Source organism: Protopterus annectens, chromosome 8.part1 (assembly GCF_019279795.1).
Source record: "Protopterus annectens isolate FY-2018-M chromosome 8.part1, PAN1.0, whole genome shotgun sequence".
Taxonomy (NCBI): Eukaryota; Metazoa; Chordata; order Ceratodontiformes; family Protopteridae; genus Protopterus; species Protopterus annectens.
The window spans coordinates 336,821,463-336,893,551 of NC_056742.1; positions in this window are offsets into that span (position 1 = coordinate 336,821,463).

Here is a 72,089-nt window from a genome sequence, read left to right on the forward strand (position 1 = left end):
TGTGGCTCTGATGGATCTAAGTTTTTGAGGTGAAGCATGTTCATCAAAACAGGGTTTGACAAGGCCTTGGATGTCAGACACAGGTCACCTCTGAGCAGTAGCGTTTACTGAATAGAGCTGAAGTTCTTTCAGTCGGGCAGCATAGGACAGATTTTTGAGACCCTTTATCCTTTTGGTGAGGAACTTTTGTGGCCTCTCCAGCTGCTGCAAATGTCGGGTCAGATACATTCCGAATGGGGCATTGTACTCAATCATTGGTCTGATGAGTGATGAGTATAGGGAAACTATGACCTCCCTTGATCTAGATGTGAATCCCTTCATGATAAGGTGGGCAATGTAGAAGGTCTTCCTAACTACTTTAGCTACATGGGTGTCGAATGACAGGCTACTGTCAACCTGGGTCCCCAGGTCCCTAATAACTTCTTCTGTGCTCAGTGGATTGCCACCTATATGGTAGCTAGGGGTAACCTTGTTTTTCCCGAAGGGTATGACTATGCATTTTTTGGCATTTAACTTTAGGCCATGGCTCTAGCACCAGTTATCCGTTTCTGTGAGACCCATCTGAAGGATATCTGTGTCAGATGTGTTTTCGACTACGGCGCCCAGTTTGCAGTCATCTGCAAACTTTGTCAGCCATAACCCTCCTGTGTTTGCTTGTACTTCGGAAAAGTAGATGCCAAACAAGAGTGGGCCCAGGACTGAGCCCTGTGGGACACCACTTGTGACAGGCTTTGAGTCTGACATGGCGCCAGCAACTCTGACCCTGTGGGTTCTGTCACTCAGCCAGTTTGCAACCCATCTTGTGATGTATGGGTTAACATTTAAGCTGATGAGTTTTTCAATGATACCCGAGTGGGGTATTGTATCGATGGCTTTCGCCAGATCGAGGTAGGCTGTATGGACTGCCTTTCCCTCATCAATGGCTTTGGTGACTGTTTCGAAAAAGTCAACCAAGTTTAAAAGGCATGATCTGCCTTTGACAAAGCCAAACTGGGTTGGATCCAAAGTCTGCAAATTCCCTATGTCTTTATTTATGAGATCCATTATGATCCTCTCCATGGCTTTGCAGATAAGGCTTGTCAAGCTAATGGGCCAGTAATTTCCAGGGTCGGTGGAGGCACCACCTTTATGAAGTGGGACTACTGTCGCAGTGCGCCACTCCCTGGGTACGTATCCAGAGGTGAGACTATGATTAAACAGCTGTCCTAGCTGTGGGTTTAATTCCTCGTTGAGTTCGTGGAGCACACAGCCGGGGACACCATCAGGTCCCATGGATGCTGTGTTTTTTGCTTTGGAGAGAGCAGTTCTCACTTGGGCGTTAGAGATGTTTGGGGGGCTGCAATCGTTTGGTATAGATATCTCTCCTTTTGGGGGGGAGGTGGGGGAGAAGTTTGCACTGAACCTGTCAGCCAGTATGTTGGCAATGTCTGTAGGATCAGTAATCTTCACATCATTTTGAACTAGTTCTGAGCATATCTCAGAGCAAGAGAGTCAGCTGCTAGTAGAAGAAAAGTGGAAGGAATATTGTCAGCTGATGCTGAGCATGGCTTTAATTTAGAGAGTAGAGTTATGATGTAGCTACTAGGTACAGGTTTGAGAGAGAAGGTATTTGAGGAGATAATATTAGGAGTAGGTTCAGAAAAGTTGGAGATGTTAGTAGTAGAGGGGTTTGGGTTAGCGTTCAGTAGCTTAGATATTGAATCAATAAAATAGGTATTGAAGATAGTGTCAGTTTCTTCAGATGTCTTATCTGGGCATGGATTGGGGGAGGTAAAATTACCGGGATGTAATAGTTGGTTAATAGAGTTCCAGAATTTTTTACGATTATTTTTTAGGGCTGTGGGAGGTTTGTTATAGAAGTCCTTTTTATCTTTGTTTATGTGTTTTTTTTGTCAGATTTCTGAGTTCTTTATATTTTTATAAGTCTGCAGAGAACTGAGTTTGTGACAATTTTTTCCATAATTTGTCTCTAGTTATCATAAGGGTACGAGTGGCTTTTGAAAGCCAAGGAGATATGTTGGACTTAATTCAGACTTTGCAAGGGGGAGCAAGTGAGTCTAAGATGCTAAGGAAGGTGGAGTTGAAAGCTAGAACTGCTTCTTCTAGTGGGAGTTGGGAAAGAATTTCCAGTTTACTTTAGAGAGGAGGGCATTAAAGGTTTCTGGATGGAAGTTAGAGAGTTTACGACAAGTGATAAATTTCGGTTTTGAGAAGTGGGGAGTGAATCTAAGCGATTTTATAGGGGAGTGATCATTACATGAACACATAAAGGCTATCTGTGTTGTCCATGCATTTCTATAACAAAAGGCTTGATTCATACAGGCTTTTATGCTAACACATGATGGCCAAGAACAGACATTAGTGTATAATGTTACAGTGAGATGCAAATGAGAAATAAAATAAAACAGCATGTGCTATGAGTTCTTCTCTCACTTATTTGCAATTCATAGTCAGAATCTCACGTGTTCCTGTGCCATCTGCAGATTCATTAAAAAGGTGGAATCACACCTTTTCTATTTACTTTACAATCTGCAATGATGCTATCCCTTACTGATAAACTTGCTTCTAGTGTAAGATGCTTTCATTTGCAGAGCCAAAGCTGCCTACATACAACAGCAATGACTGATCAAGAAGGAGGTATAGGCAGAGAATAACTCACCAAAATTTGGATAATCAGGAAATACTTGACAAATTTAGAGTAGACATATATATTGCAAGGGTCTTACTGAGTATGTATGGCCCCACAGGAGGACTTGGGGGGGGGGGGGGTTCATGGCCTTCCTATCCCTGTGGATATAAAGGTATGTATAGCCCTCACTATGCTTGCAACTGGTGCCTTCCATAGACAGACTGGGGACATGTTGGGTATCTCACTGGCTACTGCCTTGAGAATATTTAGTAGCTCTAGGATGTACTCTTGACACATGTGAATAAATACATAATTTCCTGATGTCACCTCAGGACCGAGCCAGGACTATGCATGCCTTTTATGGGGTGGCATGTTTCCCTGAGGTACTCAGTCCAATAGATTGCACCAATGTTGCAGTTAGGTTCCATCTGGTCTACAGGAGGAGTGGTACTGCCATAGGAAGGGCTACCTTTCCTTCAGTTGCCAGGTAGTGTGTGATGCTTGGGGGTGCATCACTGATTTCTCTGCCCAGCATTCTGGCAGTACACACAATTCCCATATTTGGTACAGTAGCTCACTCTACCACCATCTGCATGGTAAGATGTCCAGTGGTCATCTTGTTGGTAAAAGTAAAAAATAGTTTTGTTTCTTTTTTTATTTTATTTAAGTAGTTATTCATGGTAAAAAGCATTGCTAAATACTAAGCCACATCATTGTGCAGTGGTGAGGGTGAATTAATAGCAGTGTTTGCTTACTTGGCAAGATACTCATTTTAATCTTTGTTAAATTGTTTTATTAGTGTTTCTCTACTTTTAAATTGTAGGTAACTGCCAGTTGTAACAATGGTAATACATAGAGCATTGATGGTTACAATCACTGCAATCTTGTGTAATGACATTCATCTTTCTTTTCACATTTCTATGAAGTTTTAAGCAATAGTATTATAAGATTGAAATTCATGCAGCTAAGAACTATCCTAAGTATATACATTTTTTCCTTTTGCATTTTTTTTTATATTTTGCATTTTTTTTCTTTTTTTTTTCTTTATTTATGAGCTTATTTCCCTTTGAGTTAAACATTGACATCTCTGTGTGAAGTTCAAATTGTAACAGAAATGTCACACTTGAATCACAGTAGGTCAAGGTCAGCTGTATTATACACATCTCCTCAAGACAGAGTAGGTGATGGTGCAAGTGATTCTGAAGAGGGTCTGTCACAAGAGCAGGATGGTGAGTTGGTCTGATGTGGTGACCTACTTGATGCAGGTGATCCTGCAAACACTGATCTGACAGTGCTGCAGGACCAGGACAGGGAACTTGAATGAGAGATTCTGCTAAGTGTAGATGAATGCTGATGTGACCTGCATGAAATATTTTGTTTTTAGTCCCCATAGTATTTATAGTACTTTGAACCAAAGGCAGTCAAACCAACCAGATGTGAAGGAAAACTAATAAAAATAAAAACACTGCCAATGTGGTCCACGAACATTAAACGTTTATTGAAATCACACAAAATAAATATAAAAAACATTAAGCACTTTTGTCCTCTTATTGTCTGAGACTTCTTAGGAACAACACACAAATACAAACTGTTCACTTTTATGCTCAATAATCCTTATGACTGCACAGGTCAAAGGTAATATAATATTAAATCATGACCATAATATACATCAGAAATACTTTCATAGCCCTTATCATTATAAACATTGCATTTTTAAAACAGTTGCAATTGACTCAGACCACTAATAGAGTACAATCCACCCTTTTGCATGTACCTCATCAGACACCTGCAGCAGCTGGAGATACCTCAGAGGTTCTCACTAAGAAAATACAGGGACTCCAAGCCATGACCTACTTGAACAGTCTGAAAGCCCTGTCACTTTACTCTGTATCTTATTGGTTGCTGAGAAGCGGCTTGTGCCTGGCCTATATGGCAATCTCCGACCCTGCCCTAATGATAATAGTGCACATCTGAAGTCAAATGGCACAAGAGTCACTAGGTCTAGGGATTTCAACCTAGCCTGTGACATTCACAGAACATGCTGGAGAGATAGATGTGTCCCCCAGCGAGTGCTGCTTCTCTGGTAATGACTTCCTAGTTATGTAAAACAGAGCTCCTCGATGACCCTATTCAAACACAATCTAGATAATTGGATGGGCGACTGCAAATTCACCCCTAGGGTGACACCCATGTCCCTCATGGACAGGGGTAGCCAGTGTTGATGACAGACCCACTCTGTTCATAAATTCGTTCTGTGAACTACCCAAAAAGAACAAATGGGGATACTTTGGACTAACATGGCTCATGTAATCTGCCTGACATGTCCAGACAGTACCCTGTCCCTTCCCCTTCCAAGACTGACTCCTACTTGAGTCTGGTAAGTCATAATTACTGTACTAATGGGGGCGCCCTGAATGTTTGGTGTGCAACCGTACTATGCCTCAGTAACGATTATTTCTAGATGACTCTCTGTGGCAGTGCTCTGAGCCCTAACAATGTCCTGGGAATTCATTACTTTATATGTTTCCTGGGGTAGTTGTGACAAATTCTTGCATGTGGCATCCCTTTGTACAGGTGTCATTGTAGACGCTGCTACATCTGAATTTCTGCCATCATCCTTAAAGTGTTTGTCTAGGTTTGGAGATACTGATGTAGAGGTGCATGGATTTTCTGCCTGTACAAGCATGAGCTCAGTGTGAGCATGTGCATGATTTTATGATGCACTGTCACTTCCTGCAGAGTTACTAACATGTTGTGGAGTGTGTGATCCTGCCGTTAAACTCGGGGACTGCATGCCACCTTCCTCCAGCTGCCTCATAAATATAGATATGTCATCATCATCATTATCTTCAACAGCCATTCTTCTGCTGGTATCCCCCACATTTATTGGTATAGCTGACCTGTTTGTTTCCACTGCTAACCCTGTAAACAATTAATTGAGTACATCACTAACAAAGAAGTAGCATGCACCACTGTATACTGAGTAAGGAGGTGTGAAGAATACTTACCATGCACACTGCTTCATTGTCTTTCTGTGCAGAAGTGGAGGGCTCACCTGTTAATAGTAATTGTCATGTGTTAAATGTAATAATTCCATGTCAGCATTTAATTCTCTAGAGAGCTGTTGGAGACACTCACCATTCAACAAAAGACCATACTCATGGGGGCCTTTACTTATCCCTCTGTAAACTGCAAATCCTACATGACCCCAAATTTGCAGGCACAGAAATTCCTAGCCTTTGTAAACACAAGTGCTCTGGACCAGTTAGTTCATGCCCTTACAAGAGGTATAAACATACTTGAATTAGTACAAATATAGTAGAATGCTTCACCCCTGGTCTAACACCTACGGCTCTGATGGACAGAGACAGCCATTAAATCATGCCTTAAGTAACATACACCCCTTAAAATAACCTGCACGTTTCAATAACTCGAGATACATTTGGGTTGCATTTCTAGGCTTACAAAAGTCCCCAGTGGTCATTAGCCTGGATTACATCTATGAACCAATACACATGCAGACTCTCAATCCAGCCAAGTAACGTTTGCATTACTATGAATACATTCACAATAGTAAAGCAAGCAGTTTGTTAGCAAATTCATCCTTCCCCTTTCACTTTCTTGTATTTATTCTGTCATTTTTCATTCAACAGTAAACTCAGAAATCTCTCATTAAAGACACACATTTGTTGCGCCAAAAAAAAAAAATCCATGACACTTCAGTACTAACTAGCAACAAGATAATCGTATCATCACTATGCATTTCCACAGCTGCTGTACTGAATTTCCATTTAGAAATGACAATTTTACAGTATTCATACAAGTTATCCAAATCTGGCCATCACATTGGTAAAGCAAATATTTCTTCAAGTAAACAAAGTAATGTAACATAATTTGAATTATTTGATATTAATTTGCAATATGTCTTGCTTACTTTAAAAGTCTGTGGTTTCCTAAGCCATTTGCTGCCTAACTCAAGTAATTGCAAGTTAATAAGGAAATGTTAAACTTATTTACATAAATTCCATAATTCAGGGTTATTTACATATCTTGTGTGCAGATTAGGCCTAATTATGCTTATCTCCATGAATCATGGTAATACATGAATGTGTAAGGCAACTTATCTGTGTAATCAAGCCTCAGGTAGTCGTGAACACAGCCTCGGGGTGCTTGTGATAGTTGTCAAAAATGCAAATGCCCATTGAAAATGGTATGAAATGCAAAGAAAATTTAGTGAAAAAGTAGTTCAAACAGATTTTATGGAAAGTAGTGTAGTGCTAGGTTCTGAGGAAATACCTGGCATATTCTCCATATACAAGTGAGCAATTCATTAACCCAAGAAAATGAGTGTGAAAGAGGAGATTAAAGTGGGTATTCGGTCTAAGAAGAGGAATAGGCAGATGACTGATGTAGAGGAAGAAAAAGAAGAAGAATGTGTAGACAAATTAAGTTTAGTAGAAACTGACAATATATTTGAATCAAGGACAAAAGGGAATAAGGTGAGGGGAGCATGGAGTCTTATTACAAGATTTGGGGCTCTTTTATCCAAGATTTGGAGAGGTATGGAACTGTGAGTAACTAGCTTTGCAAAAAAAAAAAGAAAAGAGAATATTGTAAGTATTTCAATTCCGCCAACTATTTAAGTGCACTTGTGACCTGTGTGGTCATACTATTTTGTACTTTTCTGCTCTGTTCCATGTTATTGCATGTTTTAGTTTGTTCTGGGATCTTAGTTATTCTGAACTTTTTTTTCTACAATTAGAATTACTTGTAAGCTATCTGTTTGTATTTTAAACCCTCTTGGGCCACAATCTTGTAGTTCAATTTACAGTTCTGGCAGAAATGCATACTGCTACTATCAGATTTGTGCCTTAATAATTTATTATTCCATTTTTTGATAAAAATTTTACTTGTATAGTCTGGTACCTTAAACTGCAGCAGAAGTTCAATTGTGAGAGAATTGCCTCTGCTCCAGTTTGTGCTTCACTGCTTTTTTATTCTGATTATCATTTATCTGCTTGCATTCTGTGGCTGCCCCATCTCCCAGAAACACATTATGATAAAGTTTATGAAAGAGCTCAAATATTGTCTTTATTTGATTGGCTTGCTCTCTAGCTATCTCCTATTTCCAACACAGAGCTACCCCCACCCAATGTCTTTTATCCAAGATTTAGAGAGGTATAGAACTGTGAGTTACTCGTTTTTCAAAAAAGTGGAAAAATAATTAAATTATTTTAATTGCTTCAATTCTGCTTCAATATTTAAGTGCACTCATGACCTGTGTGGTGATACTACTTTGTGCTTTTGTGCTCCGCTCCATCTGATTGCATTTTTTAGTTTGTTCAGACTCCTTAGTTATTCTGCAGTTCTATTTCCACAAGTAAAATTACTTGTAAAAGCTATCTAATTGTATTTTAAAGCCTTCTGGGCCAAAGTCTTGTAGTTTAATTAACAGTTGTGGAAGAACTGTGTACTACTACTACTACCAGATTTATAGTTTTGTGCCTTAATCATTTATTACTGCATTTGTTTCCATAAACAGTGTAAATTTCTGCATAGTCTGGTGCCTTAAACTGTAATAGAAGTTGAATAGTGAGAGAATTGTCTCTGCTTCAGTTTGTGTTTCAGTGAGTTTATATTCTGCTTACCATTTACCATGTCCGCCCATCCCCCACTAACACATCAAGCTAAAGTTTCTGAAAGAGCTCCAAATTTGCCTAGCTTCTGTAGCTAGCCTGCCCTTCTGTTGTTGTTGTTGTTTTATAAGACTGTGTCTCTTCCCTCCACACCTTATGATTAGCTGATTTCCAAAGTATCTCCCTATCTTCTTTCATTGCAAATGACTGTTATATAAGCTAATTCTGTTTTCTTCCCACCTATTGTTTTCCATAGTCCCATGATACTGAGTGCTCACCCAGCAAACCAGTATTGTTCTTGAGTAAACCTCCTTTACTACATACTGTCCTCTGCTCATTTCCCTGGAGATTAGCAAAATTTGTAATCCTAGTCTGAATTCCATTAGTGTTTTACTTGTATCCAGTGCCATCCAGACAAAGTTAAGTACCTTTGATTGCTAAATCACACTTATTTTCAGTCATTTCTTTTGTTTCCTGCTTTTATGTGAGTACTTCACTAATTTTTTTTTAAAAAATGCTGTTTTTCTCACTGTTGCTATTTTGAATTTACTTTCAGCAAAGGATTTCCAGCAAGTTGTTTAAGTGGTTTGTGTTAGCATTGCACTTTTGGGTCTCTTCTACTGTGTTTTTTTACATCAAGAGGACTGAGTTTATCCATCTTGTGTCAGGAGGTATTTCCCTGATTTGTTTGAGATAGAAAATACACAAAAGGACCCATAGTGTAGTCATTATATTGATCAGAGGGCTCATTATTTAGTTTTCTGTTTTTTCTCTGCTGCTATAAATTTTGCATGTTTGGGTTAGCAGTGCCCTATACAGTAGCAAACGCCTAGGAAGCAAACTTTCTCCTTATTACAATCCATAAAACTGTAACCTGTAAAAGCAGCAATATAGTGCAAATACCTTGTGTGCCAACAAGCTTAGAGCAGCTAGTTGGGCATCAAGTGGCAATATCTACAGATTTAGTAGAAGTTAGTATTGTGTAAAAATTAAGGTTAATAGAATTTAGTACTTCTTAGCTTATTCTGCTCAATAAGGCACGCTTATTAATCTGCATAAAGAAAGCACTCAATAGCCTTCTATCCCCACTACACCACTCCTTTGTAGCTCACAAATCCAAAGACTGGACATGGTGGATATTGAATTTTCTAACTGCTCTTTATCCAGCTTGTTGGATATGGACATCTTGAGAGAATGTAGCAATTGTCTCATGTTTGCTGACAACCACTTAATCCTTAAAGAATCAGACATAGTATGCCAGAGGGGTAATTATACAATGACACTAGAGGCTGAATACAAGCATACAAGTCCACAAAGGTTGTCAAAAACACACCCACAGCACCCACTCACATAGCACACAACACACACACAGACTAACATATGCTGAGGCACTTAAAGCAATCTTCCTAAACAACAAAGATCACCTAGACTCACCTGCTGTCAGAGCTGTGCCTCAGCAAGCCCAAAGGCACTCAGAAAAAAATAACACCTAACACCACACATATTGTCACTCTCAGTTGAGCCCCAAACAGTAAGCCCTAAAGCCACACAAACACACTTCCCAGGAGTCTCATCATAGGCAACTCCATTGTAACATATAGTGATGTCCCTCTAACCCTAACTGTTAGTTGCTTATCTGGAGCCACGATCCACTAAATCACACATGTTTTCAAGTGATTATTCCACAGGTATCAGTATGATTCCATCATAGTCCATGTAAGGTGTTAATGATCTGAGATGTACCTCCCTGGACAATATAAATAGAGACATTATGGAGTTTTCAGACTCTGTGTCTCAGGCTGGTATAAGCCTGGTACTGAGCAGCATATTACAATCACCAAGGATGATGCCACAATATGAGCAAAAAATGATAGATTTCAACAACTGGCTGTCCTTCTGGTGTCATTCTAAGGGGATCCAATATTTGTCAGCTTAAGAGGACATGATCAACAGACCACATTGCTTTGCCAAGGATGGTCTGCACCTTTCCACTCTAGGCTTTTAAATATTGGCTAAGGCTTTGTCTGCCCCCATAGTGGCTTTTTTAGGCAATGTCCAATTGACAAACCTACTGGCATAGCAAAATCAACTCAACAGAACCTCACGGTGTTACTGCTCAATGCCAGCAGCCTAAATAAAAAACTACACTCTCTCTAAGCCTTCTTCACACCAGAGAATATAGATATCTGTGCAGTTACCAAGACATGCTTTAAAGTGATAGAAACTACCTACTAGTGCAAGGTTTCAGTGCCTTCCACTCTTTTAGACCAGTAGCTGCACAAACAAGGGCTACATGTAGAGGTGTCTCAATATAAGTCAGTAACAAGTATACCTCTAGGGTGATCAAACAGGATGATGTGCTAGAGTTCCTCTACGTGCAGATCACCATTGACAAAATCCCATAGCATATCCTGAGTCTTATTTAATCACATTTACTATTTGTCAAATCCCTATTCATCCAACCCTATTTGTCAAAAACAAAAATCAGCAAATGAACTTTTCATCTAACTTTTTCCTAGGGCAAAGCAACAGTTGGCTACTATCTGGAAATTGCCCTTTTCCATACTGTAGTGCAGTCTCGGAGTTGGTAATATTTAGTTAGAGGGGGTGTAGTGGGCATAACCCACCATGCAGTTAAGTTTTAAATGTTATATATTTTTTTATGGTCCCTAAGTTGTTCTACCATCAGTTAGCCCTAGGAAAAAGTTTGATGAAAAGTCCGTTCGTTGATTTGTGTCTTCAATGAACAGGGTTTGATGAACAGGGATTCAACAAATAGTAAGTTCTATTAAATGATAAAGACCCCATATACTAGCCAGCTACTGGTTACTCTCCATGTCCAAAGAAGCTCACAATGCATACTTGGACCTAATGGAGACACCTACTATCCAACCCAACACCCTGTTCATAGGAGACATTAATTACCCCTGTATAGATTGGGAATCTTACACAGCCTCAAATCTAAAGGCACAGAGATTTCTGAACTTTGTTAATACAAACATCCTTGTCCAAATAGTGAACAGACCCACTAGAGGCTCCAAAATACTGGACCTTGTGCTCACAGATATGGGAGAATACTGCACACCCCCCGCAATGTCTTGTCCTCCCTGATAAGGTCCGACCATAAAGCTGTCTCCTTTAAAATCAAAATCAACTCCATAATCCCATTTAAACCAGTAACAGTGAGAAAATATTCCAAGGCAAATTACCTGTTATTAAGTGATGGTTTGTCAAAATTCAATGCCTCTCCAAACCCAGACAATACACCAACTTATGCTGAATTGCTCTCAGAAACTATGTACAACCATGTCAATGGTTGCATAGACGCTGCTGTACCTACCAGAAGTAAGCCCAGAACTAGACCCAAAATCAAACTGCCCTGCTGGTATCCCAAATTAAGCAGGATATCCAACAAAAGGAAAATAAATATGGCAAAGATCAGGAAGGGTAATTCCCATAAAGATAAAAACTTTTTCATCAAAGTAAATGGGCAACTAAGAGGGCTAATTAGGTCAGGCAAAGCCAACTTTGAGGTTAAGATATCCTGTCAGATGAAAGATAACCATAAGGCCTTCTACAGCTATGTCAGAAACCTCAAGGGAAGCGCACAGCAACGTGTTGAACTGGTGGTTAATGGTTCAATATTAACTGAGCCTGGCAATATAGCAAACCTGGTAGTGGACAAATTCAGTTCCAACTTTACTTCCCTCTCACTCCTAGCCACCCCCCCCCCCCAATATTATCTTCAAACGTAACTCATCCAGTTGCAACAGGGGAGCATGTACTGGCTGCATTCGCTAAATCTAACAACATAGTCTAAGTAGGCCCTGAAAATATGCCAGGATGTCTCCTGAATAGTGTAAAATACAACTTATCAGGATCCCTGGAGTCATTATTTAACTATAGCTTTAAACCGGCTTTGTGCTACATGAATGAATGATTCTTATCCCACCTAATACAAGAGGACATTCAACAGATCCTAGAAACTACTAACTCATTAGTCTGACTAGTCTTTTTTGCAAAGTTGTGGAAAGAATTATCATGGAAATTATCACCAAGGACATAGGAGCACTCCAGACACTGGATCCATCCCAGTTTGGCTTTGTCAAATGTAGGTCATGCTTACTGAATCTGCTAGGTTTCTTTGAAAAAGTCAGTAAAGCAATGGATGAGGAAAAACATTTCATACTGTGTACATAGATCTGGCAAGGTATTTGATAAAATATCCCACTCAGCCATTGTCAACAAACTTACAGATCTAGGTATAAACCCCTTTTTAACACACTGGAAAGCTAGCTGGCTCACTGATAGGACTCAGGAGGTTAGAATAAGTGAGGCCACTTCCACAAAGAGGCCGGTCAGCAGTGGAGTCCCCCAAGGCTCTGTGGTAGGTCTACTCCTCTTTAGGATCTACTTCTCAGATGTAAAAGCCAACATCAAAGGCCTCTGGCAAGCCAGGATTGCAGGTGATTGCAAACTGGGAGCAATCATTAAATCCCCCCAGATGAGAACACCCTTCAGGAAAGTCTAAGAAAGACAAACACTTGGTGCCAAAGTCATGGCTTAAAACTAAATGCCAAGAAATGCATTATATTACCTTTTGTGAAGTCTGCCACCCCAGGTAACTACATCATCAATAAAATACCCATAAAGGTTGATTCAATAGTCAGAGATCTGGGAATTCATATAGACAGTAACTTAGCCTTCAACCAAAATATATGCAAGCTAATAAGGAAAGCCTTCTATGTTGCTAATCTTATAAGCAAGGGCATGGCATCTAGGTCTAGAGAGGTCATTATATCATTGTACTTGGTCCTCATCAGGCACATCATAGAGTATAATGCCCCCTTGGTATGTACATGACCAAGCACATGCAGTAAATGGAAAGTCCACAAAGGTTCGCCACAAAAAGAATACAGGGAGTAAACCAAATGTTCTACATTGATCACCTCAAAGCCTTGTCTCTTTACTGAAAATCATACAGACATCTAAGAGATGATCTTTGCTGGCATATAAGGCATCCCTGAACTCTGTTTTGATGAATATTTTGCACATCCACAAAACAAACAGCATCAGTACTACTAGAATGAAAGACCTAAATTTTGCTTGCAACAGAAATAGGACATGTTGGAGAGACCTATATGTTTCTCAGAGAATTTCTATTCTCTGAAACAGGTTCCCCATCCATGTGAAGCAGAGTTCCTCCCTATATCAATATTTAAGCGCAACTTGGACCAATGGATCAGAAATTCACCCCTGACTTAGCTCTTATGTCTGATATACAGAGACAGTCAGTAAATCCCCCCTATAAATCAAATATGAATCAAATTTGTGGGTCACATTTGGGTTGCACTGCTAGGCTTTTAAGGGCCCTAGTGGTCATTAGCCTAGTATACACCTATGTGTGCTGTAAATACAAAACCAAGTTTATGTCAGGAAAGTGTCATGATAAATGATGGAATACAGGAAAGTGTACACTGCCCCTTATGAGGAGGCCAAGCAGAAATAAAGAATGAGGACCAAGACAGTTAGAAGAAGAAATAAAGAATGAGGACCAAGACAGTTAGAAGAAGAAATAAAGAATGAGGACCAAGACAGTTAGAAGAAGAAATAAAGAATGAGGACCAAGACAGTTAGAAGAAGAAATAAAGAATGAGGACCAAGACAGTTAGAAGAAGAAATAAAGAATGAGGACCAAGACAGTTAGAAGAAGAAATAAAGAATGAGGACCAAGACAGTTAGAAGAAGAAATAAAGAATGAGGACCAAGACAGTTAGAAGAAGAAATAAAGAATGAGGACCAAGACAGTTAGAAGAAGAAATAAAGAATGAGGACCAAGACAGTTAGAAGAAGAAATAAAGAATGAGGACCAAGACAGTTAGAAGAAGAAATAAAGAATGAGGACCAAGACAGTTAGAAGAAGAAATAAAGAATGAGGACCAAGACACTTAGAAGAAGAAATAAAGAATGAGGACCAAGACAGTTAGAAGAAGAAATAAAGAATGAGGACCAAGACAGTTAGAAGAAGGAATAAAGAATGAGGACCAAGACAGTTAGAAGAAGAAATAAAGAATGAGAATCAAGATACTCAAGATGTAGGAGGAAGAACGTTTCTGGTAGGCATTAACAAATCCAGCAATTTACCTCAATATGGGTCAGTGCCTAGAAAAACATCAGTAATAGGACATTCTATGTTACATGGTATGAAGAGCTATTTACCAGGTACTGACAAACAGAAGGTCGCTGTTACAGCATTGAGTGGATGCAGGATGCTGGATATTAGGAAAGGTATAAACAGCCAGTCAGGCACACTGGTCATGAGGGAAGACCAAGCAAAACCACAAACCACCAAGGTATGAAAAACGAGATTTAATAAAAATCCAGCACAACAGAAAGATTTAGCACTTTCATTCCACAAGGGAACTTCATCAGAATAACACAGCACTAAACAATGTTGAGGGTAATGTAACATCCCCATTGAGACTGTGGACCTATTTGCAATAAGCTTTTTAGAACCAGTGCAGAGAGTGGTAGACCAAGTCAAGATCTTGTGTATAAGTTAGAGAACTTCTTTTGGCCACAAAATAAGTAAGAAGTGGGTATTAGAAGCATTAAATATAATAAGGAAATATTCAGTACCAGAACCACATGATTTAAGTGGTTCTTCCAGAGAAGTACTGGGAAATACATTGACCCACTTGAATATTTATTCAAGTAATGTTTAAAAAGTTGACATGTACCATTAAAGTTTCAGATTTCTAGATAACACCTTTACATAAAATGAGCGATTAGACAATACTGGTAGTTTTAGGCCAACAAGTTTAAGATGCATTATTGGAAAACTTTATGAGAGAGCGTTGTTTAAAATCTTTCTGGGGGATACTGAAAACAAGTTTGTGGATATATATATATATATATATATATATATATATATATATATATATATATATAGAAACATAGTTTTATTAAAGGGCAAATGAACATAACAGATCTTATTAGCTTTTACACAGTATATAGATAAAGCTATATATAGATATGGTTACAGTTAGGAAGAGTGAACACTCACTTGAGCGATTGTTTTTTCATGCTGTAAATAAAGCGAATGCACATGTGAGTGAACATTCTTCCTAACAGAGTTCCTGATTGCAGTCTTTTGAATGGGATTGCGGTACAGTGGGGTAACGGAATTTCCCCTTACTTTGTTGGGGTGCAAAAAATAGAAGGTAATAATTGTTCTTTTTGAGCATTCGCTCTAAACTGATCACTGCTTTGAGTTTTGCTCATATGAGTGTTCAATGTTTCATGAGATGTTCATATGTATATATATATATATTAATGCAGTAGAGCATCAGTTATCAGAAAAATCAGTTACCCAAACGCATTTGTACGTGCATCTTTACTACCATGTGGAATTTAACATTCATTGCTGCTACAGAATTTAACATCTACAACAATTAAGTGTGTGTGTGTGTGTGTGTGTGTGTGTGTGTGTGTGTGTGTGTGTGTGTGTGTTTCCAGTCTGTCTCCTCCTCTCTTTATCTCCCTTTGCCTTTAATTTATGAGGAAGGTGACAGCAACACTTCTACTGAAATAAAAAAAGAGAGATGGATAACACTCCTCCGAACCTCAGGAACTGCAAAGTAAATCTCCAGATGCCAAGTGAAACTTTATTTCTTTTATTTCTTTTATTTCTTTCACTTGGTGTCTGGAGATTTACTTTGTAGTTCCTAAGGTTCGGAGGAGTGTTGTCCATCTCTCTTTTTTTTATAGTGTGTCCACATTTTTTGTGTGTCTAACTTCTACCGAAATGTTATTTAAGATGGAAGTTAATCCTTTCCGGACTTTCAAAATGCATTTAGATAAAGGTGAGCTTGTGGCTACAAATACCATACTGTATTGTAAATCAGATAAAAGCAGCAACAGCTCAATTGTGCAATGTAGAAGAAACATGGCAATGTGAAATTTGTTATCTGGAGCATCGTTTGAGTATAGAGCATGTGCCTTTCGGCTGGCAATTGTTTAAATTTCTGAACAGTGTAAAATATGGTGACAGAATGTATAACAGTTTAACTAACCTATTTAACAAAACAGGTCTTGAAATGTTGAAACTATTCATATCAGATTTGCTCCCTTTTCTTCAGCACTGTGTGTGTGTGTGTGTGTGTGTGTGTGTGTGTGTGTGTGTGTGTGTGTGTGTGTGTGCGCGTGCGCGCGCGCATGTGTACATGTGCGTGTGTGTATGCATGTATGTGTGTGTGTGTTGCCCATTTCCCCTCTCTTTGTATCTTGCACCAAGTTTAGTTTACTTACTGTGCACAATTATTTATAAAGGATTCTGTATGTGGTTCTATGACCCTTTAATTAATCTGCTAAAAGAATGCACAGAAATTAAGTCTGGTGCATTAAGCAAGAGTAACATTTGAGGTAAAATATAATAATAATTAAAACTTCATTACTTTCTGTAAACTATATTCAGTTTTATCCAGTTCGATTATATGTTTGATTATCTGTACAGTTTGATTATCTGAACTATCCTAGGTCCTGTTTAGTTTGGATAACTGACTCTCTACTTTATGTGTTTATGAAGGGGCAAGTAACCATAACATATCTTATTAGTTTTTACACCGAAGAGTTACAGGCACTGCATAATAACTTGGCAGTGGATGTTATATTTTTGGACTTACAAAGGCCTTTTACTTCATCCCTTGCCATAACCTTGATTAAATAGTTGGTAAAATGGAAATTCAATAGTTATATTATCAGGTGGATTGTGAACTGGTTACAAGACAGAAAAGCTATGGTTTGCCTAGAGGGGGGCTAAGTAAATAGATTATGTTATCCCCAGTGTCCATTTTAGGGTCCTTTTTGTTTTAGAGTGATTATGTCCTCTTTTCCTGAAGTAAAAGAATGTTGGCCAACAAAATTTGAAGACAATGTAAAGACAGCAGGGTGGTTATCTCCACCAGTGAGCTGTTGATATTTAAAGACTACTTGGATATATCTTTTACTTGGGCATCAGTAAATGGAATATTACTCAACACAAGTAAATGCAAATGTATCCATTTGGGAACTGAAAAGTGTAGCAACCAGTATGGCCTCAATGGGTCATTCATTGACTTATGAGAAGAATTTAATGACCTAGGTGGTAGTGGATGAGATGTTTAAACTTAATAGATAGGGAGAATATTAAAACAAAATGTTACTCAGAAGTGTTAGCTCTAGAAAGGAACACATTATTACAATGCATAAAAGTATAGTTAGAACTAACATGGAGTATGGTGTATGTTTTTCATATGTACATGTTTAGAGAAAATACAAAATACTTCACAAGAACTCTTAGGGAAATGACTATTATACAGTACATGAACAGACTGAGGATAATCAGTTTATTATAGATTTTTGAGAGGTGAATTGATAAGGATGCATAAGAACATTAGAAATGAATGGAATGTATGACTGGGAATATATTTAAATGCATGATACAGATACCAAGAATAACATATAGGTGGGCCTGGCAAAAAACACAAAAAAGTGGGGAGAATTTTTTTTTATGACAAGGGCAGGAAAAAGGTACAGCAAAGTTCCTACAGAAATTAGACAGATGGAGTCTTTAAAAAGATTTAAAAGAAAAGCAGATCATTAATATGGAGATAGAGTACACTGGGTTCCCACTTCATGGAAGGTGGGCATTATAGAGATATCTGATAATGTCCAAGGAAAAACACCCATGTTTCCTGAATGGCCTTCACTATTTTCTGTCTTTCAGTGTCACTTCTTTTGAGGACCAGACTTTCTTAAAGTTTATATTCCTTTCAAGCAGCATGTTTTATGAATTAATAACAGCAGTGATTCATCCACAAGCATACTAGCTGTCTTCTCTGTTAATACTATTTTTAGGCACTGTGTTATATTACAGACTTAGCTCATCAAGTAATGAACTATAAGTTCTGCGTGTATAGGTTGTTAGACAAAATTTAATGGAAGATGTGACATGGTGATCAATTTCCTCAGATTAATTTTGTTTTCCTTTTCTGAGACTTTCACGAGTCATGTTAGTGACCAGTTAGTGACCAATGGTCAGTTCTAGGCCCGTTGCTTTTCAGTCATAAGAAAACACAAGGTAAGATTATTTGTAGATGATACTAAGACAAATTTCTTATTTATCTGCCTGTTTGTATAGTTATAATTTGTTTACTAGGACAGAACATATCCATCTAGACTGATCTCAAACTTAGCCCTGCAAGTTGCTCTCATAGAAATATTTGCATTGATCAAGGTTGCTATAATATCATATAATATGTTGAATTTATATACAACAAGCCATTTTATACATAGTTATTTACATAGCATTATCAATATATAAGCCTTTGGACTGTAGATATTATGCTGTGAGCATAATATAGACCATAATACAGCATGTTGAATTTCATAGGATCATAGGAGGTTACTAGGCTATTAGCCCTAAGGACCTTATAAGCCTAGATAGGAGTTTAGCCCATGTTTAGAGAAATCATCACCCAATGCCCTGGTCCAGCAGGGACATGGGTGGAATCCCAGGGGTATATTCCCTGTTTCCTATCCAGTTATCCAGGTTGCGCATACTCTGCTTGATGTGGAGAGGGAGTCTATTCCATAGATGGGGGATTTTCTGGGACACAAATCTGTCCCACCAACAAGTCTTGTTGATGTCATGGACTAGATTGAGGCCGCGCGTGTGGGTTACTCAAGTGGAGCTTGACTTGCGGATATGCAGCAGTCCCATCAAGTTGGGGTCCGTGATCACCTTGTATGCCAGACAGAGGTCACTTCTTAGGAGTCTGTATGAAACTGAGTAGAGGGATAGGGCTTTTAGCCTATCTATGTATGGTAGATGTTTGAGGCCGTGGATTCTCCTGGTGAGGAACCTCTGTGGTCTCTCCAGTTGCTGTATGTGCTATACGAGCTACATGCAGAAAGGGACGTTGTTACTCAATAATAGGCCTTATAAGGGAAGAATGCAGGGATGTTATGACCTCCTTGTCCCTGGATGAGATACCTTTACTTATGAGGTGGGACATGTAGAAGGTTTTCCGTACAATGGAAGCAACATGGTAGTCAAAAGTCAGGTTGCTATCAACCTGGGTCAAATCCTTCACAACTGATTGAGTGCTTAGGACATTGTTATTAATGTAATAATTTGTGGGGATGTTCCCCTCCCCAAAGGGGATGATGATGCATTTTTTGGTATTCAGCTTGAAGCCATGTTTCTAGCACCAGTCATTTGTCTGAGTGAGACCCTCTTGGAGGATGTCTACATCACTAGGGGAATTGATGAGAACACCCAACTTGCAGTCATTTGCAAACCTGGTTAGCCAAAGCCCACTGGTTCCCCTTCAGAAAAGTATATCCCAAATAACAGAGACCCCAAGACCGAACCCTGAGGTATGCTGCTTATTATGGGTCTACTGCTTGAGGTAACGTCCACTACTTTGACTACATGGGTTCTTTCAGTGAGCCAGTTTGCTACCTATCTGGCAACATATGGATTGATTCTTAGTTGAGAGAGTTTATCTATTATGCCTGAGTGGGAATAGTGTCAAAGGCTTTGGCCAGGTCAAGGTAGACGGTGTGCACCATCTTCCTCTTGACCATGGCTTTGGTGACTGTCTCAAAGAAGGCGACCAAATTTAGGACATCACCTCTCCTTGACAAAGTCAAACTTTGTGGGATCAAGTGTTTGAAGGTTGCCAATGTCCTTGTTAATAAGGTCCATGATAATCCATTCCATGGCCTTGCAGATCATGCTAGTTAGGCTGATGGATGTATAATTTCCCGGATCGGTATATGCACCACCTTTGTGTAAAGGGATGATAGTGGCTGTCCTCCATTCAGCTGGGATGAAGCCAGTACTCAGGCTTTGGTTGAATAGGGTGCCTAATGCTGCTGAAAGTTCCTGCCTGAGTTCATGTAGGATGCAGCCTGGGATGTTATTGGGTCCCATGGAGGCTGTATTATTTTGCCTTTGAGAGAGATATAAGGGAAGGGGGCAAGTACTGGGGATGTCCTGATTTACTGATGGGAGGACAGAGAGGTAAAGTTTTCACTGAATCTGTCAGCCAGCAAGTTTGCGATATCTATGGCATTTGTATATGTGGTGTCTTTGACCACCAGTTCTGAGCAGATCTGGGTGCTTCCTTTGAGGCTGCAGACATATGTAAAGAAGGCCTTATGATTGTCTCTAGTAGATGTGGTTAATTTGGACTTGAAGTTTGCTTGGGAGGATTTCACTACTGCTCTTATTTGCTTGTTCAGGCTAAGGAAACATTGCTTCCAATTGGGCACCTGCTCCTTCTTGGTCCTGGACAGCAATTTTTTTCTTTTGTTATAGAGTTTATTTATCGCATATGTCCACCAGTTAGGTTTACTCTTCCTTGTGGAGGATGATTTAGACCTGTAAGGTATTCCTGATCCAATGCATCTATATAAATGCTCGTATAGTGCTTTGGTGTAGTTTTGGATATTTGTGCCAGTTCATACAAAGGGGGAGGGGACAGTGAAGTTGTTTATACCATTCATCAGGAGGCTGTAATCAGCTTTGAAGAAGTTTTTATGTCTGATCCTAGCTAGAGGGGGGTTGGGGGAGATGGTGACTTCAAAAGTGACCACTTTGTGGTCGGATCTTACCAGGGAAGATGATACTATAGAGATGCTACAGTGTTTACTCACGTTGGTTAATACCAAATCCAAGATATTATCACCCCTTGTGGGGGTATCGACTAGCTGTTCCAAGGCATTTGCAATGAAAAAGTCAAGGAATCTCTGTTTCCATAGAGCAAAACATTTTATGCATTGCAAAACATTTTATGCATTACCTAGTTGTTTCCATAACATAATCAATATGCAAGCATTTGGACAGTGCTTGAAAAACCACATCCATTAATTCTGAGGCCATAGTAAATGCAGGAAGGAAGAATAAAAATAACAATAGGTAGAATGAAACATTGAGGGATTGGGATAAACCCAGAGGGGGATTTAGTTAGACTGCAAATGTATGGAAAAACATGAAATGAAGTTTAATATAGAAAAGTCCACATCATTTCACTCATGGTGTTCCATCCACTGGGTGAAGTCTACTTGAATTGTATACAACAGTAAAAGGAACTATGGGTAAAAGCAGAAATGAAACACAATTTACAAACAAAGAAAACTATACAAAACAAGTAATATGCTAGGATATAACTCTGCAGGGTGACTTGAGAAGTTGAGAGGTAATACTACTAATGTAAAGATTTCTTTCATGCCACAGCTGTTATACTACTAATATAAAGATTTCTTTCATGCCACAGCTGTTATACTACTAATGTAAAGATTGTTTTCGTGCCACAGCTGTTATACTACTAATGTAAATATTTCTTTTGTGCCCTAGCTGTTATACTACTAATGTAAATATTTCTTTTGTGCCACAGCTGTTATACTACTAATGTAAAGATTTCTTTTCTTGCCATAGCTGGAATAATGTGTGTAACAGATGACTTTACAGAGAAAGAAATCAAGTTAGTCGGTCAACAGGGTCTGAGAAAAGTTCATCAGGCTAATAATGGGACTAAATGATAATGAATAAAATGAGAGATGAAGGGGTTAAAGCTTTTCACACAAGAGAAAATGAGGTGAAGAGGAGATATGCTAGGGATACATAAGGTAATGAGGGCACAGTGTGATATAATACATTTATTTAAAAAAATGAAACCAACATTAAGAATGAAGACACTATATTCAGTTTAAACATTAAAAAGCACTTCTTCTTAGAAATGGTAGTAGACTCTAAGACCTCAGATATCTTTAAAGGTGCCAGGGAAATGTGGTAGGCTGATAGGAAACATAAGTGTTAGTCAGCCATGTTTCACTAGCTGCACAAAAAAATGGCAGCATAGCTATTCTTGTCTTTATCTGTCATCACCAATATTTAATGCAATTTATGTCAACAACTGATCCTGCTGATGTAAGCTGTAGCACCAGCTGCATCATGCCTGCTGCACGTAGGCCATCAAGAATTGTGCCTCCTGGGCCAGTTCTAAAATAAAAGTTGTTGAATCTCACTTCTTGGATATTCAGCTCCCTTCCATATAACCCTTTATTCTGTCATTCTAAGGACCAGTCTTTTCATTTTCATGGCTCTTAATTCTCATTACAGTAGAACTTGTATGTTAAGCCTATTCTGAATGACCTGTCATGTTCTTCAGGGTGATTTATAATGCTTCTTCCCTTCCAAAGTTATTCAGCAGATACAGTGGATAAAAAAAGTATACACACCCCTGTTAAAATGCCCGTTTTTTGTGATTTAAAAAAATGAGACCACAATAAATCATTTCAAAACTTTTCCCATCTTTAATGTGACCTATAACCTGTACAACTTAATTGAAAAACAAACAAATCTGTTAGGGGAAAAATATAAAAAAAAAAAAAAACATACAATAAGCTGGTTGCATAAGTGGGCACACCCTTAAACTAATACTTTGTTGAAGCACCTTTTGATTTAATTACAGCATTCAGTCTTCTTGGGTAGGAGTCTATCAGCATGGCACATCTTGGCTTGGCAATATTTGCCCACTCTTCCTTGCAAAAGTGCTCCAAATCTGTGCCTTGGCCATTCCAAAACTTTAATTTTCTTCTGGTGAAGCCATTCTTTTGTTGATTTGGATGTATGCTGAGGGGTCATTGTTGTGTTGAAAGGTGAAATTCCTCTTCATCTTCAGATTTCTAGCAGATGCCTGAAGGTTTTGGGCTAAAAGTGACTGCAATTTGGCACTATTCATAATTCCCTTCAACTTGACTTAAGCACAAGTTCCAGCTGAAGAAAACCAACCCCAAAGCATGATACTGCTACCACCATGCTTCACTATGGGGATGGTGTTCTTTTGGTGATGCAAAGTGTTGTTTTTGCGCCAAACGTACCTTGTGGAATTGTAGCCAAAAAATTCAACCTTGATCTCATCAGACCATATCACATTTTCCCACATGTTTTTGGGAGACTTGATGTATTGTTTTGCAAATTTTATCCAGGCCTGGATGTTTTTCTGTGTAAGAAAAGGCTTTCATCTTGCAACTCTACCCCATAGCCCAGACATGTGGAGAATACAGGAGATTGTTGTCACATGTAGTACACAACCAGTTCTTGGCAGAAATTCTTGCAGCTCCTTCGAGTTGCTGTAGGTCTCTTGGCAGCCTCTCAGACCAGTTTTCCTCTTGTCTTTTCATCAATTTTGGAGGGATGTCCAGTTCTTTGCAACATCACCGTTGTCCCATATTTTCTCCCTTTTTGATGACTGTCTTCTCTGTGTTCCATGATTTATCCAATGCTGTGGAAGTGTTTTTGTACCCTTCTCTTGGCTGATACCTTTCAACAATGAGATCCATTGATGCTTTGTAAGCTCTTTGCAAACCATGGCTTTTGCTGTAGCAGTCAACTGAGTAAATGTCAGGAAAATCCTACTAGGACAGCTGAACTTTATTTGGGGTTAATCAGGAAAATCCAACTAGAACAGCTGAACTTTATTTGGGGTTAATCAGAGTCTCTTTAATTGATGGCAGGTGTGTACCCAAGAAGACTGAATGTTGTAATTAAATCAAAAGGTGCTTCAGCAAAGTATTAGTTTAAGGGTGAGCACACTTATGCAACCAGCTTATTGTACATTTTTTTATTTTTTATATTTTTTCCTTAACAGATTTGTTTGTTTTTCAATTGAATTGTACAGGTTATAGGTGACATTAAAGGTGAGAAAAGTTTTGAAATTATTTATTGTGGTCTCATTTATTTATATCACAAAAACCTGGCATTTTAACAGGGGTGTGTACACTTTTTATATCCACTGTATGTGTCTTTCATAATTCCTTTTATAGATAACACACTCTGATGTACTGAATTCCAAGCCAGGACTGCCAGTGTACATTTTCTCAGTGACAGTGACAAGGTTCAAGTCTACTCCTGTGTACTACTGCAAACAACTTAGGGAGTTACAATGATAGCTGAATTAGGAAAAGTTCATTGTGAGGGTTATGCTTGTGTTGGAATACAAGGATAAATTTGGTTATACCCAAATTACAGGTGCCAACAAATGTTAATTACCAAAGCAGAAGAAAAAAACCTCTGCACATTGTGAATAGAAAACAATTAAAAATGTACTATAGTCTCAAATTTAAGTGTTGCAACTTCCACTTCCCTTCTCCCTTTTTCAGTGAAAAAGTAAAACAATGCAAACAAACATTGTAAATGGAGCCACCTATACTGAAAAAGAAGATGCAGAAAACCTACTGGCTGACAAAATTAGCTCCAACTTTGCCCCTCTCTCTCCATCATCCTTTCCTCAGGAAATAATATTAAATACAACTCCACCCTGCTATCACTAGGGAACAGGTCCTTACTGCTCTTGCTAAAGACAAAAACACTGCATCAATGGGCCCAGAAAATATCCCAGGATGCCCTCTAAATCACATGAAACATAATCTGTCAGCCCCTCTGGAATTGTTTTTTAACTGTGGCCTCCAAACAGGCTTCATGTCTTATGAATGGAGAACAGCAACAGTCATTCTGCAGAAGCAGGAAATGTGTGCAAATGCACACTGTATCTCTCAACCATACAGATTTTTGCAGAATGTCCAGATCTGCATACCTCTCAACCTCATGCACACTGTATCTCTCAACCATACAGATTTTTGCAGAATGTCCAGATCTGCATACCTCTCAACCTCTTAATGCCAGAAATCTGGACAAAGCTCGATAAAATGGGAGGACAAATAGGGACATATTTTAAATATTGCCCTTATAAACTAAGTTGCTAGAGAGTAACAGGGTTTGTTTTAACATTCTGAAGGATTTGAAGTCTGAAACTCAAATGTTATGTCATTATTTAGTGACTTCAATACTGAGATCATCCCAGTGACTTGCCAGGAAAAAAAAGGAACAGGCCAAAAATATGAGCCAAAAATCTGGACAATGTGTGAAATTCTGTACAACTGAGAGGTATGCAGATCTGTGCCCCAAATTCATGACCCACAGTCCAGAACATGATGGTGATCTGGCAAACTAGTGGAAAAGCATTAACAGTGAAGTGGAAATAATGAGAGACATTTGAGTTCCAAGCATCATACCCCTCAGAAAAGTCATGCTACATCAAAGACTGTTAGTCTATCAACTTTCTAAGTTTGTAAGAGCAATACATAGATAATGGTGCAGAAAGCAATGTGCAAACACACAGTAAATAAAAATAAAACACATATGTGATTTTTTTTTCAGTCCGCAATAAAGTTTAAGCTTAGCTGAGCAGGAGTGTGCATCATGCAGCTATGCTCAGGCTAGCTTACACATCCCAATGAGCTAAATAGAAATATACTGTCAAAGCAGTGTAAAGTGAAATAGTGTAGTGGCTCCAGCTTTCACTTAGCAAGCAGGCATTTGTGGTTCAAATCCCCATTCAGCCCATTCATTTTTATCTGTTAAAAAAGCACAAAAATATATTTTATCAGTAGGTAGTGAATAATATTTATATTTGCTAACCAGGGTAGTGTAGCAGGTCCAAATATGAGATGTCAGCATAGTACAGATGTGAAACCCCCATATAAACACATGTCCCATGCAGCATAGCCACAAAAGAATATAATGCAATGAAAGCACATAGGGGGATGTTATGGAAGGCAGACATACATATCATAATATGTCGTTGATCAGGAATCAACCCCGCAATGCTGATAGTCTGTAAAAGGAAAGCTGAACAATGCTAACTTGTGCTAAGCTATGCTTAGCCAGAATAAGCATTGCTTATACATAAATTCTAAGCAAGAACTAGCATAGCTAAGGGGATTTGTGCTCTGGCAAGCAGTGCTTAGCATCTACCCCTCTAAGTAGTGCTCAAACCAGCTAAGCGGGTTTGCCCAGCACTTAGCTTAGCAAAACATATTCAAAACCATCCATACATGGCAAAGAGTGGGAAATCAGCCATATTTAAACCTCGCAGGTGGGAATGCAGCTCATAATTGTAAAAACCAAGCATTTGGACTCATGTATTGCACCTACAAGACTGGCCATCTGTGAGGGTGGCAGACATCATATCAGCATGATGTCTCAGTCAGGTATGATACCTCATGCTGCCATATGTGTCAGTGCAGTCACTGTGGCCTATTTGGCTACAATATCACATACATGGGCATTGTTAAGGCACACAGACCACTTCCAAACACATATAGGTTGCAAACATCTGGATATTCCAGACACATCTGTACAGAGGACTGTACAATGATTTAACTTGCTGCATGTAAGGCAGATGCTGTTACCACACTATATAAAGTAATGGCAGCGGGAGGTGGCCACCAGCCATGTATGGTGCACGCACATCAAAATGGTATAAGCTACACAAGATATGATTCTTACACACACAAACATTTGCCAGTATTAAGATTAGAACTCAAGCCTATCTAGTTATTTCTACTATAGTGCTATGCAGTTATCAGATGTGCCACAGAGTTTATACATTTTCACCTAGTCCAAAGGTACTTCTAAGGTGGATGACATCAACAGGGCTATTAAATTAGATGAGGGGGAAGTGTAAAGGGTAGTAAACAGGTCAAAATGGTGTAACCCACACACTACATGATTCTCACACAAACATCCAAACAGTTGCCAGCAGGGAGATTAGAACTCCTGCCTATCTAGCTATTTCTACTATAGAGTTATGCAGTTATCAGACGCGCCACAAAGCTTATACATTTCACCTTGTCCAAAGGTACTTCTAAGGTGGATAACATCAACAGGACTACTAAATTGCAGTGAGGGGAAGTGTAAAGGGTAGTATACAGGTCAAAAATGGTATGACCCACACACTACATGATTCTTACACAAACTCACACACATTTGCCAGTAGTGAGATTAGAATTCTGCCTATCTAGTCATTTCTACTATAGTGGTATGCAAAGACTGGACTAGCAGATCAAGAGGATAAGATAAACACCTGCACCACACCATGTGGAACACATAGCTCACCATGACACCCACTTTGCCAGCCATGGCATACAGTGAAAAGCCACATACCCACCAAAACAGAGGCACTCAATGGACATTTACCCAAACAACACAAACCAGCAAGACAGGCACCCACTCAGACACCACAACATGGCACATGCCAAGGGACACATATTTAACCTACACAATGTGCCCCTCAACCTAAGCTCCTAAAGCTAACCACCTTGCACAACAGAGTGATCATGGGTAACTCAGTACTGAGGCATACATATACCCCACTCACTAAGTTGAATATGGAGCAGGTAAGAGCCAAATATCTATCACATGCCAGCATACAAAACATGACACAGCCTGCCATAGCACTCCACAACAACTACAAGTATCACTCTGTATCTGTCCAAGGGCATTTATAAGCCTAGCCAGATTGTGTCAGTTTTCATTGCCCCATTGATTAATTAACTGAGTCTCTGTCAAGAAGAACCAATGAAGTGATCCCAGGGGTGTATTTTCTGTTACCCATCCACTTGTCAAGGTTTCTCTTGAAGAGTGTTAGTGAGGGGCTCTGCCTAATAGTTAGGAATTTTGTTCCAAAGCATGGGGAGTCTCTGTGACAGGAATCCATCCCTCCAGCATGTTCTTTTTATTGTTGTGGTGAGGTTTAGCTCACTAGAGCTAGTGGCTTGCAGTGACTTGGATTTCTTTAGGTGGAGCATGTCCATCAATTCTGAGTTGGACATGGCTTTGTAAGTCAGGCAGAGAACACCTCTGAGTAAGCATTATGCCACTGAGTACAGCCGGAGATTTTCCAGTCGGGCTGCATAGGACATATGTTTGAGTCCAGTAATCCTCTTGGTGGGGTACTTTTGTGGTCTTTCCAGCTGTTGGAAGTGTCTTGTGAGGTACATCCCAAATGAGGCATTGTACTCTATGATGGGTCTAATGAGTGACGAGTAGAGGGGCACTATAACCTCTTTATTTCTAGATGCAAACCCTTTAGTAATTAGATGGGCTACATAGAATGATTTCCTAACTACTTTGGCAATATGATTGTCAAAGGAGAGATTACTATCTACCTGGGTCCCCAGATCTCTTATTACCTCTTCTGTATTAAGGGGGCTGCCACCTATGTGGTAATTCATGGGTGTTTTGTTTTTGCCAAATGGGATGACTATGCATTTTTCTGGCATTTAGCTTGAGACCATGACTTTGACATCAAGTGTCCATCTCAGTAATGCTCTTTTGGAGAATGTCCATGTCACCCGGAGAGTCAGTTATGGCTCCCAGTTTGCAGTCATTGGTGAACTTGGTTAGCCATAGTCCTCCTGTGTTTGCTTGTACTTCTGAGAAGTATATGCCAAGCACTAGGGGTCCCAGGACCGAGCGTTGTGGGACACCACTTGTGACTGGTTTAGAGTCAGACCTGGAGCCCGCTATTCTTACAGTTTAAGTTCTGTCTGTAAGCCAGTTAGCAACCCATCTCGTGAAGTAGGGGTTTATGTTCAGGCTGGTGAGTTTTTCTATAATTCCTGAGTGGGGAATAGTGTCAAAAGCCTTGGCGAGGTCAAGGTAGGCTGTGTGAACCACCTTCCCCTCATCTATGGCCTTGGTGACTGTCTCGAAGAAGTCAACCAGGCTTAGTAGGCATGATCTGCCCTTAACAAAGCCGAACTGGGTCGAGTTAAGTGTTTGGTGGTTCCCAATGTCTTTGTTAATGGGTTGCATGATGATGCGCTCCATAGCCTTGCAGACCAGGCTAGTCAGGCTTATGAGGTGATAGTTACCAGGGTCAGTTGTGGCCCCTCCTTTGTGGAGTGGAATAACCATTGCTGTGCACCATTCTATGGGCACGTAGCCTGTGGAGAGGCTGAGGTTGAACAGTGTGTTTAGGTGGGGGGGTTAGCTCATTCTGTAGTTCGTGCAGGACGCAGCCTGGGACACCATCTGGCCCCATTAACGCTGTGCTTTTGAGTTTTGAAAGGGCTGTTTTCACCTGTGCATATGTGATGTCTGGGACACTACACTTTTCTGGTATTGTTTTGCGCCGTTTTGGGGGTGAGAGAAGGGTGAAGTTTGCACTGAATCTATCTGCCAGGATGTTGGCAATATCAGTAGGTTCTGTATATTTTGTGCTATTTTGCAATAGCTCAGAGCATATCTGTGAGTTGCCACTTAGATTCTTGACATAGCTAAAGAAGGTTTTGTTGTTATCTTTTGAATAAATGGCTATTTTTTTGTCAAAGTTAGCCTTGGATGATTTTATGAGGGACCTTAGTTTCTTAAAACTCAAAAACGTAAAATACTACTAAAACAAAACACACACTGGAGCCAGAATAAATTTAGCGCTTTCATCCCATTTATTACAGAACTTCTTCAGAATTAGTTTCTTACTGATACTGATCAGGGATGTCTTTCCTTCTTGGGATTTGCTTTTTTTCTGAACTAGTTTCCTCCTTCTATTGTATAGCCTGTTTATGGCAGGGGTCCACCAGACTGGTTTCCTTCTCTTAGGGGAGTGAGTCTTGGTTTTGCTAGGGATGGCATGATCCATGCATCCTTGTAGGTGCTCATAGAGTGCATTTGTAAAGATTCCTGCATCTTGGACACTGTTATCCTTTAGCGTGAGGGCTGTGAAACTTACCACCTCTGTCTTAAGTAACGTGAAGTTTGCTATATAAATGTTTTTCATTTTGGTTTCCTTGGTTGGGGGTGGTGGCGTGGTGTGGATATCCAGAGTGATTAGTTTATGGTCTGATCTAACCAGTGACAGGTTGACCTCCAGTGTGGAACACTTGTCGCCCATGTTGGTGATGACCAGGTCCAATATTTTTTCACCTCTGGTAGGGGAGTTTACCAGCTGATCCAGGGCATTTGAATTGATAAATTCCAGGAAGTGCTGGACCTGGGAGTTTGTACTTGAGTAGTTTTCCCAGTTAACTGTAGGGTAATTGAAATCGCCCAATATCAGCGTGTTCGGTAGGACCTTCATGTTTTCCAGTGTCTCCAGAAAGGCAGAGTGGTGGTTCTGGGTCATGGAGAGTGATCTGTAGCAGACCACAATTTGCATTGCAGATTTGCCCGATGTTAGTTGCACATGGATGATCTCGGAGGTATCATGCTGTGCCACTAAAATGGAGGTGTAGGTATCCTTGATGAATATGGATACACCTCTCCTTTTGTGTTTCGGTCCATGTTCTGTGGCCGAAATGTGTGGTATGAGTTGTAGCCCGGGAGTGCTGGGGTGCTCTGTGGAGCCTTGAACCAGGTTTCAGTTACTGCACAGATGTTGATGTTCTCCATACTGAGGAGTGCTTTGAGCACTTGCATTTTGAGATTTAAACTCCTGGCATTGAATAGCATAACCCTCATTTTTTTATTTGTGCTGTTTACTGAGGTGGGTTTGACTTTTGAGCCTTGCCTAAAAAAGGCACTATGGGGGCAGCAAGAGCCTTGGCCAGTATTCAAAAGCCTAGGGGTGACAGGTGCAAGCCGTCTCTTGCAAAGCAACAAGGCTTGTCAAGCATGTTGTCCCAGGCTGACAGACACTGGATCCCCTTTGAATGACACCAGAAGCTTAGCCAATTGTTGAAATTGATCATTTATTTCTTTATACTGCAGTATCATTCTTGGTGAGGGCAGGATGCTACTCAGGGTCAGGGTCATACCTGCCTGGGCTACATGATCAGAGAGCTCTTCCATGTCTCTTTTCATGTAGTCCAAAGAGGTACGTCTCAGGTCATTCACAGCAACATGAACAATGATAGAGTCATATTTGTACTTGTTCTGGAGTGACCTGAGTGCTTGTGTTATGTGGCAGATTCTCGGTCCCGACAGGCAGCTAACAGTAATCTTCTCCTTGTCCAGCCTAGTGAGTCAGACGTCAGTGTGCCTGACTATAGAGTCACCTATTACTAGTGTGTTAGGTATGTTCTTTCGCCTTAAGAGCTGTGATTGTGCGGCACACTGATTTTGTGTTTTATGTGTTGTCTGGTTTGTGACGGGAGGTGCAGGTTTTTTGGGTTCTGCTTTGGAGGTCTGTGATGTTTTTGCAGGTTTTTATTTAGAGTCTCCGAGTATGATTTTGTGTATTTATGTGTATATTTTGCCAGTGCTGGTTTAGCATGTCTATGTGAGGCTAGAGGTGTGGTGCAAGTGTTAACCTTCTCCTCATGACTGCCTGTTCCAGTCTTGGGTGGAGAGGGCTTAGTCTCCAATTTAGCTATATAATTGCATCTCTCGCATATGTTAATGTTTTGTGGTAGGAGGAGAGGGTTGTCTGTGTACATGAGGCAGTTGTAACATTGCCTCAGGATACCCAGGTTCACCAGCTGGACTGGAGAGTATACCTGAAATTGCCCTTTGGTCATGCCTGAGTTGTAGGGTGAGCTGCTTATTTGCTTGGTTGGTGAGTGGTGAATAATGAGCCTTGCCCTGCTGGGCAATCAAGTGTCGGGGTATATTAGTACTTGCTATTCGGTCTGAGCAAGTGCTGGACTATAGGATGCTTTTAAAGAGCTTAGGTTGAGAGTTAGACTACTTTCAAGGGAAAAACTGAAGCAGGGACTTGGTGGAGCCGGGAATAATTTAGCCCTAGCTAACTGGCGCTGCCCAGACGTGCAAAACTGTGCAAATGCGGTTTTTACAGCAGGGAAATGAAAGAGACAGAAATTAGCCCAAAATGGCCTATAAACTACTAACTTCTGGGCTGGAACCACTCCTCCAGGGACAGATGGCTGCTCAAAGCTCACTCTCTCACAGGTGAACAGAGAAACCTCCTTCTATCCAAGTAAGGTATGGGCAACTCAGAAACTTGTAACACAGCCCTGAATTCAGCACTATCCTGAAAACTGGACTATACTAGCTTAGAAAGGTGGGAAACAAGGAAACATTTTTTTGAAAAGATAAGGCAAAAACAGTAAAAAATACACTTAAAACAGCTTTAAACGACTACAAACAGTAAAAAATACACTTAAAACAGCTTTAGATGACTACAAGCAATCAGAAAAGGCTTTTAAACAAATTACCCAATTAACCAGTAAAAACATCTCAAAACTGAGCTCTGTTCCTGTAGTTTTCAATTAGACAAGTTCTAACTGCACATTCCTACCACTGGGGTGCAGGGGACCCTTATCCAAAAAAAAAAAAAAATGCCTGGATTAGTGCTCAAGTTATACAAACAAAGCTAGATTCAGCAGGCCTGAATCTAGTTTATGTGACAGCAAACAAGGCACACCAATTTCAGTAAGAAACAGTTCAAATATGCAGGCACTATAAGCCTCTAACCAGAAATTCCCAGCTCAGAAGGGCAGAGTCCAGCCTCTCCTCCCACAAGAGTGCAGACCACAAACCTTCTTAATGTAAAATGACTGGCCTGAAGCCCAAGTACTTAAACCAAAATTAATACACTTTTAGAATAACAGACACTGAGCCTTCAATCAGGAATGACCTAGGTCACACCTCCCTGGACTACATGACAAGAGACATGGTTGAACTCTCTGATTATGTGGTACAGGCAGGTGTGACAGTAGCCCTGAGCAGTATACTGCCATCACCCAGACTGATGCTGTGGTACTATCAACAGATGATTGACTGCAACATCGGCTTACGTGTTTTGTGTCATTCTCAGGGGATCCAGTATCTCTCTGCTTGGGATGACATGATTGACAGAACTCAATGACTTGCCACAGATGTCCTACATCTCTTAGCGCTGGGTTTCCAGGTATTGGCTAAGTGTCTTTAAACCCCTATAATGCCTTATTAAGCAGTGTTCCTAATGTAATTACCACCACAACAGCTAGATATGTATGCAGCCTAAGGGTCATGCTGCTCAATAGTAGACATCTAACTGTCAGGATGCAGTCACACATAACACTCATTGGAGTGGAGGACATTAACATTTCTGCTGTAATGGAGAGGTGGTTCACAGCAGCAGACAGCAGCCTTGCAGTATCAGGCTATAATGCATTCCACAGCTGTCAACCCTCAAACATGGACCACATCACACCTCCACAGGTGGTGTTATCTCCATATTCATTATGGATAGGAGCACCTCCAGACTAGTATCCCAGCATAATGTATCGCAGATACTTCCAGTACAACTGCCTTGGGGTAAAAGTGCAATCCAGACCATAGCCTGCTATGGGTCCACATCTATATCCCTAGACTGTCATTGCACATTTCTCAACACCCGGCCATCTGTGATGGTCCAACAAAACACTGACATAGTATGGGACTTCAACTACCCCTCCATCACCTGGGGAATGTAGCCAAGCACCAGTACAGTGGCCCAACACTTCCTGGTATTCATCATTTCCAATGCCCTGGACCAGCTCATACTGACCCCCGGTAGAGGATGCAACAACCTTGACCTGTGTTGACGACTTAAATATGGGACTGTTGCTCATCCACAGTTGTCAATCCCTACCTGGTGAGATCCACACAGGATGTAATCAACATGGAACTCGACATGCCAGCCAGAGCCCCCACAAAGGTAACCACCTTGCAGAACCTCTCCAAAGCTGACTTTACAGCCATAAAAAGAGGGATGGATCACTTCACTGCACCCATGGCAATGGAAAATAGCTGCATGACTGTCGAATCATACACATATGCACTGTACAAACAGGTACATGAATGCATGGTCCTTGCCATAGCCAACAGAACCCAGACACTGTCCTCCAAACACTGGGAGACAATGTGATGGTCATCTGCCATTACTAAAGTGTACAACATAAGGAGGACACTGTTGCAGAGAAAGGTGGTGTCCCCTGATTGTTGAACTCCCTTATTTGCCTCAATCACAACTTGGGATCCCTCATGGAATCCCCTACAGGCATCTATGAAGGCAGACATGCAGCAGACACTGATGACAATCACAAAAGCCTTTGATAGTTACATGAGCAATCTCCACAGCGTTAAATATAAGTGCTGTTTGGTATTGCACAATGCTAATACCTATCCTGAGACAACAGATATTGGCCACAATCTTGGCAACACATTCAGTGCCAGCTTTACCCCTCTCTACCCCCACAAGTGTACAATCACAATGGCAGATGAATGGCAAGCACCCAGCAGTACTGCAGGCCAGGTTAGACCTGCATTGTCCACAGGCAAGAATACAGCTTCCATGGGACACCAACATATCCATGGCTGTGATCTACATGACATACAAAGTGACGTTGGACCAAATCTGTGTGCTCTGGTCAGTCACAGCCTCACCTCAGGCTTTGTCCTTTAAACATGGCACACTGCTACAGTTATCCCTCTCCATAAATGGGTAACATCTACAGACCCTGAGGATTATTGGCCCCTTAGCCTGACAAGTCTACTATGTAGGGGTATAGACCGCATCATCAGGAACCTGTTGACCAAGATATGGGTGATCTCCTAACTCTGGACCCACACAGTTTGGCTTTGTAAATGGCAGATCATGCCTACTCAACCTGGTTGATGTCTTTGACTGAGTCACCAGGGCTGTGTATGACAGTAAGGCACTGCATACAGCCTACATCAATCTGTCCAAAGCTTGTGTTACCATCCCTCAGTGAGGGATTATTGATAAACCCCACAAACTAGGCATCAACCCATATACCATTGTTTGTTTTGCAAATTGGTTCACAAAACACAAGTATGACAGTGGCAAACAAGGTCAGACTGGCAAGCAGTCACAAGTGGAGTCCCACAGGGATCAGTACTGGGTAGTGTCCTGTCCAGCATCTACTTCTCAGGAGACCAGCCCAACACAGAGGAACTCTGGCTGACCAAGTTCACAGAGGACTGCAAGCTGGGAGCTGTCATTGACTCCACAAGTGATGCACACATCCCACAGAAAGGCCTCACAGAGACCACTGAGTGGTGTGGAAACCATGCCCAGAAGCTTGATACCACAATATTCATCATTATCCCCCTTGGTAAATAACTCAGTTCCCAGTAAGTACCACACCAATGGGAGCCCAATGAACACTGTATGCATTAGAATCAATCTGAGGACACAGGTTGGCAGCAACTTCTCCTTCAAGCACCACATTACCACTGTGGTCAGGAAGTCCTTCTATATGGCACATTCAATTACCAAGGGTTTTTTAACCAGGAAGACTGAGGTAATGATATCTGCCTACTATTCCCTCATCAGACCACTCCTCAAGTAGTATGGCCCATTTGCCATGTACCTCACTGCTACAGCTGGGGAATCCACAGAAGCACCTCACAAAGGGGTTCCTAGGCATTAAACACATATCCTACACAGAGAGACTCAGCAGACCCAAGCTATTCTCTCTGTCATATCACCTAATTAGCAGCCATCTGTGCTTGACTTACAAAGCTATGTCTGACCCAGCTGGTTTAGGAATGCTACATATAAATCCATCCAGACCACACACTGCAGAGACCTCTACCTCAGTACCATAATCACCGCAACATGCTGGTGGGACAGGTCCCTCACCAAGAGGCTGCACATGCCCTGGAATATACTTCCCATACATGTCATGCAGAGCACCTAGCTGACCTGGTTCCATTGGATGGGTAATAGACATTTCAAACCAAGGACCACTGCAGTGGTTATACCTGATAGAGGCACTGGGAAATAATATTGGGTGGCACAATGGCAGGGCCCTTCTATGTGCTAGGCTTGTTAAGGCTCTTGTGCCATTACCTACTGCACACTTGTGAACCTATGAAGGCAATGACATCAGCAGGACTGATAAAGTAGTACAGTGGGTGTTTAACCTATCATAATACTTTGTACTACAAACAGACACACATGCACACTTGCCAGATGGGAGAGTAGAATCCCTACCTAACTAGAGATGTGTATCATAGTGTTACACAGTTGCCACATGTGCTACAGAGCTTACTGGGTTGAGAGTTGGCCAAAGCTGCTGATATGGGGAATGACATCATCAGGACTGATAAAGTAGGCAGTGGGTGAGAAACATACCAAAATACTACTACTTACAAACATACATACCCACACACACACATTTGCTGGAAGAGTAGAACCCCTGCCAACCTAGTTATTTGTACTATAGTGTTAAGCATATGCTAATAAGGGACTGACAATCTGGACTGATAAGTTGGGGCACTGTGAAGTGTCGTGGGTGGGAATGACATAAAACTGTTTCACCTATAAGCAAACACACAACTCCCTCAGTCTCACACACACAACTGTCATATATACACACACACATACATTTCTACATTTGCCAGGACTGCGATTAGAACTCCTACCTAACTAGTTATTTGTTATGCAATTATCGCATGCGCCACAGAGCTTATGGGGCTGAGACCTGACAGAAGGCACTTCTAAGATGACTGATATCTGCAGGACTGCTAAAGTGGGGAAATGGGAGGTGCACTAGGTTTGAATGGACCCAAAAGCTTTTAGTTGTGAACACACACACACACACTTTTACATTTGCCAGGACTGAGAATAGACCTCCTTCCTAACTAGTTATTTGTACTATCTTGTTATGCAGTTATCACATGCACCACAAAGCTTATGGGGCTGAGCCTAACAAAAGTGACTGTAATGGTGACAGACATCTTCAGGACTGCTAAATTGGGGCAATGGAAAGTGCACTGGTTGGGGAAGGCCTGCTGATTCCTAGATCCTACTGACATTTTTCTGAGTGTATGAGCATGCCCAATGTGTCCTTCTATAGAACATGTGGGACTCCATTCCAGGGATTGTTGTACTCTAGTCCTGTTTGTTTTGTGCTACAGCCATACCTGTCAACCTGTTGGTGCTGGATATCTAGAGATAGCCTATCAAAATGTGGAGACAATGGGCCATACAATGAATGTTACAATTTCTCTCAGTAATGTATGGGTTGCATGGGTTACAGGGCTGGTTTTAGCAGATATCTGTCATATATGCTATTTGACACTGTCATGTACTGTTTCAGTACCTGGTGACATACCTCCTCAAATCAACACAGTGATTTACCAGAGGAATACAGGATGGATGATGCACACACAAGGTTTATGGGCCAAATGTTATGCATTCTTAAACTATCCAGCCTGTTGATGGGTATGCCTACAAGCCATTCATTGCTGGTGCTGTGGAAATGGTCCAGCACCTTAGGGATATATTACAATGGTGGAATTTCTGTCCATTTATGTTCTGGCGTGATCTGATTTCCATTCCACAGTTGGGTAATATAAATCAGAGAGGATCAGGGTGACAGGCAGACGCTAGATATATTTGTAGGGGATAGGATATATGGGGGGTATCCTGGGCAGATATGTTTGGCTATAGCTACCAGTACTTTGCATTGGGGTCTCCTCAATTGTTGACTGCACTTGGAGGTTCTTGTCTGTGTCGGACTGTTTGACCAGCCCGGAGGTGTGTGTTTGTCATGCATATATGTATGGCCCACCTCATTTTGCTTAGATGGCCACATGTTGGGGTCAGGATGTTGCATAGGATGAGTGATCAGGGAGGGGTGTGTTACTCCCCATGGCTGTGGCCCAGGTTTCTGTGGGTGCAGACATGTCACTATCTTCCAGGGTTTGGCCTGCCTGCAGTGGGTACATTCCCATGTTTACACTCCAAGCCCTGCCTGTCGACTGTACGGGGTATCACAGAATGTTCACATCCATGACTCCTATAGCTTGTTGGTACCCAAACAAGTGTGGTTTTCCAGCACAAGTGTTTTGCGAGTCACTCAGGGTTGAAGTCACACATTACAGACAGTTGACATTGTAGTTTCAGACTTCGTACCCATCACACATTCCATGCTACTGCAAACCATTCCATCAGCTTTATAACATTATTAGAGCAGTATTTCACAGGTGTCCTTCTCTTTGGATCTTCATCACCCCATTATTCATAGCTTTGTCCCGATTTTTGGCTCCCTGAGGCTGCCAGGTTTGTTCCTAGCAGTTGTCAGCATGGCCTTTCTTTGCATTTTGTGGACTGCGTTATGTTGGTGTTGTGGACCCCATGACACTCCCTAAATGGCACTGTGTGTGGGGCACAGGCATTTGCCAGAGGCCTGTAGACCAGGTGTGACAGTTGCAGGCCATCTGTAGCAGGGCAGTGCATTCTGATGATCATATGTTACCAGGCTGCCGGCAGGAGACACCCCTGTGATAACACCAGTGAGTTGACTGTGGGTGTTACTGACAATTGCTTTCTGTTACTATTGCACCATCAGTCTGGGTAACAGCTAGATGCTGCTTAAGTGTAGGAACATGTTACTGCATTTCTATGGGACTATGGGGGGGTGACACAACTGTACATGTTACAGATCTGCACAGACTGTGCTGATATTTGCTTAACATTTTAGTCCCATGTAGTATGGTGGTGTGCCCTATCTATCAGACTACGAGCATAAGAGTATCAACCACGGGTCAGATTGCTCTGGCATAGACATGTGTAGTTTCAGACATCTTACCTTTCAAAGCCATACTGCCAGACCTGCTGTGATATCACTGCGTAAGTGACTGTGGGTGGGAATGTCATGGGTTTCTCCATGTGGGGGCCTTTGCCAGGCATTTCTGTATGTTTGTGTACAACTGATCTGCTGTGTGGGATTGGTGGTGGGTATGGGACCCCCACTTTGACATCCATGCATGTGACCTATGACTCCCCCAGTTATATAGCTCACGACATATACTGCAGTGCTATTTCTCAACTGGAGTGGTACTGCATGATGTGGGTAGAACAGTACTGGGGATACACATCCTGCTGTCCCACAGAGCTGTCAGTTGTCTCCTGCTATCCCAGTTCACCTCCCCATTCCCTTACATGTTTGATCAATACCATAGATATGCTATCAGAAATGTCCACCCCCATTATTTTAATTTGTTACAGAGACTGGCTTACCTTGTGTCTGCAGCTGTTGTGAGGGTGATGTTTGAGGGGTGAGTATGTCAGATGCCCACAATACACTGCCTATACATGGTCAGGTATAGATGGTGTGATGTTTGGCATCCATTTTACTGTATGTGCGAGTCAGAGTGAGAGAGATAGATCAGTCCCTGGGGCCCTACAGTGTCAGTGTATGTGCTATGCGTTGTGTCTTTGCCAAGGCCAGGGCATACTGGGCATGCCTACATCTGCCTACAGGGGCAGGCTCAGTATGTTCTTCCTCCGAGTCACTCTGTGCCTGTAGAGGCCTTGGCAATGGTGGGGGGCTGTGTGGCCTTTCCACATTTTGTTCCTGCTGCAGCTGTTTCCACAGGATCATATTGTATAGCATGGCACATACTATGACCATGTGTGCACATGTGGCTGAAGAGTACTGCAAGGCTCCACCGGATATGTCAAGCCAACGGAACCATGACTTGAGCATCCCAAACACATGCTTTATAATGATCCTGGTTTATGCGTGTGCCTCATTATGGCATTCATGTGTGGGTGTGGGTGCATTTCTGATGGATGTCATCATCCACGGCTCCAGAGCATAGTCAGTATCCCCCACTAAATGGCCATATGGGATGTCCCCCCTGGCAAACCATTGATACAGCTGTGAGGAATCCCAGATGTGATAGCTGCCAGGGCAGCCAGCACACACATTCATGATATTGCCCAGGGCATTGCACACAACCTGGCAGTTGATGGAGTGGAACCCCTTGCGGTTTATGTAGACCCTACCCTGGTCACCAGGTGGTGCTTTGATGTGGTTGTGCATGAAGTCTATGGCACCCAGTACCTCTGGGTAGTCTGCTACACAGTGGAAGAGATGCGCATTCCCAGTTAGCTCCTCATGGGTGCTGGGGAATTTAATGTGCTCCATGGCATGTGTTCACATGGCATCCAGAAAATGGTGGAGTATCCTGGACACAGATGCCTGTGAGACCCCCATGATATTCCCAGCTGCTCTTTGGAAAGTACCTGTAGCTAGTATTTTTAGAACTAAACATACCTTGGCATCCACTGGGATAGGTTCCCCTCTGTTTGTTCTGGATGTGAGGGGAGGCAGGCATGGCTCCTCAGTTTGCTGCAGTATGTCACTGTCCACCCTATAGCACTCTACTATCTCCAGATCATCTAACCCCTGAAAGGTTACCCTGAGCCTGAACACTCTTCTCCTCCTCCTCATAAGTATGGGGCAGTTGTCAGCATTCTTTTCTTCACCACCCTTGGCCTCTTGCACATACTGATGTATGAGAGCAACAGCAGTCCCTAACATTTTGTTACTTTTGTCAGGTAAAAATTCCCCATCTGTGTACACCGGTGGTGTACATTTTGTGGGAAAAAACAGACTACAAGGTGTTTGCCTAGTTTATAGTGTTGTGCTGCAGATGTTGCCTGTGTGATTGTCTGAGTATGATACATTCCACCTGCCAGCTCTATTACTTGTATTTGAGTGCCTCTATTCTGCTATTTCCCTTTTTGTCTTGTTCCACTTGCCATTTCCTGTATTTTTTTAGTTTTGTGGTTTAAATCCCAGTGCGCACCACACACACCCATTTAGGCAAGGTAAACAAGGTTATACAGCCTCAGACACATCCCCTTGTCTAAATATGCACAGTGCTGCCATTTCCTGTGTTTTTTATTTTTTTTTTGTTTAAGTCCCAGTGCATGCCGCACAAACCCATTCAGCGAGTGTAAACACTGCTGACAAGGAAATGGCCTGCCCTAGCTGTGAACACGCTTAGCTAAGTACAGCTAAGCTAAGTAGGACACACCCCTGCTTAGCTACATGCAAACCAGGGCAACAGAGCTCCAATGTGCTTACAGCAAGCATGACACACACCCTTTTGATGTCATTTACTTCTTATGCTTATACGGGCATATTAGAGCACCTACACGGTTAGGTGCAGTCTGACACTTAGAAGAAATTTGTGATTTAGTAAGATTCCCCTCATTTGCATACCCCACTGCCTTACACCATAGTTACTGCACTCACAGTGAGCTTTTCCCCTTAGCAACCACTGTTCCCTGGTATTGTTTTCATTCTTCATGCCATTGACTCTAATGGCAAAATGCAGAACAAAACTGACACACTTAAACGTTCTTATTGTCTGTTTTCAAGCACTTAATAGTGCTCACCTCACAAATCGAGCAGAGGCATACATGATAATGTAAATTTGTGTCTACCCATCCAATCATCAGGACTAGTCATAAAAGTATCCAAAGTAGTACTTTGTTTGATCTGTAATGGTAACTTATTGCATAGGCTGGGACTACATTGAGTTAAGAATGTATTCATCAGATGAGACTTGTTTATTTGTTAGTGTAGATTTAGGTCCCCAGTACAGTGTGTTTGTAGAGTCACATGTTTTGCTAATAGGAGTTCAAATTGGATTGGGTCTTTCATGACTTTAAAAAAGAGACACAGATTACCATGAAGCAGCTGGTAGACTACTGAATATTGGGATAGTCATGAAAATCTAGTTGAAGGACTTAAGGACTTTAATTTTACTGGTAAGAAATCTTTGGGGACTTTCCAGTTGAAAGATACGTTTGGATTTCCTCATACCTATATTTGATAATTGGTCTAATGAGGAAACAACACAGTAAATGGAAATTCCACAGAGATGGTGACCACTGATCAAACCCTGGACCCTGGATTTGAGGCAAAGATATTAACCCTTATGCTGCTATATCCAAGTTGTAACTTACTGAAGAAACATCTTGCCAGTAGACTCTAGAAGAAAAAAGGACTTGATGAAGCAGTCATGGGCATTTGTTGCATTTTTTAGTTAACAGAGCATTAGAAATGGAAAAGCACAGCTAAGGGAAATTGTCAACCAGTTACTGGCATGACTAATGTTCCTACTCCAGTGTCAGCAGTCTTTATGAAATCCTAAACTGCCAGTGCATTTTACCCGCAAGGACGGAGAAAAATAAAAAGCATAAAACTGTCCTTTTAAAATACCAGTCTGAGGACCCAGTTCCATCAGCTAGCTGCACAGTTTGTATGCCCCTGTATTTTTCTTTATTGCATTTCATGGCACAAAATATTCATGCCATGATACATTCCACTAAGGAATCAGTCTACCATGTAAGATGTGAAATGACTACACTGTTGAACAGATACTGGTCATTTCTGGATTTTGGATGTATCTATGATTTTGTGGCAGAGATTTCATACCCTGCCCTTATCTACTGCACAAATGAGAAAGGTTACAATCCAGAGTCTGGTTCAGAGTCAGAGTCTGATTTAGAGGGAACTTAAGCTTGACTAAATTCTTACTGTCACAAGCTTGGCTAGATAAGCTGTATTATATATGGAGCAAACAACTTTTAAAATGATTTGTTTATGTTGGGGCATTTAATAAGTTAAGTGACACAATGCACTTGTATTATTTTCATTCCTTATTTATTTTAGCCATTTCTAATAATAAAGTTTCATAAACATTTTAATTAAACCATGGCCCAAATACATTCAGTGATGTTAACTGAGGGATAATGTGAGGTGCAATCATAGACTTTAATGAATGCATCTCTGAGCATGCAAAGTAATGTATCCAATAAAGACTATGGACACACCCCATGCTTTCCCTAACTGAGGTTAATGCTTACCATTTACCCTCAGAGACAGAATCTTAGGGAATGTGGTATTTTTAAAAAAAGTTATTATCAGAAACTGAGCAGTCAAACATTTATTTTATTTTATTTATTTATTTTATTTTACATTTGTTGACCGGGCTAGTCTAGCTGGACATATATCCGTTTTCAGTAGAGGCCCGGGGAGAAAAGCTCCAAAAATATGAAAACAATGTACATCAAAAAAGCAAAGCAAATTACAAAATACAATGGTAGGCTTGTGTAATAATGTAAGAGAAAAAATGAACAGTTAGCAAGCACAAGGCAAGTCAACTAAAAACAGCTGGTTAACAATACAAATTTCAAGGATGCAACATACTGAAGTTGGCACAATAATAACTTATAAGAAAATATCACAAGATGGTAAAACATGCAGAAGGAAGATAAAAAAAATGTATTTAATATAATATAAAAGAAGTAACTGACATCAAATAGTTATATGATTTAGAGGGACAGTTAGTGGATAGAGAGGGAAGGAAGGAGTGAGGGAGAAGTAATTTCAGTCGGGATTAGTACAAGGACAAAGCCACTGAGTTTTAAGATATTCTTTGATGTGTTTTTTGAATAGGGGTGTGGAGTTAAGGTTAGTTATCTTCAACAATGGAGCGGAAATACAGTTTGAAGCTTTGTGGACCACATATTGTAGTAGCAAGGTAAGTTTTTAGTCTTAAGAAATCACTTTAAATGCAAATGAGCAAGCTACAGTAATCAGCATGTCATGTGATAAGAAGAAGTTTCAAAGAACTGAGTTTGCAACATAGACTTCTAATGTTTATGTGTTACCTTTTAAGAATCCTGCCATGACAAGTTCAGAGATGGGTTGAGGGTCAGGACAGGAGCTTGAAAAGCCCAAGTTAACTTTCATATGATTGTCTCAGATCTCCCACATTTGCCTAATGTATTATTTTTGTGTTCCAATAAAAGGGTTATTCTATAGGCTTATCTAAGATAATACTATACATTTGGGGAGGTGGGTTAAGCAGATCATTTCTTGCTAATATTTTTATCAGTGTCCTAACTACAGTCAGATGAGTCACAGTGTTTCTTTTACTAGTCCAGTACTGGCTACGACATCTCAGGCTCCAACCTCACTCCCATGTTTCTAGATATCCTGAAACATGCAGAAAACTTTGTCACTGCTAAAGAGAACCAGCAGTTAGTGAGGGCACAAGTTCATATACTTCTTCCTCGGTCTGGCAAGCCAAGAAAAGGCAACCCTTAGTGCTCTATGCAGCTTCACGTGAAGGTGGATACTGAAATGAAAAACTCCTTCACAGTCATTCTTTGTGTCTGTGAGATATATGGAAGATTTGGTCTTCTTTTCTATTCAGTTTGCAGTCAAGATATGACTATGAAAGCTTATGGTTCAGTAGGTGGCCACATGATGGCTACAGTTTGGGAAATTGGATGATCTTCTTTCACAAGTCCTTGGTTGGTGGGCAGTAAAATGCAAATACTGACAGAGATAAAAAGTACAATCAAGGACTGTGCTTTTCCCAATAAAAAAGCACATGACCTCTTTTGTTTTCAGTAGCATAGGCTATTGACTTTAAAGGAATTAAATATTTCATTCTTCTTGGGAAGCACCTAGAGTTTGTCCCATAGTGTAGAAAATTGTATTAGGAGTAGCAATACTGATTTCTCCTCATTGATGGTTGTAGAATACAGAGAATTATCTTTGGGGAGAGCTTTGTGGGCAAGGGTCAGTGGTCTAGTGGATATCATTGGTGTATCACATGTATATCAATGTCAATTATAAAACTGTAGGATTTCACTGTTTGATCAGCTGATACTCTAATGGACTTTTCCTATCATACTAATGGGAAATTTTAACAGCTATCTTTGAGATACTGCCCCTTATTATTACTATCTTCTGATGCTTAATTTTGCAAACAAGTCTATATTTAGTGTCTTGAAAATTTTCAAGGCCTACCTATAAAAAACATTTTTAGTACATGAATGGATTTTTTTGTTTGTACTCTTTCTGTAGGCAAAAGAGGCACGGCAGCTCCCTTTCCATTGTCTAATGATAATGTTTAAAGTTACTGGAAGAGGTCTGGAAAACTGTCAGACTTTGAAGATAGTTAATATCTGGTGAGAAATGATAGGCAGATAATCTCAGTGTGTGGCTCCTTACTGGTTAATTCCCATCAAGAGAAGGCTTCTGTTGGTGGTACTTAAGCCCCCGCATTTGCATGATGCACAATGCTGCTGTACTGTGGTAAACCCCTGACAAGGTATTCTTTCTTAAAATATTCCCTTAAGTAGTGTCTGTGTGTTACTGAGGTTGTGAGGCCCCTCTCTGCAGCAAGTGCACTGAACTCACCAAGCTCATACTCACGCCCAGCCAAATACCCCCTCTAAGCTTCCAAGTATTACTACAATAAGATCTCCCTGGTCGCTCCTCCTGATTCTGACAAATATGGATGGGTAGTTTACTGCAGTTTCTCCAACTAGTCTGGTTGATATGGGCATCCTGTGGCAGTGTAGTTACTGCCTTCATGTACACAGACAACCATCTGCTCTTAACTCACATGAACACAATTTGTGAGAGATGTAATTACATTAAGAACCTGGAATCCAAACTATCTCACCCACAAGCTAGCACATCTGGCACAGATATGGTTGTATGTACCAACACAACACCTCAGTCATCCCCCACACCAACACATCACACACACATATGCGGAGTTCTCACCAGAAATATACCTAAAGCCAAGAGACCTCCCAAAACAAAAACACAAGCACACCTGTCAGAACACCACATCACACAACACACATAATACACACACTTGTGTCTCACAGCCTTTAAGGCCAAACAATAAACCCAACATACAAGTCATACGAGACTCGATTGTGAGACACACGGACTTACCCATCACCAGGGTGGATAAGGAGAAGGTCACAGTCACTTGCTTGTCAGGTGCCAGAATCTGCCACATTACACATGCACTCAAGTCTCTCAACAACAAATACAGCTATAACTCTGTCATTGTTCATGATGGAATGATCGACTTGAGATATACCTCTCTAGACTATATGAAGAGAGACATGATTGAGCTAACTGAATATGTGTCCCAGGCAAGTATGTCCCTAGGCTTAATCAGTATTTTACCTTCAACCAGAGTGATGCCTCAGTACAAAAAGAAAATGACTGACTTCAACAATTGGCTTAGTTTCTGGTGTCATTCCAAGGGGATCCAGTACCTGGCAGCCTGGGACAACATGATAAATAGGCCTCAATGCTTTGCCAGAAACAGCTTTCATCTGTCCCCCTTAGGCTTCTGGCTACTAGCCAAGTCTTTTGCCGCCCCCATAATGCCTTATTTTAGGCAAGGCCACAAGGACAAAAAATTTAACATAAAAACTCACCTAAAATAAATTAGAGGTCATGCTGCTTAATGCTAGGAGCTTAAACACAAAACTACACTCTCTGGAAGCACTCTTAACCCTAGAAGATGCTGACATCTGTGCAGTCACTGAAACCTGGTTCAAAGCTGTAGAGAGCACCCCAGCCTTCCCAGGCTACTCATCCTTTCATATGTTCAAACCCCAAAATGAGGGCAATAAAAATAAAGGAGGTGGCATTTCAATATACATCAAAGACACACCTCCAGACTGGTCAAACAGTATAATGCACATGAGACACTTCAGGTGCAGTTAACTGTTGTCAAAACACCTATTCAGGTCATAGCCAGCTACAGGCCCCCATCCTTAAACCAAGATATCCACTCTGCCTATCTGGAACTACATGAATCTATTAAGGTTCAACCATTCATCCTGATCCTGGGGGACTTCAACTACCCTACCTTTGATTGGAAGAACTCATGCCAAAGCGCACTTACGCAGAGATTCCTTGACTTTGTCAACTCCAATACCTTGGACCAAATGGTCGTCATCCCCACTAGAGGGTAAAAATATATTGGACCTAGTACTGACAAACATGGGTGGTCGCTGCAGTATCCCTATAATGTCATCTTCCTTGGTAAGATCCAATCACGTTATCACCTTCGAAGTCACCATCACCCCTGACCCCCATCCCAGCTCTGATCAGAAATAAAAACTTTACCAAAGCTGATTACAACCTTTTAAGGGCAGATATAAACAGCTTTGTAGCTCCTTCCTCTCATGTGAGTACTGTTACTTATGCAGAAACCTACACCAGAGATTTATACAAACACCTGTATAGCTGCATGGGCACTGTGATACAAGACAGGACTAAAATATCCTCCCCTAGGAAAAGCAAACCAGCCTGGTGGACTTCTGCCATAAATAGACTTTACAATAAAAAATAAGAAAACTGTTGTCCGGAGGCAAGAAGGAGCAGGTCCTAAAGTGGAAGCCATCCATTCTCAGCCTAAACAAAAAAAATAAGAGCCCTTGTGAGATCCTTTAAAGCTGACTATGAGTCCAAATGGGCCTCTTCAACAAAGGACAACCATAAGGCCTTCTTTAGTTATGTCTGTAACCTCAAGTGTAAGACCCAGAGCTGTACTGAACTGGTGGTCAATGGCACCACTCACACTAACACCGTCAACATAGCTAACTTACTAGCAGGCAGGTTCAGCAAAAACTTCACCCCTCTACCCCCCCCAATAATTAATCAGGACATACCCTACACTTGTCCCCCACCTCTCATCTCCAATGAAGAGGTCACAAATGCCCTCTCAAATGCCAAAAATATGGCAGCTATGGGACTAGACAACATCCCAGGATGCATCCTCCAAGAGCTCAAGCAGGAACTTGCAATACCATCACGCACCCTGTTCAATCACAGCTTGAGCATTGGATTTGTTCCAGTTGAGTAGAGGACAGCCACTGTCATCCCACTTCATAAGGGAGGTGCATGCACTGACCCAGGAAACTATAGGCCCATCAGCCTAACTAGCCTGATCTGTAAGGCCATTGAATGCATTATCATGGACTTCATACACAAGGACATTGGTAGTCTTCAAGCAATTGACCCTACTCATTTTGGGTTTGTTCTTGAAGGCGAAAAGCCGAGGCACCAGAAATTAAACAACTTGAGAATTTTTCACCCTGGTGTCTTGTTTGTTGGAAAGCTTGTTATTTTTGCTGTTCTATTTATAGATCATGCCTGTTAAACTTGGTGGATTTCTTTGGGACAGTCTCCAGGGCCCTGGATGAGGGAAAAAAGGTGCATACTGCCTACCATGACTTGGTCAAAGCTTTTGACACCATTCTCCACTCAGGCATCATAAATAAACTCACCCAGCTGGGCATCAACCCGTATGTCATTAGATGGGTAGCCAAATGGCTCACTGACAGGACCCATGTAGTCAGAATAGGAGAATATACATCTAGTAGTAGCCTGTAACTAGTGATGTACCCAGGGGATTGGTCTTAGAGCCTCTGCTTTTTGGAATCTACTTCTCAGATGTGCAGGTAAAAACCTGAGATCTGTGGCTAACCAAATTTGCAGATGACTGCAAGTTGGGAGCAGTCATTAATTCCCAAATGATTGAAAATTCTTCAAGAGGGGCTCACCCTAACAAACAACTGGTGCCAAGAACATGGCCTCAAACTCAATGCCAAAAAGTGCATGATTATTCTCTTTGGAGAAAACGATGTCCCTGCAACTTATCACATCAACAACAGTGCCCTCAGCACGCAATCAGTAGTGAGAGACCTGGGCACTCAGGTTGACAGTGACCTGACTTTTGACCAGCATGTAGCCTCTGTTGTATGAAGGGCCTTCTACATGGCCCATCTTATAAGTAAGGGTTTCACTTCCACGAAAAAAGAAGTAATAATCTCCCTGTATTCTTCACTTGTCAAGCCAATAATTAACTATAATGCCCCATTCGGCATATACCTCGTTAAGCATCTACAGCAGCTAGAGAGACCATAGAGATTCCTGACTAGGGGAATACAAGGTCTCAAACATCTTTCCTATGTGAATAGGTTAAAGACCCTGTCTCTCTACTCAGTTTCATACAGGCTGCTCAGAGGTGATCTCTGTCTGGCATATAAAGCAATCTCTGACCTTGCCCTAATGGAGATGATGCATATTTGCAAATCCAATGTCATGTGTGTAACTCGCGCTAGTGACCTTAACATGGCCTATGGCATCAACAGAATTTGCTGGTGGGACCGATTTGTGTCCCAGAGTCTTCCCTGTCTGTGGAATTGGCCCCCTCTTCATGTTAAGCAGAGTACCTCATTGTCCCTCTTTAAGCGTAACCTAGACAATTAGATGGGAGACAGGAAATTCACCCCTGGTATCCCACCTGGGTCCCTGCTAGACAGAGGCTACAGGTGCTGACCTGGGCATAAACTTTGACTAGGCTTATAAAGGTCCCAGGGCCTGTGGCCTAGTAACTTCCTATGATCTGGTAAAAGTTTCTTAAATGGGTTTATTTTCAGTCCTGAATGACAGTTAAATTGTAGTTCCAAGTTATAACAAAGTTTTTATTTTGCTTCTATAACTTTTACATGGGCTTTGGCTCAATCAGACTAAAATGCAACATTTGCAGAGTCTTCAGGACTGCAGGGCTAATTATTTTAATTCTGAAACAAATTGAATGGTCATCCTTACAATCCTATACAGCCAACAAGGTGCTGGATAAAATTAAGTTGCTTCAGTTGTGAGGTAATGTAAAGGGTGAAGACCAACATGCTAGTTATACTTTAAATCTCTGGGGGCACATACATGGTGTGAAGGGCTCCATTCTGTCTCTGGCTCCTGTGGGCCTTTACTGCCCATGTTTTGTCAAGATAACTTCTTAACTGGATTTGATATGGTAAGGGTACAAAAGCTGTAGACTATTCGGAATGTTTCTTATGCTGTCTATGATTCAGAATTATACATTGCACCATGTCAATAGGGACCACAAATAAATGAAAAAAAAGAATAAAAATATTATGCAAAAAATTAGCCAAATAAATACTCAAAATCACATTAACACATAAATATAAATATTATGCAACTTAATAAAATCTGCAAACTTGCTACCATAACAAACCCCTATTCTCAACATCTTCTGGACACCACCACCTACAAAAGGAATATTGCTCTACCATGTAGATATTTAGTCTGCCAAGACTGCACATTTACAATATTTAAGTACAGTGGCATTTGACTACCCACAGTGTATTACTGTTCTAATCAAACATGTTTCAGTTTTAAATGGTTCCCCATAAAATCAAATTGTTAAGAGAAGTGGAGAATCCTCATAGTCCTAAACATTGATTATAAGATATTAGTTAAGATTAATGTATAAGAAGCTCAGGGTATTTTTTATCATTTTGCTAGAAGGCCAGTTACAGTGTTGCAGGAAGAAACAGATGGGAGATCTTATCTGGCCATCATAATAAAATTTATATTTGTCCTTTACTGGGCTACTCCTGCAACTGCAGCTTCTCCAGATCTGAGTAAGACCTCATTTGATGTCACTAATACATGACTGCTATAGTTAAATGTACATGTAAATGGCTTACTTATTTGTCTCAATGGTTTCTCCATGTCTTTATACATTAGTTTTACTGAGTGTACTCTAGTTGAATTGGTGGTTATCTGACTATATCCCAAAACAATAGGACCTGAAACAGGTCTTTCAGTCTAGCCCTTTTATTCATATAAATATGGTGTACATTTGTCCATGTTTGTCACTGGACTAAGATACCTCTACCTCAGTGTGTGGGAGATATAGATAACTTGTCATTAGTGACTAATAACAATGAATAGTGGAGCAGTTTTACTGGCAAAATGGAAAGCATCTGGCAAATTGTTATGCCTTTGTATTACTATGGAACAATCTCATGGTTGTCTGTTCCAGGGCAGTGAATAGTACTAGCACATATCATACTGCATACAGTCCTTATAGAAGCCTTCAGTCTTCAGTATTGCTCTCTGGATGACCATTTATTTAACTGGGGTTCATCTCATTAGAAAGGGGAAAAGCACTGCTGGATGACTTGGGGAAGCTGTGCCTGTCCTATGTGCAAAAATGTTCGTAATTAAGAGATATCTTATGCTTCTTTTCTTGTTTGTGGGGAAGATTTACCTATTACCACTTTCCCAAGAAGCATTTTTATCTGGTATATTTTTTCATAGTTTTTAAGGATTCTTGCTTAATTAGCCAGAGTTGGGGGTGATATGTCTTCCATGCAAAGAAGGTCACGAGTTACATCTGTTTTTCTTTCTTGATCTATTGATTCTGTACACAGTGTTTTTAGATTTGTTTCTCTAAGGCTGCTCCTGTGATGGTAGTCTTTTGCAGTTCCCATACCTTGCCTTGTGGGGATGTTGGAAAGAAGATGTTACTGGAAAAATTGTAGCAGGCGCTTACCTATCTAACTAATGAAGCTTACCTTCCTGTTCTGGGTATTTGAATTGACTCCTACCCTCTTTGTATATCCCCAAAAGCTGGTATATTATGAAGTCGTATACATTATATTTAGAGATAGACCATTGTCATGGCTTTCCATTAAATTGAGAGAATCATTGTTGGCCTCTTCAGTGAATAACAAAATGCTGGCCTGTGTATCTGGCTTTCTGAATCTTTTATCCCATAGGCATCTACTTGTGAAGGATAATGCTAAATAGCATTAGGATAGAAATGTTTGCTTTTTTCCAGGGGTGTCAGGGGCAGAAAGAAACTGTTGAACAATTTTTACTCCTGCTCAGTTTTATGAGAGGCCTTTACTGTACTTTAGACTCCCACTGTACTCATAATTATGAATCTAACATTGTTTATTTGCCATGCTCATAGCTTCCTTTTAAAAGTGCTCCCATTTATTACAATGTAATGCAATACTTTTTGTTGCAGCTTGGGTACCCTGACACTGTTTCTTTGTATGTAAACTGAATGAAACTAAAAAATATTAAACTCAAGATACAGTCACTCTATTTTTTTTAGAATTTTTGTAGTGAAGTAGGTGTGAAAACTTTGTAGAATTGCCTGCCTGTCAAAATAGAAGAATCTTCCAATATAAAGATGCATGTAAGATGACCTGTCTGTGCTGGATGTATGGTATGTCACTACCCTATCTGTTTTCAAAATGTGCCAGAGGAGTTTTTTTTTTTATACTTCCACCTGAGATATCACCAACTGAGGCAGATGGGACTTCAGTTTAATGTCTCATTTAAAGGATTGCACCTCAGAAATGCAACTTCACTGCAATGGCAGTACTGGAGAAAGAATCCAAGCTCTGGATGTAGAGAAAGAAACCACAGGCTTTTGATCTTCCTCACAAGTGCTATCTGCTGAGCCATTATAACTGCTGTTAAGATTCCTTAGCACTGACTATGGAGTCCAGACACATTGTTACTTATTTAAAATAAGAATTTGTTTTCCTTTTTCCTAGTTTTTGCAACATATTTTGAAACCAGTATAATGATTATTACTGTTCTACATTTGGAGTTGTAGCAGTGATTGCTCTTTGTAGTTGCAGGGCCGGTCATTAATTAGGACTGAGATAAAAGTCCCACAGTCCCCTTTAAAAACATGGACTCTGCATTTCTTGCATTTTCTTGAATAGGACACTGATTCCTGTCTCGTTCACAGGACAATGTTACATTTACACTCTGTAAACACCATGATACAGGAAGGATAGCGCTTTAATCTGAATAGTCTCAATACAATGGAACGTGTTAACATCTCATTTTTAAAACGTACTTGATCTTGGAAAATGGCTGCATACTGCCAAAAATTAAAACAAAATAATTAACATAGACATAAACAAGAGAAGATGAAAAATCAAAATCAAAGTTTAGTTTGCATTCCAGCTATAAAGCATTAAATGAAGCAAACTAATCCAGAATTACCAGATTATGTGACTTTGCTGCATTTGCAATAGCAGCGCTATTTCTAACATGTTCATGTTATTCTTTTTTTGTGTGCATCATAAATCAAGATGTTTGTTTATAAATGTGCATGGCGTCTAAGGCAACCTTTAATGTTATGCCACTGTTTCCAAATGGGGTACAAAAATGCAGTTCTATGTACAACAGGAACAGGTCTCAGTAAGTGTGCTTAACACTGGTACTTTCATCACATAGTATAAACAAGGAAGAGAGCAAGTATTTCCTGTAAGTATATAAACACACAGCTCTTTTAGCAGCTTAGTAACGAAAAGCAAGCATCTAACTCACAGTGTTTATGACCATGTCCCCTCTCTCGCAGATGAGAATTGAACTTGGCCACATTTTTATGACTGGTCAAATGAAAAGCAATATTTTTATTCAGTTACCGACTTTTTGGCAAAAAAGTGTCACTTTGTATTAAATTAATATTTATTGCATTTCAGCTTCCTCTTTTCCTGTTAGTTTTGCTAGCACAAATCAACACTTCACATTCAGGTAATATCTCCAACACCCTAGGATAATCAGTCACTGATTCTAAACTCAACTTAATAGGTTAACTGTTTTATGTATTATTTATTTATTTACTAAGCTATTCAAATGCTTATAACCAAGGATTGTACAAATTAAAAAATAAACAATATGTCTGGGCTGGCAGATTAAATAAAGTAAAAAAAAAAAGATTAATGGTTAAATTTACAGATACAACAGCAACATTTCTCAGTGGTGTGCAAAAATGCCTTCAGGAACAGATGATACTTTAAAGACCTCCTTAATGAGGTCTAGGAATTAATTGCAAGTTTGACTCAAGGAAAGCAGCTAATTATTTTAAGGCAGCTTCTTGGCACAGACAACAGTATCTCACCTGATGATGTGAGGGTTCCAACCCCAGAACAGAAAACCAGAGTTTCTTTAAAAAGGCAGGACCCAGCACATTTAGGTCTTAGAAGCTAAGAATGAGAATCTTAAATGCAGACCTGGTATCAACTGGGAATACGTGCTCATTCCTAAACAAGGGTGTCATATGGCAAGATATCAGCTTTACCATGGAATTTTGTACCCATTACAGTCTGATCAAGAGAGAGGGCATAATAGGTTTTGTAATAGATTATCTAAGATGACACCAGAGCATGTATCACCATTGTAAGGTCTGAAAATGGAATTTTGGGTCGGGACAATATTCCTAAGACAAACATCACATGTCTTGAAATCTGACATGATCCTTCAGCATCAGTCTGTCAAGAATCACCCTGAGACCTTGAACCTAAGATATGATTCTAGTATATTCCCTCAATATATAACAGAGGAAAGGAGGAGAAATTGAACTAAATGGACAATGGTATGAACAAATGTTCCCTTGTTTTGTCTCACTGGTATCCTATGAAGGACAGAATCCAGAAAGCCTTCAAAAGTAGCAATGGAGAGGTAGTGCTTACTATCATCAATATGACTCATGTCAAATATCTCTACATTTAAAGACCTCTTTAAGTGGCAGCATATGCATCATGAACAAAAGACATGGCAATTCTAAACCCTAAGACATCCTAAGACTAATGGAAAAATGAACCATGAAACTACCTGCTATGTGTGCCCTAAAAGGAAAGGATGGTACCAGAGAAGTCCTGTGATGCTCCATGAGACTAGTTGCCATCTTCTGCCTTCCCAACAAGATGTATTGTATTTTAGGTAGTATTGACTATTTATCCCAGACATCATTTTGCTTTTGGTCCTTGTTTTAGATAAAGTGGTCATACTGAAGAAGATGTCCTTTAATTTGTATAAAAGTAAAGAGAAAATCTGTGGGGGACTCAGAAAGAAGAACAAGGGTAGTTGGCCAGGTTACACCTTCAGCTAGAAATGAAGATAACCACCACCAAGTGACAATGCTGTGGAAGTCAGAGATAGATGGAGTCATGCTGTGTGGCAACAAATGAAGGTCGTGTTAGGGCTCTTGAACCATTATGTGAAGCAGCTGGAATCTTCTGGTAATGGTTCCAGTGAGTCTTTTGAGGGAGATGTATAATGCCATGTTGTCTCAGGAGTGATAAGTAGCAGAGGAGCAAAATAAGTCATCAGAATTAAGTCATCAAACTGAAGACAAATGAATAGACACAATGTGAGACTGAGTGGAGTGTAGGAAGGTGAGGAAGGTTTTGACTGTCCTCAATGTATTAAACAATAAGATGACGCAATGCACTGCTTTCTCTAAATGTTCACTGGGAATAAAGAAATCATACTGGTTACCATCTCCAACAGACAGAGTGTATGAAACTCTGAGTCTGATTCTGATACAATTTGTGACTTGGCAAAAGATGGCAAATGTCCCACTGCAGCTGTGGCAAACAGAGAAGAAGAATTGCAGTGGAAGGCAGAATGGTAATGGCATTTATTTTACTTATTAAAAGTATTAATTTGGTTAAATACTTAATATATTAAACAACAAACAAAACAACTCAATAATGAGAGACAGATTCAATGTAATAAGATGAGAACAGCAAGTAAAAATATACATAAAATCTGTATACAACCAAATCAAAGGTTTGGATCGCATTTTCCCAAAATCTGCTCTGCAGCAGAGGATGTAGTTTTTATTTTTCCATTCTTCTGTATTTTTTTTAACATAACAATTTTATTAACATTTTAAATAATACACTGATATGCATATTGTGCTGTCCTCATGCATAGTACACTAAGTTTTAAGGTATCCAGTTCATGATAGACTTTTTAAAACCTCAAACGTCATATGGTTGACTCATTTCTATGGTTGACACACTCCTAAACTGTAAAGATTTCCACAGAATGTCCAGATTTTTGCCTAATATTTTTTGTCTGTTCCACATAAAATTTGTGGCTTTCTGGAAAATCAATGAGGATTGAAGTCATTAAATAATGACATACATTTGAGTTTCAGCCTTCTTATCCTTCAGAAAATGCATGCTTATACAAACCATGTTATTCCTGCAACTTTCTAAGTTTATAAGAGTAATATTTATAATCTATACCTCCGTCTCTGGGCCATTGTCCCCCCATTATTTTAGTCTCTCTCTCCAGATTTCTTGCTGTCAGAGGTTGAGAGCTATGATGGTTGAGACCATATGACCGACATTTTAAAAAGTTGAAAATCAAGCTAACAGAGTAATCAGTCTTTTTGCAGGGAGGCAAGCCCCCTTCACCCCAACACCCCTAATTATAAATACCACCTCCAAGATTGTGCTGCAGTGGGGAAAAGGGCAAACGTCTGATTGTTTGGTTACATTGTCCCCATATTATTTTTGTAAAATTCTCTGCAGTCCTATTGCTCTGAGTATAGGCAGACCTCTTCTTACTCTAAAAGCAAGATCTGCTTGGATAAGCAGTTTAGATCCTGAGTCAAAAAAATTAGTTTAACCATAATCTCTTAACTCAAGCAATCCAAACCCTCCCTGATATCATGGCAATGTTGACTTGTCTTTTGTACTCTCTCTTTATTATCATTCCAAATAGCCTCTTTAACTTCTTTGTCTATTTTTTGTCATATGCTTTCCACCAGTTGAAAATAAAGTGTTTAGTGTACATATCATACCAGTGGGACTATAAACATCTTAATAACTTGAACTTTGCTGTCCATGTCCAATGTTAACACCCTCCATTTCTTCATTTTCAAAATAATTTTTGTAATGTTTCATTCCATACTTTCTTGCTGGATAACTTAGTATTTACCCTTAGTCAGATGACTAAATATCTCATTCTGGTATGTCACTTTAGGAACACATAATCCTGCATCTACTGATATGCAGGTGTGGAATTTATGTCTATCACTTTGGTATTTGTCTTATTTACCTTATATGCTGACAACTGACTGAACTCTGTCAGTCTGGTGAACAGCTCCATCATATTGATTTCTGGATTTTTAATATATAAAATAATATTGTCAGCAAAACGTGCTATTCATTTATTCTAACCCTTGTCACCTGTATCCTTTTATCAAGGGCTTTCTACTTTCCTTAGACAAGGGTTCAAAATATAGGGCAAACAATAAGGGGAACAGTGGTTTCCTTAAGTAAGGGTTCAAGATACAGGGAAAACAATAAGGAGGACAGAGGACATCCTTGTCTCGTGCCTCTGGTTAGTGTAATCCTATTAGACAGCAATCCCTCCCTATTTTGGGTCTATATCATATGAGCGAATCAGACAAATTGCGAGCACTCATAATATCGAATGTACCGGACCTCGAACTTCCTATTGTGGGGGGCTGTGGCCCCCCACACTCCCTGCTAAATATATATTCCAACTCCAAGATCGCACAACAGTGAGGAAAGGGCAAATATCCAATTCGCCACTGTACCGCAATCTCAGAAAAAACACTTCGAGGTCTGGTACATTCGGTATTATGAGCGTTCGCAATTTGTGTGTATGATATAGACCCCCCCTATTTTAGCCTAGCGTCTGACCCCTGATAGATCTTAGATTCATAGGTTCATACTAGTCTATCTGCCCTAGGGCATTTATAAGCCTAGCCAGAGTTGTGTGGCTTTCACCACCCCTTAGGTTGAAGAATACTATACCCATTAGTTTGCCGTGCCTCTGTCCAGCAGTGATACAGAGATGATCCCCGGGGTAAACCTACGATCTCCCATCCACTGGTCAAGATTCCTCTTGAACAGAGCCAGCGAGGTGCTCTGTCTCACATGGACCAGGATTCTGTTCCACACCATAGGGAGTCTCTGGCTGATGAATCAGTCCCTCCAGCACATCCTATTTATATCCGTGTTGAGGTTTAAGTCTCTTGCTCTTGTGGCTCTGGTGGATTTGGATTTTTTGAGGTGGAGCATGTCCATTAATTCCAGGTTGGTCATGGCCTTGTATGTCAGGCACAGGTCACCTCTGAGCAGACGGTATGCGACTGAATAGAGCTGGAGTTTCTTCAGTCGGGCAGCATATGGCATATTTTTGAGCCCCTTTATCCTTTTGGTGAGGAACTTTTGGGGTCTTTCCAATTGCTGCAGGTGTTGGGTAAGATACATTCCGAATGGGGCATTGTACTCAATCATTGGTCTGATAAGTGAAGAGTACAGGGGAACAATGACCTCCCTTGATCTGGATGTGAATCCCTTCATAATCAGGTGGGCAATGTAGAAGGTCCTCCTAACCACTTTGGCAATGTGAGTGTCAAGAGAAAGGTTACTGTCAACTTGGGTCCCCAGGTCCCTGATAACCTCTTCTGTGCTTAATGAATTGCCACCTATGTGGTAACTTGGGGTTACCTTGTTTTTACTAAAGGGTATGACTATACATTTTTTGGCGTTTAGCTTAAGGCCATGGATCTGGCACCAGTTATCCATTTCTATGAGACCTCTCTGAAGGATATCTGTGTCTGATGGATTTTCAACTATGGCGCCCAGTTTGCAGTCATCTGCAAACTTTGTCAGCCACAATCCTCCTATGTTTGCCTGCACTTCTGAAAAGTAGATGCCGAACAAGAGGAGGCCCAGGACTGAGCCCTGTGGGACACCGCTTGTGACCGGCTTGGAGTCTGACATGGCACCAGCAACTCTAACCCTGTGGGTTCTGTCCTTGAGCCAGTTTGCAACCCATCTTGTGACATATGGGTTTACATTTGAGCTGGTGAGCTTTTCTATGATACCCGAGTGGGGTATTGTGTCGAAAGCTTTTGCAAGGTCAAGGTAGGCTGTGTGAACTGCCTTACCCTCATCAATGGCCTTGGTGACTGTTTCAAAAAAGTCGACCAAGTTCAAGAGGCATGATCTGCCCTTGACAAAGCCGAATTAGGTAAGATCCAATGTCTGTAGGTCCCCTATGTCTTTATTTATGAGTTCCATTATGATCCTCTCCATAGCTTTGCAGACCAGGCTTGTTAAGCTTATGGGGCGGTAATTACCAGGGTCCGTAGAAGCACCGCCTTTGTGGAGTGGGACCATAGTTGCCGTACGCCACTCTTTGGGTACGTATCCTGTGGTAAGGCTAAGATTAAACAGCAGCCTTATGTGTGGGTTTAGTTCCTCATTGAGTTCGTGTAGCACACAGCCGGGGACACCATCCGGTCCCATTGATGCTGTGTTTTTAGCTTTAGAGAGAGCAGCTCTCACCTGGGCATTTGAGATGATTGGAAGGCTACACTCTGCTGGGATAGATATTTCTCCTTTTGGGGGTTTTCACTGAACCTGTCTGCCAGTATGTTTGCAATGTCTGTGGGTTCAGTGATTTTTGTATCATTTTGGACTAATTCTGAGCATATCTGGGAGTTTCCACCCAGATTTCTAACATAGCTAAAGAAGGCCTTATGATTGTCTTTTGAGTCCTTGGCGATTTTTCTCTCAAAGTTGGCCTTGGATGATTTTATGAGTGATCGTAGTTTTTTACTAGTATTGATCAGAGATGTCTTCCCTTTTAGGGATTTTGCTCTATCTTGTAGCAGCTTTCTCCTCTTGTTGTAAAGTTTGTTTATGGCTGGGGTCCACCAGATCGGGCGCTTGCCTTTGGTGGAAAGGGTCTTGATTTTATTTGGGATTGCTTGATCCATGCAATCCTGGAGGTGCTCGTAGAAAGCATTTGTAAGGGATTCAGCAGAGTGAGTTGTGGTTTCCAATGGCTCAGGGGCCTTGAAGGATACCACATCAGTCTTAAGAAGTGTGAAGTTGGCTTTTGAGAAGTTCTTCACTGTGGTCTTTTTTGTTGGGGGTGGGGGCGGGATGTGGATCTCCAGTGAGATTAGTTTATGGTCTGATCTCACCAATGAGGGATATACTTCTGGTGTGGAGCATTTTGTCCCCATGTTTGTGATGATCAGGTCTAGTTTATTTTCACCTCTTGTGGGAATGGTGACAAGTTGTTCCATAGTATTTGAGTTAATGAACTCCAGGAACCTTTGGGCTAGGGTATTGGGGGCTTGAGTAATGTTCCCAGTCTATGTTTGGGTAGTTGAAGTCACCCAATATGATGGTGTTTGGAGAGACATTTATACTCTCCAGTGTCTTCAGGAAGGCTGTGTGGGGTTCCTGAGTTTGAGAGGGTGGCCTGTAACATGCTACAAACTGTAGAGCAGTTTTGCCTATGGTTAATTGCACCTGAATGGTCTCTGATGCTTCGTGAGTTGCCACCAGCCTGGAGGTGTGGGTATCCTTGATGAATATGGATACACCCCCTCCTTTTGTGGTACGGTCCGGGTTTTGGGGCCGGAACGCATGATATGAGGTAAAACCTGATAGTGCCGGGGTGCTCTCAGGAGCCTTGAACCAGGTTTCAGTCACAGCACAGACATCGATGTTCTCCATACAGAGGAGGGCTTCGAGGGCGTGCATCTTGAGATTTAGACTTCTGGCATTGAGCAGCATTACCCTTAGTTTTTTCCATTATTGTTTTCTAGGGCGGTGGGTTTAGAATTTGAGCCTTGTCTAAAAAGGCACTATGGGGTGGCAAGAGCCTTTGCCAATATCCGGAAACCCAGGGTGACAGGTGCAAGCCGTCCCTTGGAAAGCAGCGTGGCTTGTCAAGCATGTCATTCCAGGCAGACAGACATTGGATCCCCTTAGAATGACACCAGAAATTAAGCCAATTATTAAAACTGATCATTTTGTCTCTGTATTGTGGCATCATTCTTGGTGAAGGTAGGATACTGCTCAGAGTCAGGGTCATACCAGCCTGGGCTACATAATCTGAGAGCTCCTTTATGTCTCTTTTCATGTAGTCCAGGGAGGTACATCTCAGGTCATTCACACCGGCATGGACAATGACTGAGTCATACTTGTACTTGCTGTGGAGTGACCTGAGTGCTTGTGTTATGTGGCGGATTCTAGCGCCCGACAGGCAGCTTACTGTGACCCTCTCCTTGTTCAGTCTGGTGAGTGGGACATCAGTGTGTCTGACTATGGAGTCACCTATGACAAGTGTGTCTGGCATTGTGTTTGGCCTTAAGGGCTGTGACTGATTTGCACACTGACTTTGTGATCTATGTGTTGCTTGTGTTATGTCATGAGGTGGCAGTTGTTTGGGTGTCTGCTTTGGAGGCCTCTGCTGTTTTGGTAGATTTTGATCAGTGCCTCCGAGTATGTCTTTGTGTGTTTATGTGTTTGATTTGTAGTTGTGATAGTTCTATGTGAGACTGGGTTTATGGTGTGTGTGGTTACCTTCTCCTCCTGTCTGGTTTTGCCAGTCCTGAGTTGAGAGAGCTCAGCCTCCAGTTTGGCTATATAGTTGCATCTCTCGCATGTATTTGTGTTTTGTGGGAGGAGGAGAGGGTTGTCTGTGTACATGAGGCAATTGTAACATTGCCTCAATATTCCCAGATTCACCAGCTGAGCAGAAGAGGACGCTAGCAACTGACCCTTTGACATGCTAGAAGAAATGAAAAAGTTTGCTGTGTAACTGAGTCAGAAAGGACCTAAAGCAATCCCTAGCCAGTACTGCAGGAAAACTAACTTCACAATTATACATATCAAAAATACCCTTCTAATGCTATGAAATGTTTTCTCTGCATACAATTCAATCATTAATCTTTCTTTATTTCTCTGTGCCTCTCTTTAATCATTGATGTTCTGTTTATATTATCAAAGGTTTGCCATCCCTTAATAAATCTACACTGATCTACATCTATTATTCCTAGTCAAGACCATTGCCAAACTATTTACTAAAATAGGTGTCAAAATTTTACAGTTATGGTTTAGTATCGAGAGGACCATAAGAACCAGGCTTGGCCAGGTAACTGCCCTCCTTGGGGAGTGCAACCTACAGTGCTGTGTACCACAATTGTAGGACTTTCCCTCCCTACAAAATGCTGTTGAATAAAGGTAGCCATATCCATATTTCCTCTTTTCTAAATTTCTACTAGGACTTTATCCATCCCTGGGGTTTTACCTGTGGTTTGACTTCTAATTGCTTCTCTAATCTTCATATTTTTATATAGCTATGTCAAAAATCTCAGTGGCAACGCTTAGATCTGCTCTGAGTTACAGCAGAATGGCACTAAATATACAGAACCAACTAATATTGCCAACATCCTGGCAGATAGGTTCAGTGCTAACTTTACCCCCCTCTCACCCCCTAAAGGGCCCATCTCTATACCAGAAGAATGCAAAGTTCCTGTAATCATGGCTGCACAGGTAAAAACCACACTTCTCCAAAGCCAAAAACACAGCATCCATGGGACCTGACAACATCCCAGGCTGCATTCTACAAGAACTGCAGAATGAACTGGCACCCCACCTAAGCACCATGTTCAATCATAGCCTCACCTCAGGCTTTGTGCTCACTGAATGGCGCACAGCAACGGTTATCCCACTCCACAAAGGGGGAGCCACCATGAACCCCGGGAACTACCGCCCACCTAATGAGCCTGGTCTGCAAGGCCATGGAACGTATCATCATGGATCTTATACACAAAGACATTGGTAATCTCCAAACTCTGGACCCCACCCAGTTCGGGTTTGTAAAAGGCAGATCATGTCTCCTAAACCTGATAGACTTCTTTGAAGCAGTCACCAAAACCGTAAAAGAGGGTAAGGTGGTTCACACAGCCTATCTAGATCTCACCAAGGCTTTTGACAACATCCCTCACTCTGGAATTATAGATAAACTCACTAAACTAGGTATAAATCCCTATGTCACAAGATGGGTTGCCAGCTGGCTCACTGACAGAACCCACACTGTGAAAGTAGCAGACTCCAAATCTGACTTCAGACCAGTGACAAGTGGAGTACTACAGGGTTCAGTCCTGTGTCCTCTCCTGTTTGGTATCTACTTTTCTAAAGTACAGGCTAACACAGTAGGTCTTTGGCTAATGAAGTTTGCAGATGACTGCAAACTAGGAGCCATAATCAAAACTCCTAATGATGTGGACATCCTAGAAAAGGGCCTCACGGAGACAGATGCCTGGTGTCAAAGCCATGGCCTCAAGCTCAATCCCAAAAAGTGCATTGTCATCCCCTCTGGTACAAACTCTGAACCCATGAGCTACCACATAGATGGTAGTCTACTTAACACCGAAAGTGTGATAAGAGACCTTGGGACACAGGTGGACAGTAGTCTCCTCTTTGATGATCACATCACAACAGTAGTCAGGAAATCCTTCTACGTGGCACACCTCATCACAAAAGGTTTCTCATCCAGGAAAAAAGAGGTCATTGTTCCCCTCTACTCGTCATTCATTAGACCCATTGTAGAGTACAATGCCTCTTTTGGTATGTACCTCACAAGACATCTACAACAACTGGAAAGGCCGCAGAAATACCTCACAAAGAGGATTACCAACCTCAAACAGATGCCCTACGCAGACTGTCTCAAAAAACTCCAGCTTTACTCTGTCCCATATTGCCTGCTCAGAGGCGATCTCTACCTAAAATACAAAGCTATGACAAACCCAGAGCTGCTGGACATGCTCCACTTAAAGAAATCCCAGTCCCTCTGAGCTACACACTCTAGGGACCTAAACCTTGTAATCACAATAAACAGAACATGCTGGAGGGATAGATTCCTGTCCCAGAGACTTCCCATACTCTGGAACAAACTACCTATCTATAGCAAACAAAGCTTCTCATTAGTACTCTTCAAGAAAAATCTTGATGATTGGATGGAAAATAGGAAATTCACCCCAGGGATCACCTCTGGGGCTCTGTTCGAGAGGGCACAGGAAAATAATGTTCTTGGGTGGCGAAAGCCAGGGTACCTTTTTTGCTAGGCTTATATATGCCCTAGGGCCAATAGCCTAGTACTTACCTATGAACCTATAAACATGTAAATTTGGTCATAATACTAAAGTTGTTAAGATGGTTCACTCTGAAATCCTTGTATGAACTGGTAATAGAGATGCAACAAATGCAGAGAGTGATAAAGCATAACAGGCAGTTGGCATCTCACTGAAATCATCTTTGAATGTGATGATCAAATACAGAAAGACAAACTGAGGTGAGTGTTATAATCTAACATTACATAAATAAAAATGCCTTTTCAATGTGGCAATCTGATGGAAAGTAGAAAAGTAGAGAAGGGATATAAAATGTGCATCATGATTCAGTGCGTGTGAAAAATGATCAGTGATATACAAGAGCGACAAATGTTTGACTAGATGGTGTAACTAAGCTATGCACACAGGCATGGGAAATGATCTAGGGATTGGGTGATTAGTGTGTGGCAAGAGGGCAACAAAAAGCAACATGAAGAAGACATAGTCATACTTTACTGGATGAATAGTTACATGGTGTTTAAGAACACAAAGGGCAAAAACTGGACATAACAAGAGAAGTCAAAAGCAGACTAATTATAGTCTGTCTTTTAAAGGGAGGGTGATTGGCAAAAATGAACCTCAGAGGACCCAAAAAGATATAACACTCTATTACAGATGTGTGAAAGACAGCTAAGAACAAAGAAGGAGAAAGGGTACATGATAGCGTCGAATGAGGTGACGATGACAAGCACTATATTCCACCAAGAAAAAGTGAAGCTACTTCTCTTAGCTCTGTTGCTTCTCACTTCTCTAACTTTTAGCTGTCTTCTGCTAGGGTGGTGCAAAAGGGGCAACCACCCAAGGTGCAAAATATCTAAGGCCACAATGCTCAGTACCTGCATTTATTGTATCTGGTGAAGTGCTTCAGATCTCCATGTATGGTTTAGCACTGTAATGCATTCAGCAATGCATTTTCTGTTAGTTCTAGCAAGTGATTTATTACATTTAAAGACGAGAAAGGACCTTTTTTAAGTCCTCAAGTTTTTTGTTCTTCAACTTAATGACATCTGACATTAGAAGAGCAAGCTACAGCTGTATGCTTTCTGCTTGCACTTTTCAGTTCTGATACTTTTTGTTTGTTTTTTAAAGCAATAAGGCTAATAGTTTAAGTAGAAGACAGCTTACTTGTCTTCTGATGGCATGTTTTTTATAGCCAAAGTTAGTAAGTGAGAAACAAATGGCAGCTGAAAGAAAACATTCTTACACAGCTTATGGATTCTGATCCATGGATATGTTCCCTTGCTCTTGCCTGGGTTGTCCTTGCACATTAATGAATATCAAGTGACCAGTCAACAGTTCTTATCCGCTGGGCCCATTTTCTAATGGATGTTAGAGAATGGTAGCCTGCACGGCACCACTGTGATTAAAGAACGAACATTCTCCAGCACGGTGTTAATGTACAGGTAATACCTGCTGAAAAATGAGTCCACCTCTTCATAACAGCATATTAAGCTGTAGTGGAGCTTGGACTGTAAGGGATATAACGGCCTCATTATTTTACACTCACTAAGCAGCACTTTTGCTGTTTAGCAACTATAAAATTAACGCAAACAAAAAAATTAAAAGAAAAGAAGAAAGAAGTGTGCGTGTGTGTTTCTGTCTCTGTGTGTTTGTGTATGTGTGCATGAAAGTGAGAGTGAGATTGATTGAGCCATTATTTTACATGCGCTAAGCAGTGCATTTGCTGTTTAGTGAGTGTAAAATTAAAACAAATATGTTAATTAAAAAATAAATTGTGGTGTGTGTGTGTGTGTGTGTGTGTATTTATGTTTCTGTCTGCATGTGTGAGTCTATGTGTGTTTGCGTGCATGAAAGCAGAAGTGTGCATGTGAGAGAGAGAGAAACAGAGAGAGAGAATGAGATCATACATTGGATGCAGCTCATTTAAAATGAAAAGGTATGCATATCGCACAGCCTATGGTGTCAGGCCTCAAAACACCCCTGGGCAGGCATTATTTACACAAAAACATACATTCTGTCTGGCATTATTGCTTGCTTACCAGCCAGAGGAGAAAGGTGTAATGCAGAAGAGAAAAGAAGAAAATGAAAAGAAGGGTAAATATACAGAGAACAAGGGATGCGCTAAATGTTAGTAAAGGATCCAGTAGGAGTTTTCCAAACTATAGAGCTCAAATCCCAATACCCCAGTAACAGAGCTTAAAAGTGTCAGGTTAAATGTACACGGTCAGGTATAAACTGGGCAAGACTTAAACTCATCAGTTTCAGTTCCCCAATGTTGAACTCCCTGACTACTTTTCCTGTAAGAAATCAGTACCAGTGCAGGTTATATTTGCATGCAGAAAGATATTCAGTGTGTGAGGGATTTTCACTTTTCTTAGCAGCTGTGTGATTGTGAAGTTGGTATATTTAAATAAGAACAGTGGAAGTGGAAACAACAAGAGAGGCAAATCCTCTGCAAAGCGCTTTTTTATAGTTTTCATTGAGCTGAAGCTTTGCTCAATTTGTTTTGTCTGGTTGAAACTTTAGTAAAATTAGACTCGATGAAAATTAGGTGAAGACAATTAGATAAATACTAATAACACATGTACCCAGGCTTGTACAGTTTACAAGTAAATGCATTACAAAAGAAACATTTTTTTGTACGGGTCTACTTAAAACCATCAAAGCTGCAGAACATCGAAGCTAACATGATCAAAGACCAGATCATCCAAGTTCTGCAACATCGAATGATCTGAATGGAGATCGCCGTACAGCATGGAACAGGTAATTTACCATTTTCCTCACTGTAGTGCGATCTCGGAGTTCGTATATTAAAGTAGCAGGAGGTGCAGAGGGTGCAGGGGGGCTTGTCCCCCTGCAAAAACATAAAAGATGACTTGCTTGCTAGTTAAATTTTTTTAACTTAATTTTCAATGTTGCAGAACTTCGATGATCTGGTCTTCAATTATGTTAGGTTTGATGTTCTGAAACTTTGATGATTTGAAGTAGACCCTTTTGTACACACCCCTCCGAACCTCTTTTTGGGGTAGTTTGTCCACTTTCCCTATTAAATTTATTAGTCTCACTTTCATGAGAGAGAAATCTTCAGAGAAAGCATGAACACAAACATGCAGTGAAATCCCTTTTTCCAGGAGCCTGCGGTCTTGGAGAATAAAAACCACAATAGCACTTGAGCACTAACGCATTGCTCCTACAAAGAGCAAACCACAATACATAAGTGGCTACTCCATCCAGCTGTAATTCCCAAGTAAATATGATATTAAGAGCCTCATATTGATTAGTGGTATGTAAATTATTGCTTGATGTAACTCTGGTTAAACAGAGAAGGAAAAATTGATCGGGAGAAAAATCATCACAAAAGATAAAGGGTACTGTACCCCTACTTCAGACAATAGCATGTTGTCAGGAAGTCTAGCATTTTAGCAGCATATGGAGCCCAGCTTGAAATGTAGTGACACTGTGCTTGGCGATCCATTAGATATCATTAATAAATACTGCTTCTCTGATCATTTTGTTATTTCTGAAGATGATGATACAAATTAACCTGAATTATGTTATTTCCCAGCATCTCTTTTTATCAACTAATCTGAATTAAATTCACCACAACAAGAACATTAAATAAGACCTTAAAACACAGCCCCTTATTTTTGAATTTCAGTGGACTAGTAATAAACTTTGCAAACCATGGATCATTTACATTATAAACAGATTGCTTCCCTGAACAAATATTTCCAGTTTACACAATTTGGTTAGATTTAGCTTGCATAAGGGTTTCTAATGATCATAATGGTTAAGCAGCAACAATTCACAGCTGTTTTCTGTTGAAAACAGATGTGACACAGCTTGCAGTAAACATATTGAAATAATCAACAAAGTAAGACTCTATCGCAGTTGTATGCATAATAAACTGGTAACTCAGATTAATAAATATAACTGACTTGAAGATAACAGGTAAGATGAAGTTGTCTGTAAACAGACTAATATTCAAACACCTGTGTAAGACTCAAGCACAAACAAAACGATCATTTAACAAAAAATAAATAAAATGGAAGTCCAGCAATAAATGTCATTTCATTTATGTATTTGACTTGACATATAAGTCTTCTTTCACATAGCAAAAAAAAAGTGCAATATTAAACATAGCTTCATAGGTAATTACTAGGCAATCAGTTTGCAGACCAATACAAGTCTAGCCAATAAACTACATTCAAGTTCCATACAGCTTCACAGAGGGAAGGGCAATGCAAGATAGACCAGGAAGAATATGAGGCCGCCCATCCAATTAACTTGGCTTACCTTGAAGCTGATAAAGATGTTACTGTGCTTGACATGCAATGGTAGTTTATTCAAGGTGGGGGCATGCTGGGATATGAATTGCTTGACATGCAATGGTAGTTTATTCAAGGTGGGGGCATGCTGGGATATGAATTGCTTGACATGCAATGGTAGTTTATTCAAGGTGGGGGCATGCTGGGATATGAATCTATCCTGACGTTTTTTATTTCTTTGTTGATGAAGGCTTAGCTCATTTGACTGTGTATTTCAATCACGTATTCTGCAAAGGAATAGGAAGTCAAAGAGGGTTGCATCTTTCGCAACACGAAAGGCTAGACACAGATACCCACAGAAGAGTCTATAAGAAACTGAGCACACAGACAGGGCTGTTAGCCTATCATGGAAAGTAATAATTTAAAAGAAGCATTTTATTTAATAATGGGTCAGATGAAATGTGACATAAAGGGAATTAAAGTTCTTTGCATCTAGAGAGAGATGCCTTTGGAAGTTATATTTGTCATACAGAAGGATTTTTAAACTACTGTGGAAAGATGATGGTCAAAAGAAAGAAGTATCAACAAGAGAACCAAGATCCTTTATAACACTGTCTGATTGGAGAAGTGTGTGTGCGATATGGCGACAAGGTGCTGTAGAATGTCAACCAAGTTTTGTATATAATAGAGGTTTTATACTTTAAAAGCTCTATTACATTTTAATAATACCAAATGTGCCTTACCTTACACTGCTAGGTCAATGGGCACTGTATAAATGTGCCTTACCTTACACTGCTAGGTCAATGGGCACTGTATAAATGTGCCTTACCTTACACTGCTAGGTCAATGGGCACTGCATAAATGTGCCTTACCTTACACTGCTAGGTCAATGGGCACTGTATAAATGTGCCTTACCTTACACTGCTAGGTCAATGGGCACTGCATAAATGTGCCTTACCTTACACTGCTAGGTCAATGGGCACTGTATAAATGTGCCTTACCTTACACTGATAGGTCAATGGGCACTGTATAAATGTGCCTTACCTTACACTGCTAGGTCAATGGGCACTGTATAAATGTGGCAGTTACAGTATGTGTAGGTCCTTATGCTGAATTATCCCATTTAGAAAAGATCATGGGTGTTAATGCACACTGCACTGGCGACTCCTACTGAGCTGTATATATTGCTGTATTCCCCATGTTCCTGTTATTTATGTGGGTGTGACCACAAGGAGAGTAACTAAATGCATTAAGAAACACAATTATGCTATTTAAAGAAGAATGATAAAAATGCCTTGTACAAACTTGCCATTGTTTTTCAACAGTGTTAGACATTTTAGTTTGTGTTCTGGATGATGTGTAATAATAATAAATGCTTACTTGCTAACCAGGTAGACCCACTGGACATATAGACCCTTTTCAGGGGCATCCCAGGAGTAATGTCTGGTTAAGTGATTTGCTCAAGGTCACACAGTAGACTCAGGGAATCAAACCCGGTACCACAACCTTAACTTCTTTCCCAACTGCTAGGCATTTATTTAATATCAAAGGTGGGTATTTTAAAAACAAATTGGAGAAAAATGTGGCAGCTTAGGTTGCAGGTAGGCAAATATCCTAGGTTTAATGAGATTATAATTATACAATGATGGGTCATTATTATTCAGAAATGTGCACACTGATTGGACGGCCCAACCAGACAGACCATTATGAATCAAGCATATACCAAAAGAAAAAAGTCCAACTGCCAAAGTACCACTGAGCAGCCAGACTTTTCTATTGGTATATGCTACAGAGGGCAGAGCCAAATACAAGAAAAATCAGGTACGTTCTGCAAAAGTAAAGAAAGAGAAATGTACCTGATCTTCCTTGTATTTCTGCACTGTCCCTCCTTAAATCTTGGTAGACTCTCATATCTCTCAACTGTCCCGATCTTCACAGAATGCCCAGATTTTTGCCTCATAGTACTGCCCTTTTCCACATTAAAGTATTAATTTCTAGCAAACCATGGAATTGAAGTCATTTAATAATAACATACATTTAAGATTTAGCCTTCATATCCTTCAGAAAATCCACTCTAAAAAACAGCAATTGATTTTCTCTTTTCTCAGTTGCTTCTCTTAGACAAAAAAAAGCAAGAGAGATTTTCTTCTCTTCATTGCTTCTCTTCAACAGCATTGATGTACTATGCACATGTGGGAATGTAACTCCCATATGCATGTGTAGTAAATCAGGAAACCTGGAAGAACAGGAAACAGCACAGACGAACACTATAGTGTCATTATACAATGACATTATTCAAGAAAGGTAAACAATTTCTTTCTTAAACAGTGTCATTGTATAATAGCAATAACCCATGAGTGGGTATGGGTATATCAGGGTATGGTTATATCAGGATTTACCCACCGTTAGCTTTGTTTAATCACTTGGGCTTCTCCCTTGTGATTTAACCATGTCAACCGTGGGTAAATCCTGATATACCCACACCCACTTGTGGGTTATTGCTTAAATAGTAAATATTTCCCTAAAGATAGGAGACTTAAAAATAGATACATTTTAGGTACACATTTCCACATTTATTACGTGCATGATGAAGTGCTCATTTAACATTTCTTTAATTATTTTTGTGACTTTCTAAGGTATTTAAAAAGATACATTCTGTGACTGTTTTTTTCTGAAGAAATACAGCATGTTTCAGGATGAAAGTGATAAAATCTACTTCATTCAATCACTGCTGTCTAGTACCTTCATCTGGTTGATATGTTTTTTTTTTTAAAACTAAAGCCTTTCCAGCAATTTACTCCTCCACCAATGAAGAACATGAACCTTCATTCCCTGATTTATACCCTCTACCTTTTTATGCAGTAACGTTTCACGTTTCACAATTCAGGATCCGAATCCAGCAAACTTCATTTCACCTTTCTAAGGTTTGCAGCCGAAAAAATGCCAAACCCCTTATTCATATCTTTAACCTCTCACTCACCTCGGGAATTATCCTAATAGCATTTAAGCATGTAATTATAATCCCACTACCCAAAGTCACTTCTCCTAACGGGCTGAAGGATTACAGACTTATTACTAAACTATACCTTATTACCAAAATATTGAAAAACTTTTATATCAACAACTACTTAACTACATTAACAGCCGTGGCCTGTTAAGTGATGCACAGCAGTGCATTCACAACACCTCCAGTACAGTCACCCCTGTGGTAATGACAGTGGTACCATTTACTTAAAACTGAATGAGCAATTCATTCCTGCTGGTCTGTTTGACATAACAAGGGCTTCTGAAACAGTGAACCGCAGGCTGCTTCTCAATAAACTCAAAAGGCTCAACCTTGGAGATAGCACTGTTTGCTGATTTTGCAACTGTTCTGAGATACAGACCCTTCCAAGTCCATAGCAAGGTCTCATCTTCTACTACTGGTACACTTAATGTAGGTGTACAACAAAAGGTTCTGTGCTCCCACTTTGCCAGTGACCTCCCCTTAGAAATACCAAATCATAAATTAACAATGCATGCAAACGATATGCTGCTCCTGTACAAGCTGCTATGACTTGCAAACCAAGTAAAAGGAGAGCTTCATTCAATTATGCACCTGGTACACACCTAACAAGCTACTAATTAACCCTAAGAAAACTAATGTCATGGTTTTTGCCTCAGCCAAGAAATTATGCACTAACTCTCCTATTCTCTTAATGGATATTAACTGGAATATGATTCCTAATGCCACTAAACAGAGGTACATTGGCCTTATACTTAATACTACTCTCTCTTTTACCACACATACAGATTCTGTCACTAATGAAGTCCTTGTTCAGTTAAAACTATGTTACAAGATCAGTCACATCCTCTCACCCGCTGCTCACAGGGTCATTGCCAAAAATATTTTAATACCCAAATTGGAATATGCATTCAGGCCACAATACTCATAGAAGACAGACTGCTGAGAATAAGATATGCAGAGTCATTCTATTAGCAGACAACAGATGGCACCATTGAAATTTGCAAAAAAAAAAAAAATTCCAAATGGCTTTCAGTGCCTTATAGGATCATGGGATTATAGCGGATTATTAGGCTATTGACCCTAAAGGTTTTTTTTTTTAAGCCTAGCCATGCTTGTCAAAAATGTTAGCCAGGTTTTGGTCCCACCGGTTTTTATGGAGGTATATTTAACTCTGGCATGAGTGGTCGAGCATGTACGAGGTGCCTCTTGCTAATAGAGACATTGGTGCTAGACAAGGGGTAAATTTATGATTTCCCATCCACTGATTCAAGTTTCACTTGGGTAGGTGCAGGAAAGAACTCTGTTTCACACAGAGGGAAAACCTGTTATGCAGATGAGGCAGTCTCTGTGACACATACCTGTCCCTCCCGCATGTCTTATTTATGTTGCAGATGAGGTTTAGGTCCCTGGTTTGGGTGTTTCTGCTGTTATTTGATTTGGTTGGATATATTGGAAACAGTATGAACTGTCCACCTGCAAGCTGGCTCAGAGAATGTTTTGTATGTCAAACACAGATGTCCTCTCAGCAGCCTGTAGGAGACTAACTACAAGGATAAGGCTTTGA